Source organism: Erigeron canadensis, chromosome 8 (assembly GCF_010389155.1).
Source record: "Erigeron canadensis isolate Cc75 chromosome 8, C_canadensis_v1, whole genome shotgun sequence".
NCBI lineage: Eukaryota > Viridiplantae > Streptophyta > Magnoliopsida > Asterales > Asteraceae > Erigeron > Erigeron canadensis.
The window spans coordinates 14,917,976-14,990,064 of NC_057768.1; the positions used below are offsets into that span (position 1 = coordinate 14,917,976).

General features: G+C 36.4%; 2 protein-coding genes and 1 pseudogene across 2 annotated transcripts; 2 read left to right on the forward strand and 1 right to left on the reverse strand.

Annotated features, from left to right (window-relative positions):
- The first annotated feature begins 12,836 nt into the window (after positions 1-12,836).
- On the forward strand, positions 12,837-21,462 carry LOC122610379 (senescence-associated protein SPA15, chloroplastic). The gene is made up of 13 exons (XM_043783373.1): positions 12,837-12,937; positions 13,569-13,889; positions 14,344-14,487; positions 14,887-14,960; positions 15,198-15,274; positions 15,364-15,435; positions 15,687-15,755; positions 15,834-15,880; positions 19,316-19,433; positions 19,924-19,992; positions 20,086-20,189; positions 20,428-20,503; positions 21,163-21,462. The coding sequence occupies exons 2-13, from the start codon at positions 13,609-13,611 to the stop codon at positions 21,343-21,345; spliced, it is 1,314 nt and encodes a 437-aa protein (XP_043639308.1). The 5' UTR covers positions 12,837-12,937; positions 13,569-13,608; the 3' UTR covers positions 21,346-21,462.
- A 692-nt stretch (positions 21,463-22,154) lies between these two features.
- Positions 22,155-24,965, forward strand: LOC122610300 (annotated as a pseudogene).
- An 11,238-nt stretch (positions 24,966-36,203) lies between these two features.
- Positions 36,204-37,995, reverse strand: LOC122610301. Its single transcript, XM_043783296.1, has 5 exons — positions 37,582-37,995; positions 37,222-37,470; positions 36,849-37,086; positions 36,519-36,755; positions 36,204-36,364 (listed from the first exon to the last, which is right to left on the reverse strand). The coding sequence occupies exons 1-5, from the start codon at positions 37,993-37,995 to the stop codon at positions 36,204-36,206; spliced, it is 1,299 nt and encodes a 432-aa protein (XP_043639231.1).
- Positions 37,996-72,089: the final 34,094 nt, after the last annotated feature.

A 72,089-nucleotide genomic window follows, 5' to 3' on the forward strand; every position in this document is an offset into this window, starting at 1 on the left:
GCCTTCTCTTTGAATCCACACAAGCTATTCCATGATTACTTGTGTGAGTTCTGGTACACTGCCTCTCTTTCTGAGGACTGCTCATCCATCTCCTTTTCTCTAAAGGATGGGTCAGTCCCGTGTACCATCACCACTGGAACGTTGAGGGAAGCCCTTAACCTCAACTACTGGAGACATAATGAAACTCCAGTGGTGATTTCCTCCAATATCAATTTCCGCCAGGTCTTCCTTGATATGGGAAATAAGGAGATGGTGGAGGGGGATGTGTTGAAGACCAAGGGGTCCATTACAATGAAGGGGCTTTCACCATCCTGGAAGTTCTTTATGGTCCACTTGGTGGAAAGTTTGGGAGGGAGTTCTGGTGGATTGGACCAGATAAACTCCTTCCAGGCAGAAATGGCGTACTGCCTTTGGAATGGGCTGAGGGTGGATTTTGCAGGCATTTTGTTCAGAAGCCTGGTATTCAAGTTGAAGGGTAACAGGGGTCCTTGTGTTCCCTTTTCAAGGTTTCTGTCCCTTTGTTTTATTCAGTTTCTGGGCAGAGACGAGTACAACAACACGCAATCCTCGTTCTCTGTGCCAGAACTGTTGAGGAATCTGGACAACCTGGTGTCCACTTCTGATGAAGTCCAGATGTCCCCGAGAATGATTTTTGCATTCTCTAAAACTGATGCACCACAATCTGGTGAATCAGAAAGGCAACTGGGCGGGCCTCAAAATAATGAGGGACCCACCGGTTCGTCTACTGAAGTAGTAACTGTGGCAGAAGCAGGAGTCCAGGCAGTTCCTAAAGCAAGAAGATCCTCTAAAAGCAGGAGATCAAGATCTGGACTTGCTGCACCTGACCAGTCACAATCTGTGATAGTGGTCTCTGAAGCCGCTGCCGATGATATTGCAACTGAGGATAGAGCAGTTGTGGTTGAGGCACCAGTCACCTCTGTCCAGGGAGAAGATGCTTCGGCAACGGATCCTCAAACTGATGATACCATTGAGGCAACTCAAACTGGTCATCAGGAGTCTGAACAACTTGTTCAGCCACCCCCAACATTTATGGATCTTGGCATAAATGAGGGTGTGTTTCAGCTTGAGTCTTCGGACTCATCTGAGACAGAATCTGACCAGGAGATGGCTGATGCGACTATACTTGATCAGCTCCCTTCTCTCCTTGGTCAACCCCAAGAACCACATGTTTCAGTTTCCCCAACTCATGTACAAAGCTTAGAAATACCTCCAATATTCACCTCTCGCCAATCACCTTCTTCTATGGGTGTGCCTAGAAATAGACACATCCTAACCCCACCGTCGCCGTCGTTCACACCTGAGCATTCTCAGCATGAACGACACATTGAATCTCTTCCTTTCATTTCTACAACCCCTCCTCTTCTATCTACTGATGCTACTGCAACTGGAGAACCAGATATTGTCATACCTCGTCCAGTTGCACCTGTAGCTTTTTCAGCTGGTCCAGTGACACCTTCTCCTCCGTCATTGGACAGCCAGTTCGTGTCTTTTCAAACCGATCTCTCGAACCTTCTTGCGAGGGTGGAAGAGATTCAAAAGACACTGGAGAAGAACACCAAGTCCCTCTCCAGGTACCACAAGGATCATCTGCAAAATATTAAAGTGGTTGACCTGGGGATTAACAAGTTCTCTGCTAATGAGGACTTGGTGTTTGGCAAGCTGAACGAGTTAGTGGAATCCTCCAATCAATTGGCAATATCTTTAAGGGAGGCATTCGCACTGACTCAATCTGGAGTCACATCCTCAATATCCAACCTGCTGAACAATACTGTCAGATCTTCAGAGGTTGATATTAAGAATCTGGAAAGGCAGGTGCAAGAGCTGTGTAGCAAACCTGGCCTAGATGTGACAGAGCTTGGGAGTCGGTTGGCCTCTTCAGTGGGTCTCAAGATCGAAGAAACTTTGGCTGCCAGTGAGAGTAACTTGATAGAAAAGGTGATATCTGAGATCACCAAGATTGCAGTGCCCCAGGTCGATCTCACTCCAATTACATCTGAGATTGATCGGTTGAGGTGCAGTCTGGATACGCTGGCTAGCAAAGTGTCTGAACATTCAACTGCCATATCTGATCTGACCACTGAAGTTGGCAAAGGAAGGGCGGTTGAGCCTGACAGTGCTCAGGAAGTCCCTGCAACTGGGCTCTCTTCAGATGATCTCTCCATTCTCAACCAAATTTTAAAGAGTCAAGAGCAGACAAGTGGAAATGTAATGACTCAATCTCAAGAGATAAATCATCTTTGGAGGACAGTTCGCATGCTTTGTGGAGTCTTCAAAGAGTGTAAGACAATGCAATCATGGCAGCCTCTAGATCGCCTGCCCTCTAGTCATGCTGATTTTGAAGCCATCAGGCAGGGACTAGATGCTGCCAAGGGGGAAAGGTCGGTACATGCCCCTCACACTCTTGTGAAGACTTCAAGTAAAGGGAAGGAGATTGTGATGGCTACCAGTACTGAGGCTGGTGAGCAAGGGTTTGAGGTGTTTGATGATGTGGTGGTAGGGAGTGTTGACAAGGGAAAGGCCATTGCTGATGAATCTTTGGAACCAGCCACCGATGCACCAATGTTGGAAACTGGCAATGTCGATTTGTTGCCTCCAGTTACTGAAAGCGAGAGCCAGAAATTAGCAAGAGTGGGATACCTGGTCAAGGAAAGGAAGAAACAAATGAAGGCAAACCAGTTTGAATCAAGAAAAATCTTCCAACCCCTCTTGTTGATATCACTGATGCTCAACTCCTTGGCTTGACACTTGTTGAATACAAGAAGATCAAAGAAGATCCAAGAATAGTCAATGCACTGAAGGAGATGCTTGAAGTGGAACTGGACAAACACTACCAGGATGATGAGGCTGAACTGGATGCAAAGTGTTTGAATGTATCGGTGGAAAAGGCCAGAGAGATCAGATCTGAAGGGATTCTCAAGAGAACTGAGCAGGTCAAGAAGGCGGTCACCAAAGTGTTGAATCCACCCAAGTCCAAAGGAAGAAAACAAAAGGCCTTACCAAGAGATGCAAATCTGAGGACTTGGGTAGAACCATGTGAACCCACAACAGATGATATTCGAGCTGCTACACAAAAGCTGAGCACGAGCAAAATCAAACTGACAAATGAATCTGAAGCTCGCACATATTTGTCAGATGTACAACGTCGAAGGCACAATAGAGGCAGGATTACTGATGTTAAGGTTTCAATTAAGCCTGGTGCCAAGCATTTTGTTGTTGAGGTACAATACTTTGGTGGACCTAAAAGGACTACTGAGAACCCGGATGTCAATCAGTATGGTCATTCCGAGCATGTTGAGATGTTGAGGCTGTTGGAGGGGAGGCAGAGGAAGAATAAAGTTGAAAGAGGCTGGGAGTATGTATTGCAAAATCTCATCAAGTTCAAGGAAAACATTGAAGAAAGATTAGGCCTTGATCCTGAGGATACTCAGCCGATTTCATCAGTCTCAAAGAGAAGGAAAACTGGCGAAGGGCCATCTGTTTAAGTTTTCCTTCTAACTATTATCTGCTTGTAATTTTGTGTACTCTCTTGTAATTTATTTGAAATTGTATGTATATACAAGTTGCCAGATTGTAACCTACAAGTAAGATATCTGATAAGATCTACAAACACTTAAAACAAAATCCAAGACATTTGATGATCTATAAAAATGTCTTGGAAACTTAATAGGTCTTATCAAATTCAAGTATTTCAAACTTAAACTTGTATAGAAACAAGTTTGAAAATACTTGACAATATTTCAGGACAATTAGGGGGAATTTGTTAGGTCCAGTTTTAACTAAACTGGAGCTCTCCAGTGACATCTGGAGAGCATGAGGAATTGTCCGAAATATTAGAAGTCCAGTTGCATTGTACAGGTTTAGCAACTGATGACTTCCTCCAGTTGAGATCAGACGACTAGAATCTGAAGACCTTCCAGTTGAAGTCAAAGACAACAAATGGAAAATAGAGATTGGCAATGGCAGCGAAGCCCAGTTGACAATCTACCAGATCAATCAACTGGAGAATCCTCCAGTGTAAATGCTCTTACAAAGCTTTACACTGATTACGAGGAGGACCTTTTTACTCTACATCCTTTTAACCGGACAATGATATTGTCTTTGGATAAAGATACAAAGATGTAGAGTGGTTGAATAAAGTAACCTTTTGTCTTACTTTATTTAACACACACAAAGGATTATTTAAACAATACTTTTGTGTGCTGTCAACCATATTTGTACATCGAAGTTGAGATCCCCATGCTCAATCTTCGACTATAAATAGAGGTCCTTGCACAAGCTGTTTCAATAACTTTGCAAATACATATATTCTGCAATATTGGTGAACTTGTGCAATATTCTCTCAATCGCAAAAAGAAACATTTCACAACTCTAAGTGTTTCGATTGTTTAGGAGAATTTCCAAGTTTAGATCAATTGTAATTCATGGGTTGTTAGGATATTTACATTCTTGTATTATCTTGGTTCTGCAACAACCTTGTATTTTATTTAAACAAGTAATAAATAAAATACACTTGAAAATTACATATTGTCTCACCAGTTTATATACTCGTCATTTATATTATTGCATGTATTAAATATTCTGTCACTTTAATACTTAATTCCAGTTAACCTGGTACACGATCAAACTAAACTGGTCACATCCAGATTAATTGATCGTGTTGCAAAGTTCACTCACCATCGACATAGAGGTGTCTTCAGCACCCATCTAGTGATAGTTGGGACTAATAGTTTCAAACTACCCTCTGAATGTTATTGGATCAGATGTTCGTACTAGTCCTCTAGTATCAGCTCCAATTGATTTTGAACCAGTAATTCAAGAAATGCCTTCAAATGAAGAATTTCATGATGCAAATCATGATCTTACAGATTCTGATGAAGACGTTGAAGTTGTTTGGCAAGATTCCATTCCAGAAAATGAATTGAATTCTTGCACTGATATTGTTATTCATAACAATCCTGGTCAATACTCTAAGTAGACTAAAGCTTACCCAATCAACCTGATTATTGGTAATCAATCTAGAGGGGTTCAAACCAGAAGTGCCTCCAGTGAACAATGTTTATTTGTCAGCTTCTTATCACTGATTGAACCGAAAAAGATTGACGAGGCAATGAATGACCCAAGCTGGGTGATAGCTATGCAAGAAGAGCTTCACCAGTTCGAACGAAACAAAGTTTGGAATCTGGTTCCTCCTCCAGTTGGCAAGAAGGAACCAATTGGAACCAGATGGGTCTTTAGGAATAAGGTTGATGAAGATGGACACATGATAAGTAATAAAGCCAGATTAGTGGGACAAGGGTACGTCCAGACAGATCTTGACTTTGAAGAATCATTTGCACCAGTAGCAAGGCTAGAAGCCATCAGAATGTTTTTAGCCTTTGCAGCTCATCATAAGTTCAAGGTCTACCAAATGGATGTAAAGAGTGCATTTTTGAATGGAGAATTAGAAGAAGAAGTTTATGTCAAGCAACCTCCAGGCTTCATTGATGAAAAGCATCCACATTGGGTATATCATCTGAACAAGGCACTGTGTGGCCTCAGACAAGCCCCTCGAGCCTGGTATGATACTCTAACCAAACACTTATTTGAAAACGGTTTCAAAAGAGATGCAATTGACAATACCTTATTTATTCTTCGTGAAAGAGGTAATATTCTGTTGGTACAAGTTTATGTTGATGATTCATAAAGTTTGGGGGCTTCGCACTAATGTACATGGCTTTATCATTTGTGCCTAAAGGTCAAATGTGATTCTCATGTTGTGTTCTTTTCCTTTTGCATAATGAACACTTAGTATATTGATTCTGCCCAAAGGTGATTTAATATGCTTTGTGTGCTAAAAGGACTACTTTCATGCATAATATACACGATTCTTGATTTTGTGCCCAAAAGTGAAAAGATAAGTGTTGTGCTGCATGACCCTAATGCTCATGTGTTACTTAGATATTAGTTACTTCTGCCCAGTAGAGCCTTACTTTAGCTTATTGTTTTGGTGTTTACAATAGGCTTACGTATCACTAGCTTCCTTAGTATAATGGTCTTAGTCTCATTACTTTAGGAACATTATTATTAGCCTTTATGTATTTTAGGCATTACTTTAGTTCCATTCTATTTAGAGACATTAGTTAGTCTGCCTTAGTTATCTAATTATGTCATTATGAGGAACATTATTATTATTAGGCCTACTTATTTTAGGCATTACTCTAGTTCCATTACTATTATACATTAGTTAGTTTGCCTTAGATAGCTAATCATGTCACTATAACTTCATTACTATTAGGCCTACTTATTTTAGGCATTACTATTATAATCTTCTATTGCTTGTATCATAAATTGATATCCTCTTTGTTTCCACTGTAGTACCTAACTTAGGCATATTACCCGAAAAATAGCCTTAGGAAAAAAAATTAGATCCCGACCCCCCACTCATAAATTTCTAGCTTCGCCACTGGAACCTTGTATCTATTTTTCTAGTCTAAGATCTTGAAAGTTATGTAATAATTCATGGTTACGACGAGATTGCCATTACTCATAATAATGAATTTTTTGGTCATAGTTTTTTTGATGAATTATTGTGTAACTCAGAACTAAATCATAATTTCTCACAGCCTTTGTTGTCTCCTAATATTGATGACATAACTAAAACAAAGACAAAATCACCTAAATAATTAGAGAATTCCTCCACAATGTGGCATAAACACCTTAGCCACATCTCACGAGTTCGCATGATACGACTCATAAAGGATGGAATATTTCATTCCCTTGACTTTAGTGATTATGAAACATGTATTTACTGGCTCTAAGGTGAAATGGCTAAAGGGAATAAGAAAGGAGCCACTTGAAGTTCCAGGTTGTTGGAAATAATTCACTTTGATATAATTGGACCCTATCTTGCATTCATTTCATGACATACATCATTTATTACATTCATTAACGATAATTCATGTTATATGCACTTATATCTGATCTGAACATTAGAGACTTTTATTGATCTTAAAACTTTGGGTTTAAACCAACTTGATCATAAAATAAAAGTTGTGAGATCAAATAAAGGAGGTGGGTATTATGGTTGACATAAAGATATTGGTTAAGCTTCCGGTCCTTTCCATTACTTTTGAAATGAACAACACATAAGTAACCAATACACCATGTTTGGTTCTCCTCAACAAAATTTTATGTTGCTTAAAGGAGAAATAGAACCTTAATGGACATGGTGAAAAGTATGTTTGTCAACACTAACCTACTTACTTTCCTTTGGACTGAGGCTTTACGCACAGCTGTTCATATACTCAATAAGAGTTCCATTAGAATTTGTCCTTAAGACTCTTGGACAGAAAGGAAACTGAGTCTAAAATATATGAACGTATGAGGCTGTACAGCCAAAGCATAACTCTATAACCCTAACTTAAAGAAACTGGATCCTAAATCCCTTACTTGTTTCTTTATCGGTTATTAGTCTTACTGTTTTTCCTACACTACTAGCCTTATTGACATGTAGCATGTCACATTTCTTGAGAACTAAGAGATCGGTGGGAGCACGACAAATCATAACTTAAGATTTGCAATAAGTACAAGAAGACGGGGGGAACCACTCGTCGGTTATTATTACTCATCCGATAACTCCTCTTGTATCCAAAGTTGCTCCTAATGTCACTGATCTGCCTTCTCCTAATCAAAATTCTAATCCTCCTAATCATGATACTACTAGTGATAAAGCATCTTATTACTAATGCTAAAACATCTTCCTTACTAAACCTGAAAATCACCTCAGGAGATCATCTAGGTCACGCAAATGCCATAACTTTTGATGATTTCATAACTTATTTAACTGAAGTTGAGGACATTGGAAAGCTTACTAATCCTAGTCCTTATTTAGAAGCCATTAATAGCGATCAAGCCACTTAATGGAATAAAGCCGTAATTTGAGAGCTTAATTCCATAAAGCATAATGACGTTTGGGACTTGGTAGAATTTCCTGAAGAATCCAAACCTGTAGGTTATAAATGGATCTTCAAAACCAAGTTAGACCGGAATGGAAACGTCAAACGCTATAAGGCCAAACTGGTTGCAAAGGGCTTTACTCAAAAGGAACGAATCAATTATCAAGAGACCTTATCTCTTGTCTCATAAAGATTCCTTAAGGATCGTCATGGCATTCGTAGCTCATTATGATTTAGAGTTACATTAGATGGATGTCAAAACTACTCTCCAGAATGGAAACTTGCAATAAGACGCATACATGTGAACCTGAAATTCAAGAAGGTAAATAGCACATGGTCTGTGAGTTAAATAAGTCCATATACAGGTTGAAGCAAGCATCACTAAATGGTACGTTAAGTTTAATGAAGTCATAAGAGGACAAGACTTCCCAAGAAAATCAAGTGGAGTATTGCACCTATCTCAAGATCGGTGGGAGTAAATTTACAATCCTTGTTTTGCACATGGATGATATACTTGCAAGCAACAACTTAGATATGTTGCGTAAGTCGAAGGGTTTATTTTTCGCAGAATGTCGACATGAAAGATCTCGATGATATCTCTTATGTCATAGGTATCAAAATACATCGAGATAGGCGTAATGATGTTCTGGTTCTTTCTCAAAAAACTTATATTGAACACATCTTAGAATGCCATAACATGCAATACTACACACCCACTATAGATCTATTAGTAAAAGGAAACGTTTGTGATTGTTTCCAAAGTCCGTACATTGAGATTAAAGAAGGGGCAAATGAGGATGATACCTTACTCGTAAGTAGTTAAGAGCATTATGTACGCTCAGGTCTGTACTTGTTCAGATATCACTTACATTACCAGTATGCTTGGGAGTTAACTATTTAATCCCATAATAGCACACTGAAAAGCGGCTAAAAGGTTCTACGATATCTGCAAAGGACCAAAGACTACACATTAACTTATAGAAGAGGTGGCAACTTAGAAGTAGTGGGATGTTCTAATTCCAATAAGAGATCTACTTCTGGATTTATATTTATGATTAGCTGACAAACCTAACTTTTGACGGAGTCATAAATAGAAACTGACTACAACCTCTACCATGATGGTTGAACGTTCATAATTTCATGTCATGGAATGCTGTTAAAGAACTTAGTCAGTGGACTCGAAACTGACTACAAAGTATCTGTTTGTGAACGGATTGAGGAAAATGTTCTTTGTATTGAGTACATAAGTACACATAATATGCTACTGGATCCAATGACCGAAGGTCTTTGTCACACCCCGACTAAGGCGGAAAACTCGGGGTGCAAGATAAAGCACACACGCACATGGATGTTACATAGGAATAACTAAATGAGTGCATAGATTAACCATAAATAGTAGAATACATAGTTCAAACACGCCCAACATAAGTCACAAACATAGGTTCTATAACATTCAAATAAAACATAAGATAAATTCCCACGCAGGGGAAAAGATTAGGCATAATGCCAACCAGCACATAGAAAAACATGCAAAACTCCAAATCCTAAGCCTGAAGTCTGCTACGAGTCCCCTGCTACCTATCCTAGCCACGATTTGCTTGATTTCTGAAAGGAATACTTAAAAGAGTCAACACAAAAGTTGTTGAGTTCGTAGGTTTGAAATCATGATTGTTTACTTGAAACCTCATTTGAAATCGCAAATAGTTAACTTGAATAATCACTTGAAAACGTCTATCGTTTGAATGAGTAAGTTTTATGTCGTTAAATGTGAATACATGAATAATGTAGTATGATGTGGCTTTAGACCTACTTACGATACGTAAGTATGAGTACGTATATAAGCGTGCACTTACGGTACCTAGCTAGAATGAATATCAATCGTGCACTTACAGTCATAAACATGACATGGCTAGTATGTATCAATCGTGCACTTACAGTCATAAACATGACAGGGCTAGTATGTATCAATCGTGCACTTACAGTCATAAACATGACATGGCGAGCATGTATATCAATATCATAAAGTAGTCTAATAGCCATAGAATAAACAATGAAAATAGTTACGGCATATATGAAAACACATTTTGTATTCCTTTCACCCCAAAACATAAGTAAAAAGGAGCTACGAAAACACAAGTTTAAGCTACACAAGATGTCAGAAAGCAAGTAACCGGTGTGCAATCAATCTGTTACAAGTTATCACGACTAAGTATGTATTCATTATAGAAAAATGTGCTCATAACGTGCCACCAAGTATCGACTAAGTTGTCCAAAAGCGTACTAGGTTGACTTTGACCCAAATTTTACAAGTTTGACCAAAGTTGACCAAGTTACGAGTTTGACTTAGTTGACCAAATCGAAAAAGTTGACCAAGGTTGACCAAATCGACCAAACTTGACTAAACCGAGGTAGTAACCGAAATTCGAGGTCTCAATTAAAAGTTGGGGTCTTAAATTGAATTCGAGGTCTTATTTTAGATTTGGGGTCTTATTTCACTAAAAGACAAAATGAAATTGAGAGGCTAAATTGAGAGGCTAAAATTAGAGGCTAAATTAAAAATAAGATGCTAAATTGGAAATAAGAGGCTAAATTGGAAATGCGAGGTCGTAAATTGGAAATAAGAGGCTAAATTGGAAATGCGAGGTCGTAAATCAGCGGGGTCGCAAACTGGGTTGTTCTTCCCCAAAATTCATTCTAGAAAACCCTAATCGTTTATTTCGATCTGGAAGGTGTTTTTAACATCAGATTGTATTTTTAGACTCCCTAATATGATGGGAAAAACAATCCTAAAGTCGGAAACTCAAAAAACGGACTTAACCCAGTAAACCCATTTGAACAAAGTTTATAAAAAGTGTACAAAAATTCTTATCTTAAGATTTTGTTAACAAAATCACACGAAACTTTGACAAAAGATGTAGTATATGATTCCAAACGTTTTAGACGTAAAAAGTTAAATACTTGGTGGGTGTAGTGTGTGTATTAAAAGAAAAACCGAAATATACCAAAAGAATAACATAAAAAGGGGTTTTGATTTCCTTAAATCTATAAAATAGATGTTTGTGATGATGTTTAGGACGTAAAAAAACTGTTATTGAAGCTAAATCTACACAAAATAAGGTTTGTTTTCCATAAAACTTGTTGATTTTGGGGTAGTAAAGTGAGGTAGTAAAGATGGGGTAGTAAGGGAAGATGGGGTAGTAAAGGTGTGTGTGTTTTTGCTAGGAGGCTAAGGTGGTGGAAAAATGAGAGTGTGGGGAGAATAAGACTATATATATGTAAGGTAAAATGGGAGGTTTTATGTCATGCCACCTTACAAGTCTGAAATACGAGGCCACCCAAATACGAGGCTACATTAAAATTACGAGGTCGTTTCCAAAATACGATGTCGATTTAAAATACGATGCTAATAAACGAATACAAGGTCGTATTTTCAAATTAAATTTATATTTTGACTTAAAAGTTTTCGTGGTCAACTCATAGGTGTTACAGTCTTCCTCCTAAACTTTTCGTAGGATACGTATTGAAGATGAGGCTTGCTAAAAGACTCATTATGATAGCATGTTGTACTTATTGGTCATTAGTATTATCTTAATGAAAATTTTCCCCCTTATTCAGATTTTGTTTGTCAATTAGTTACACTTCGAGCTCATAACAGTGTAAAGACATTATATACAAAATTTGTCTTAGTCAATTGATCATTGCTTATTAGTTTTAAATTTGAGTCATAGTTTGACTGGTGAGGGTCCTGAGTTGATGTTCTTCTGTACAACTGTACTTATTGGCTATGATTTCTGTTTAAAAATGAGTATTATTCCGGAACTTATTTGAATAGTCATAGATAAATGATCGTTTGGTCAAGTGGGAGAATGTTGGAACCATGTTAGTGTGATCGTCACTGATCTTCTATCATTCCTGATAATTGACGATAACTGAAATCCCTATGTCTAGTAAATATATAATGGACTTATTTACTCTTAAAGACGATAACTGAGATTAAGTTCTTAATGACTTTAATTAATTGTATATATGTTGATCGAGTTTTTATTTACTAATACTCTCAACAGTTTTTAGTTAACTGCGAGTGAAGCTGAATTTTTATAATAGCAGTAGAGATTATACGGATTTGAGTATTTGGATTTTTTAAATTTATACTTTTATTTTTCTTTATATTATAGTACAAATTAGTAGTTTAGGTTTTTTTTAATTGAAACTTTCAGTGAAATTAAGTTGTATTTATCTAGTTAATTTGTTTAATTGTTGGTTAAGTTGTATTTCAGTGAGATTATGTCTAAGAACAGAAGACCGAGGGGACCAAAGTTAGAAAAAAGAGGAAGGAGATAACCCGTTTGAACTATAATTTGGTTGATTGTTGTGTTTTGAATGTTATGAATTTGAGTAAAATGATTTGGTTTGTGGTTTAGATTTGGATTAAAAGTTGAGTTTTTATTAGGTATCATCGGAAAATAAATGTCTAGTCCTAAAATTCCATCGGAATAGACGATTGGAGAAGATGATTGGAAAAAAAAATAGAATAATAATAAATTTATTTGTATGATTTTTATTTTTCGTCCCTAAAGTAACTTAATTTTTTAACTTTTCGTCCCTCGGGTGTAACGTGAAATGACATTAGTGTCCTCACGTGTTTAGCACATGCTAACGTTAATGACTAAAAACTAACGCCGTCTGGCCAAAAGACCACGATTGAAAAATTTTGCCAAATTTAAGGTCATAATTGATATTTTTTCAGTTCTGAGATCAAAAGTAAAAAATGTGGCAACTTTAGGGACAAAAATGTAATTTAGTGTAAATTATATCATAGGACAGTAATGTTGGCAAGAAAGGGACCACAAGGTTAGATTGTGGACTCTGTTTGGTTTGCATTTGGTCCCCCATTTCCCTTCCCTTCCATTCTCCATTCTTGATAATTTATCTGTTTATTTGATCCAAAACTATACTATATCCCTATTTTTAAAGATTATTAGGTAAACTCAATCTGCATGCTTTTTATGTTTTGATTCCAATTCGAATTTCTTTATGGATCTTTAGTTATAATTCTGCCAATTTGTTTATCATGTATATGCATTGTCTTCAGTTATTATTAAGTTGTTAATTTTTTCAACGGAAAATGATATAGTTGTTAGTAGTTATTATTAAGTTGTGATTTGGGACCTCCAGAGTGGCAAAAGCCTTCACCACCTCCCCTTGGACCACTAGACCAAGAGCTCATTGGTATTAAGTTATGATTTTACTTTATGATGGTTGGTAGCTAATAGCTATATAGAAAGACCGATTCCCTCCATGTGGCCTTTGGCTTAATCAAGCCTTTTAAAAGTTAGGTTGTGACTGCGTGTTAACTAAGTTTAGCTACACAATAAATTCAAATCCTTCACCGTAAACTCGTTTGTTGATCAGAGCTTTTTCTGGTAGCATCCCGGTTTTAGCTGTGTTTTGTGTACTACTATATTACATGGTTTGGTTTAAGTTGTTTCTAAATCGACTAGTTTTGTATCCCTTAAATTATATTTGTTAGACACCCTTGTATCAGATAAAAGGAATAATTAGTATCTCTTTGAGAAGGGTTTCTGATCCTTATTGTTTGGCATTTGTACATAGCGGCGTTCTAAAGGAATTCCCCTTTTACAATTAAGTATTTATGGCTAGAGTTCATGGGATCGTCTACCCATCAGTTAAGAATCCCCATCATCCCAGATTAAGCACTAATTCTCAAGGATTGGTAGTAAAAAAGTTCAGCCATGGGCAACTTTTTATGTTAAAATTGAAGTTATCCAGCAATGCCAGATTGAGTAAATGCGAAAACTCAGATAGTTTGTATGCGTCCCACACTTTTTCTTTCTTATGCCGGTTAAGAGAAACACAAACTGCAGAAACAGAAGAATGTGTTAGCCGTAATGAAGATTGCTCAGATAATTTCAGGTATTGATTGCTTGATACATGTTTCTTTCATTTCAAGCATAGGTCTCTTTATTACAGATTTTCAAATTAAAACTAGGGTTAATTGCACGGAAATGTATCAAACTATAACGTGAAATCTGTAGTATGTATCCAATATCAATGCTGTATGTATCCGGGATGTACATGGTATCCATATAAGATGTCACATCTGCTGCATCACCAGTGTACAAGTTTGTAATCAGTGAGATACATACAATAACATTATTTGTAAGTTGGATGCACATGATAGTCCCTTTTAAAGGTGAATACATGCACATTTCCAATCACTTAACTATGTATTCATCGAATACTGATGCTATATAAAATCTTGTAGATGATAACATGAAATACTCAAATATGTAAACTTTAAACCAATTTCTGATTGGCATGTTGTGTTTTCTTCAAGTAGATAATAATAGTTTGTACACATGTACAGAACTCAAGGCGAAGACGGTCAACAAATAAATCCAGGGGGGTCTGGTGACATAAACCAGGCATTATCTGAAGCTTGTAAATTTGCTTACAATGATGCTAGATATGTCAATGAAAGAGCCAAAAATGACATCATCTTGCTTTCTCGGTAATTCATGTTACCCTGTTATGTTAATACACTTCAGTGACTGGCAGGACTTAGCATAATGCTCTAATTATCAAAGTGAAGCACCTTATTGCTATATTAGGTTAAATACTTACTTTCACTTGTAAGTATGCAAAGTGCAAGCTGGGAGCAATTATTATCTGCTAGTTATAATTTATTATATAAAGCAAATGCTGGTGGCACCGAGTTGTCTATTTCGATGTCTTACGTAACCCATGTCAAGCATTATTAGTGTGCATTACTCTCCATATACCCACTTCTAGTGGTATTCATAGTCTGGTATATACTTTATCTGTTTAGAAACATTGGTACTCTGCATACCAATCTTAAATTGTATTTGCAGTTCTTCTGGAACCTGATTATGACTTTTCATGTTATTAGTGGGATCAGGAAGTTGGATGCTAGGGCACGCCAAGATGTGGCAATTCTGGGTTCTGGTTTTTTGAAGCTTGATGGTAAGGTCCTAACCCAGTCGTTCAAAATCTGTTGCAACTTGGATATATAATGATGTTCTTCATCACAAACTCTTTCTTCTGTCTGCATCTTTTATTTTTACGTTTTTAAATGATAAATAGTAATCATTTATCTTTTGTCTATATGATTGCAATAAGACATATCTGTTATTTAAAGTTTTACTCTACATTTAGTTGAAAACTTTTAATATTTTTTTTGATCATTTTCTTGCTTGGTAGCCCGGGCTAGGGAGGACACTGAAAAAATTGACAGTAACGTGAAGAAGAGAGCCGAACATCTTCATCGTGTTGGACTAGTATGTACAGCTGTTTGTATTTGTTTTCACAAGGACATCTGTAACAAAGATAACATTATCCACCTTCTGTTGAACTTTCTTTTTAACAGATCTTAAAAAACAAAGCTCAGTCTAAATTAAAAAGTGTTGCTGATCGACATTGGAGTGATGGAGCTTTGGAGGTGCTTCTGTTTGATGGATCTTTTCTATTTCATATTTTTATACTCTATTTATTTTGGTGGGATACCTTTCATAAAAATAAAAAATAAAATAAATTTATTTTGGTGGGATTGTCCAAATTTATTTTTCAGAGGGATATTGAAAAGATACTATAAATAACAACACATTTTTACCTTGTTTCTAATTTGCTCATTTGACATTAAAAATTGTTAAACAAAATCATCCAACTTAAACCATTCCAAAAATCATCTAGGCTGATCTTCGGCGTGCTGATTATATAGCCAAGCAGCGAGCAATGGAAGATGCCCTGATGGCTTTAGAGGTATTTTTTGGTGTGCGACTGAATTACTTTATAACCATCATGTACTTCTAATTTGTCTAATTTCTTCATGTGTTGCAGTTTATAAAAGATGTCCACGACATGATGATCAGCAAGATGTACAAACTGTAAGTTCCTCTACTTTAAGTGACCATCATCCACTGATATAGTATATTCTCCATCCATTACAGCCACTTTTGTGGCTGGACTATTTTGTTAGTTCTTGGTATATGCTTCTAATAAGTTAAGAGTCAAAAGATAGAAAACTAACTTTTTTCTAGGAACGCAATTACAACGAGAATTTAAATACAAAACAGACCTGTTTGTAGAGCTATATGCCAAGAATGTTTCAGTGAACCCTATAATCTGCATTAAATCAGATATACCATTTAAATTCTAATAATCCCAGCTAACAACAACAACAACTGTACCCAATCCCTGAGTAGGGTATGGGGGAGGTGAGCTGTAGACAGTCTTACCTCTACCCAAAGGTAGAGAGACTGTTTCTATAAGGACCTCCGACCAGTAAGATGTAAAAACCGTAAAAGGGTAAAGTGTTTGTAAAAACCTGCTACAGAATCATGGTAATAGTATAGCATGTTAGTGTTGACAAGAATGTGAGCACTTCTTCCATGTTAACATTTACATAAATACCTCATTTGACTATTAAATCTTGTCGTCACTCGTCAAAAGTTAGGGTCTTAATTGTAGTTAGTCTAAAGATGTGATTTAGGCTTGGTTTTAAAAAGCGATAAGCGCACAAAAGCGATAAGGTCCATTTCCGAAGCGTAAAGCGCTAAGCGGAAAAGCGGTGAGATTTTCATACGCGAAGCGCACACTTTTATAAAAATATTATAAATTATACATATAGTATTTATAACACATAAATAATACTAAAACACCATTATATATAAAATACCATCAATGCCATTATATATGTATATCAAAAACTCTTTTATGTAGCATAGGCACCTTTAAGTAGCAAAACAACAGAACAGCTAGAAACTAAAAATCACAGAAGATGGCCAGATAGGTATTCAAAAGTAGGTTGCTTAAAGGTTCTAAGGTTCTAAGGTTCTAAGGTTAAACTAAGAGCCCTAATCACTTTTATCTTCACTTTTTACCGCAGCAAGGAGATGAATACAAAAATTAGAACGCTTTTTTACAAAAATCTTACGCTTTTTAGCGCCTAGCGCTTATTGAAAAAGCGCTAAAAATCGCAAAAATCGCACGCTTTACGTACACTCTACGCTTAATGTACAATAAAGCGTTTAAGCTAGCGCTTAGGAATGCTTAACGCTTAATCGCGCTTAAAGCGCGATTTTTAAAACCAAGGATTTAGGCTATAATTGTATCAGCTGTTCGAGTCTAGAAATTAAATGTGTAATTAAGGTCAATTGGGCTCTGAAAAGAAAAGTGATCGGTGTTTGGGCTGACACCAACCTACAAACAGAGGGACGTGATGATTGAGAAACATAAGCAATGATTAAAGCAACACGACAGTTCAAAGGGACATGATGTTAGAGCACTATAAATAGAAGCTTGTATTTCAGTTTTTAAGTGCGTCGATACAATGTAAACATCATTCAAATCTCTTGTTCTCTTGTGTTATTTCAATCTTGTGGATATGGAATTTCGATTCCTTACCTTGGTATCAGAGCATAGGGCTCCAAGATTACAAGAATTTGATTGGGATAATCAAATTGATCAAAAGATGTGGCTACGTTTTTCGATTCTGAAACAGGCGAATGGAGAACAGAAAAATAGATACCGCGGGGGATAAAATGAAGAACACATGAATGAAACATGTTTTCGTGTGTCCTTGGCAGTGGCGATTTTGGTTTCATTTTTCATCGTAAAACGAACCAGAGCACGTCAAAGGGCTGTTAAACAAAGATTTAAACACCAAGGAATTTGGTGTTTGGATGATGTTGTGGTGCGCTTCTATAGAAGAGAAAAACAAAAATAATCTTGGTGGTGTTGTGTATTACGAACAGAAAAAGCCATATGTTTGGTACTGTTCGTATGTTACAGCTGAAAGAAGCAATTGGAAGTTTGGGTATTTTGGTTAGTAACTAGAAACTGAAAGATAGAAAAGTGTTACAATCGGAAGTTTTGTTTTCATTTGCAAAGATCAATCAGGCGTCATCATCAACAAGTAAGTTTTTTGTTTATTTTGTTTTGTCGTGTCGTGTTAACTATCATCAAATTGCAAGACCATAAGGACTATATCATATTCTATTGGGATTATTTAATGGGAAGAAAAAACAAGTAATTTGGTTTGATAGTTGCAAACAAACAACAAAATAGGAATACTTGGTTGGTAGACTTGATTATGAAAAAAGAAAAACACCGGTGTTGGTGATTGTAAAAGAAGGGAAATTTTTGTTCTTGGTAGAAAGGATAGAGAGAATCAAATTTTGTGTAGTTCTTCTGTCAAATGGTATACATTAGATAAATGGGAAATACAAGAAAAGGGAAAAGTTTGATACTTAGAGAAAGATGTTGCTGGTTTTAGAAGATTGGGTTAGGGTAGTCTAAGACCAATAGCGGGGTTGATAACTACAGTAGGGTAGCGGGTTTGATTATCAACAGCGGAATAGCGGGAGTGGTCAAGATCAACAGCGGAGAAGCGGGTTTAATTGTCAATAGCAAAGAAGCTGACATAGTTGTCATTAGCAGGAGGCGGAAATGACAATAAATGGCAAGGCAGATTTGTCTTTCAACAACGAGGCGGGTTTGATCAAACACCCTAGAATTAAAGAAACCAGAGGTGTTTTGGAGATAGCATTGATTACTGACGGACCTGTAACAGTGAGGTATTGTAACAGATTGCATCACAAAGATTGACCAAGAGTCGGGGATTTCAGGTGAGGAGAAGGCCAGGAAAAAATTACCTAAGGACTTGAGAAATTAAAGATTGTTGAAGAATCCAGGAGCATGAAGACTCGGAGAACAACACAATTAGGGGGAAATATGTTGGACTTAATTGTATAAATCTTGTCGTCAAAAGTTAGGGTCTTAAATGTAAAAGGGTGAATTGATGGGAACCCCTTAGGCCCGTGTACCTTTTTGGTACCTACATAACCCCAGCAAGGATAATGTGAAGGATAGGGTCTTAATTGTATATACTCTAAAGATGTGTTTTAGGCTATAATTGTATCAGTCGTTAGAGTCTAGGGATTAATTGTGTAGTTATGGCCAATTGGGCTCTAGAAAGGAAAGGGATCAGTGTTGTTTGGGCTGACACCAACCTACAAACAGAGGGACCCGATGATTGAGAAATGGAAGCATACGATTGAAGCAACACGACAGTTCAAAGGACAAAGGGACGTGATGGTTGGAAGATTAACGTCATTAGAGCACTATAATTAGAAGCTTGTATTTCAGTTTTTTAGTGTGTCGATACAATATAAACATTCAAATCTCTTGTTGAATTTTGTGTTATTTCGATCTTGTGGATATGGAATCTCGATTCCTTACATATACAAACAAGGCCAGTTTATTTCTCAGGTCACTAACGAAGTTTTTCATTTTCTATACTGATATCTTTTTGTCTATAGGAAAAACGAAGCTTTATCTTTTGATGATGTGGCGGGCCAGATAACACTAGAAAAGAATGGAAAAGTACTTGACTTTTTCCCTGGGGAGGTGTCAACTGATCGCATTACTGCTATTCAGGTCTGTCATAAACCACCCGCTTTTCAACACGGTCTTGGAGAAGTTTTGCTGGCTTTTTTTGAAAGTAATTTACTTAATATTGAAAAACCAGAATTGGATAATAGCTGTAGTAAAAGAAGCTGTATAGTGTTGGATTTGCTACTGCTGTTTGAATCTGTAATAGTTGGATAATCAGATGTTTAGTCTTTAGCAATTTGATTCATTGATGGAAATAATTGATAAAATAACCAAAAAAGTATATTTCTGTGGAAAAATCAAGTAGAGACGTTTTATGAAAAGTTATAGCTAATTATTCTACTTTTAATAATCATTTCTGCTGCAAATGGTGTGAAACTCATTATCTTCTGATTGTTTTGACTCTTAAAATAGAACCAATTATTGTAGTCTTAAGTCGCAATAACAAGATAATCAGTTCCAAAACGCTTTCCAAACACCCCCTTTTAAGCGTGTTAGATGTGAAACTGGATATAAATATGTAAAATTTGTGCAGGAAGCTTATCAGGATATGGCATCTGCACTATCTGAAGCTGATGGAATAGACTATACTGACCCTGAAGAGGTCTGCAGAAATGAAAATTAAATACATTTTCTAAATCTCTTGAGTTATTCAGAGTTAGGCTAATTCCCAGTCTCGTTTTTACGTTTGGAGCAGCTTGAGTTGTTAGTTGCAACACTGATGGATCTAGATGCAATGGATGGTAAAGGCAGTGTATCGCTGTTGGCCGAGTGTTCAAGTTCTCCCGATGTTAATACAAGGTAGACGTAGATCTTAGCGAAAGTTCAAATCATTAGGCAACTGATTTTACCATAGTTATGTATATTTTTTAAATATAGGATTTCAATGACATGTGTTACTGTCATCATTGTACATTATTGATATGATTAATTTTGGTTGCACGATTACGTTTTTAATGGGAACTAAAAAGTTACTAACTCACCTTTTTTAGGCCTTTTTGACGCTCGTGTCTATATTCTTGTTTTTTTTTTATTGCAGAAAAGCATTGGCTAATGCTCTATCAGTTGCACCATCAATGTGGACGCTTGGAAACGCAGGCATGGGAGCCTTACAGGTAACCCATGATCTCCACTTAGATGTCAAAATTGGGTGGGTGACAACCGGTCAAAGGGTAACTTCAGTTTTGCTTGTGTCACAGAAAACACTTTGTTGTCCATTTCTTATATAAAATCGATGTGATAAATATGAACACAAGCAAGCTGATTTAGTAGGTATGCTTTATGCATTAAAAATGTGCTTGGGTGAATTTCAGCATGTTTGACCTGCTTGACCCTTTTCCTTTTTAGCAGTGTATATTGAATTATTAACGTGACTTGATAAAGATTATGTATATATAACCCAAATCAACCCGTTCATAAGTAAATCAAATAAAAGTTGTCACCTCTAATCTCAAAGATACTTCTTGATCATGCTAATATATACCTCTTTCCCTTGAAAGAATACTCTCCTGTAAAGACTCAAAAGATGTCAATGTTAGGATGTCTTGTATTAATTGTAACGTCTCCTATTGTCATAGTCTCAAGTGTAAATTACTTGGTTGCCTCCAATTCTTATTTTTAAGTTCTTTGTGATATATACTTCAACAGGGAAGCCAAGTTATTTTCAAACCATCTTTTCTTTATATTGTCATTATGAAATGGTATTTTGTACATTTAACTTATAATTCTGCTTTACTAGATATGCATATTCATAAACAAATTGTTGTGGTTGCAGAGATTAGCAGAAGACAGCAATCCTACCATTGCAGCTGCAGCATCTAAAACCATCTCAGAACTTAAGAGACAATGGGAGATAGAAGAAGGTGACAATTATAGGTTTATGATGAATCAAATTCCTTTGCGTGATGTTGACTATGAAAGATGTGATGATGACGATGTAGAAACAGAAGAATACTAAATGTTAATGTTTAGAAACTTGATATCAATGTAGATATATCTCGGTAAAAACAAGTAACATGTAATGTATTGATGTCTAAGGTTTTAATGTGTACGAAAAAACATCTTACGGAGAAAATTAGTAGCTTCTCATAACACTCATAAAACAAAGAAAAATGATATGGAGACCTAAAATAAACACCTAAAAGTAAACCTAACATGCCACCTGTTATTATACTTCTATGCCCTTAACTTTCACAATTAATAAACAATCAATTAATAATACATATCTTGCCTCGCCGTTAAAACCTTTTTTTACGTATCTTAACATCCTATCCTCAATGTAAGTCTTCTTCTAAACCTGTATATTCTTCTAAACATAATGATCATACGATTGTTTTAATAATTATTAATTTAATAACTTTGTGGTTGTATTTGAATTTGTTTATGTTGCAAGAATACATAAATTAGATTGGAGCTATTTATTGTGATGCGATCATATAATGCAGATAAATTAATTTTGATTATACGTAATATATGGGCTACACAAACATACTACACCAACACAAGGAAATTAATTAGGTTCCTTTTGTAACTATCATGTAATCTGGGTGTGTGTTATACATAGCTTCCATTTCCAACCATATTTGCTGAGGATCCATAGTCAATTCTTTTGTTTGAAGATACGATGCATATTTTATTGTTGTTAACTTTTACTAAATGATTTATTTTGACTAATGCTAATTAATGTCCTTATTTTCTTTTAATTATTTTTTGAATATCCCCATTATAACTTATTTTTATTTTGTGTGAGCAGCACATCGTTAAACGATGTCGGATATTGTTGAACCTTCTCATACACAAAAATTTCCAGTAGAAGTGGAACACGTTGAACCTTTTAATATCCAACAACTAGACGTTCCTGATCATAATATTCCAGAGGTTGGTATGAAATTTGATTCGGAATAACAATTGTATGATTATTTTAGAAAATATGCCTATCAAGTTGGTTTTGGAGTATCGAAGGCAAATGTTAGAACAAAGGGTGATACAAGATACTATTCTCTTCAATGTTCTAAAGGAGGGGTATATGTATCTAAGAACGAATCTAGTAGGGCAAGACTGTCGAGCAAAACTGGTTGCAAAGCAAAAGTGAGAGTGATCGTTAAAAGTAGTGGCAAATGCACTATATCTACAGTTGCTTTAGAGCATAACCATGTTTTAAGTCCATCAAAGTCACGATTTCAACGCTCTCATAAAAAAATGGATTCGTATACGAAGAGAAGACTGGAGTTAAATGATCATGCAGGGATTTCATTACACAAAAACTTCCATTCATTGGTCGTTGAGGCTAAAGGGTATGAGAATCTAACGTTTGATGAAAGAGATTGTAGAAACTACATTGCGAAAATAAGACAATTAAGACTTGGGGCTAGGGATGCAGAAGCACTTCGTAATTATTTTGTTCGAATGCAAAGATGAACTCCAAATTTTTTCTACGTTATTGACATAGATGATGAATGTCGTTTGAGAAACGTATTTTGGGCAGATGCAAGGTCTAGGGCTGCTTATGAGTCATTTGGGGATGTTGTGACTTTTGACAGCACATACTTAACCAACAAATACAGTATGCCTTTTGCTCCTTTTGTCGGAGTGAACCACCATGGACAATCTATCTTATTAGGATGTGGTTTAGTATCACATGAGGATATAGACATACGTGTGGATATTTAAGTCTTGGTTAGAATGTATGAATGGACGTTTCCCGAACGCAATAATAACTGATCAATGTCAATCAATGAATGCAGCGGTGGCATAGGTATTCCCACAATCTCATCATCGTCTTTGTTTGTGGCATATTATGAAAAAGATCCCTGAAAAACTTAGTGGTTTTAATGAATATAAAGCAATAAAGCGGACTCTAAAAAATATTGTGTATGAGTCCTTAGAAGCTCAAGAGTTTGAAGATGGGTGGGCCAATATGATTACAAATTATGGTCTTGAAAAAAATGAGTGGTTGTCATCCTTGTATAATGATCGCATGCGTTGAGTACCCGTATATGTGAGAGAAATATTTTGGGCAGGAATGTCTACGACCGAAAGAAGTGAAAGCATGAATGCTTTTTTTGACAGGTATGTTAACTCAAAAACCACTTTACGTCAATTTGTGGAACAATATGACAACGCACTGAAAAGCAAAATGGAGAAAGAAAACAAGGTTAACTATGCATCTCTTAATTCATCGTACAAGTTGTTAACTCCATATTATTTTGAAAGGCAATTTCAAGAGTCTTATACTAATGCAACTTTTAAGTGATTTCAAGATGACATAAGCGGTATGTTGTTTTGAAATCATTCATTATATAAAAGAGATGGCACCTTATTTGTATTTCATGTCACGGATATCCACGAAGGTAAATATGAAGAATTCAAAAGGAGAGTCGTATATACCGTGACTTTTAATTAGGTTGGATGTGATATCAAATGCTTTTGTCACTTATTTGAATTTCGAGGGATTATATGTAGGCATATTGTAAAGATTTTAATCGAGAAGGGCATTAATGAAATTCCATCACGTTATGTTTTGTTTCGATGGAGAAAAGATGTGAAACATCGACAGTATTTTGTGACAAATTGTTATGACGATTTGAAAAGTGAAGAGCAAACTCAACAATTTGTTCACATGTTTACCAACTTTTATGAAGCGGCACATATCACGAATTCTCCAGAAAAGTATGCATATTTGATGAAATGCATAGATATGGCAAAAGAAAAGCTGAATGATAATTCAAGTTGGAGTGTTAAAGGTAACTTAATTGAAGATATTTCAAGTCAGGGGGTTCATAATGCTTTGGAATCAGCTAGCAAGTTGTTGTCGCCTAAGAAAGTACGTAGTAAAGGTCGCCCCCCATCGAAGAGAAAGGAAAACACAATCGAAAAACTTGTGAAGACAAAAAAGAAAGCATCAAAGGTACTGTTATTTACTTCATCGATGTTTTTTATTCGTATTGATCCAATGTAGTTTGTTATCAACTGGTTTAATGAGTGCAGGTATCAAATGGAAAAAAAGACACAACAACTTCAAAAATCTCCAGGTTGTCAAATATGTCACCTGCTCAGGTAACATCATTTGCGTTAACCTTAACATGAGAAAACTATATTTATATATATAGTTAATTTCATATAATCACTTGATTAATACAGGTGAATTCGAGTTCATTTAACATGGCAAACACCACAACTTGGGAACAAGGAACAATTCCCCTCAATGATAATATGTTTACGAATAAATATAGCTTCGATCTTAATGATTGAGCAAGCAATAGGTGAGTTTGTACATTAACTAACTTTTGTTTTGGTTTCATGATTAAGTATAAATTTGGGTAGATTAACTAACTTTTGTTTTGGTTTCTTGATTGTTTTAGAAAGTATGCAGGTGTGGATTTCAGACAAGCATGGTTATTTTAGTAGAAGCCTTTTGGTGACAAATTTAGGGATTTGGTTTTTATTGATTTGGCAACTCATGTGTTTAGACCAATAATAATATATTATCTTATGAGAATATTTTGTGTGATGTTATATGTACTGATGTGGTGTTGTGTTTTACAAAATGTTATGCAAAGCTGAATTTTAAATGAAATATTATTCAAGTAATGAGTTCGTTTGATCAGGTTGTCATATAAATCAACAAATAACAAAACGCGTTAATGAAAGAAAAGGAAGAACAGAAAGTCTTTGTATAAACTGCAAACTGTTGGGGAAAAAAAAAACAAAAAGGGTAAAATTGGAAGAAAAATATTAAAGGTTTTAATAATTTAATGATATTAACACATGGCAATTTGTTATGGTTAGGCTAATAAGTAGGTATATATATTAGGCCTCTATATCAAAACTCTAAAACAAATTCTTATTTAGTGGTTTTCTCATATACTAGAAAAAATAATATAAACGGTGTGTTTGACAAAAGTAATTGCAGTTGTAATTTGAAACTTTTAACCAAAACGGTTAACTAAAGCTTTTATATTTTCGTAGGTCGTTGTCGTTGTAAATTTTATTACCAATTGTCAATAGGGTAATCAAAATGGAGATTCTAAACAATCGGAAGTGGTAGGAGGCAGCGGCAACTTCTTCAAACTAACAACATTTTCAATTTATAGGCAACTTCTTCGGCTAACATTATTACGCAGAACATAGGGGTCATTTCTACGGTGCTGGTACAACATTATTACGCAGAGCATAGGGGTCATTTCACAGTGCTGGTAGAAGGTCACTGTGCCTTGCATCGGATGCGTATTATCACTTCCATTTTCTTCTTTAAATATGTGTGGTTGAATATGGAGTAAATGATAAAATGCACATTTTTTTCTTGAATATGTGTGGCTGAATATGAAATAAATGATAAAATACACCTCATCTCAATAAACTTCTTGTAGATAATATGGAGAATTTTAAGTTGTCAATCTTTCTTTAATCTTCGCATGACCAACTTTTTCGCCAAAAACATATATCGGATGAAAAAGTGATGACCAAAACAGTGCATCAACATCAATTTGTCACTTTTCACGCATTTTTACACCAAAATTCATTGCAACTACCAAAATACTTATGCAAATAATAAGTAACTAAAGTTACACTAACTTATATTCAAATGGGTCATATTTGTACATTAAATAATACAAAAACGCTCAATTAAATATGTATAATTCGAGCGCTATTAGATATTCTGTTATATGTACATATTGTATCTACACTCTTACAAAGTTAGCAACCTATTATATCTTCTATGATTCCTTTTGCTAAGAAGAAGACTGGTTGTTATTTCGCATAAACTTGTATGAGCTGCTACTTCTTATGTCATTTTGCAGGAGAGGAACAATCGTTTATTTAACAAGACAAAGAGATCCGTTCAACAGCTTTGTGAAGTTATTTGGTCTACGGTTCGGTTAAAGCTTCTTAGTTTGCGTTGCAATCATAATGCTCTTTGATGCGTAAAACACGCTGTAAAGTTCCTTACTCGATGGTTTAACCCACAAGTGTAGAATAACAAGTCAAGTAATCACTATATAGGACGAGTATGAAACTTCAACTAAGTACTAAATTAGACTACTATTACGATAAATATAAATGCAAGAATATATATAAAGTAATACGTACTTAAGCAATATAAAGATAAGCAAGTAAGTAAGTGGTGAGACACAATATAATTTTCAAGTGTATTCTATTTATTGATGTTAAATAAAATACAAGGTTGTTGCTAAACAAGATATTACAAAGTAAGTATCTAAACAACCTATGAATTACAAGTGATCTAATCTTTGCTAAATAAACTCTTTGATCGAAATACTTAAAGTTATGAAGTATGACTGTTTAGATCGAGAGTATTTGAGCAAAGGCACCAAATTGCAAAAGTATGTAATTTGGATGAGGAAGTAACTTGGTATTTATAGGCAAAAAGAATAAATATAACATTCTTTTTGCCGTACAAATATGGTTACATGCATTTAAGGAAATTACTTTAAATCTTTAAAAGCATTGATTAAAGTACAAGAATAAAGTCACATGATAGTGACTTGTCTTCTAATTAACCAACCACCTTTACATGCGTGTAAGGCTTTTAACAAAAGACAAATGGATTGTCCGGTTAAAGGCATGTAAAGGCATAAAGTCAATTCCTCGTAATCAGTGTTCAGACTTGTAAGGTCTAGAACACTGACAAGGACTCCAGTCAGGAGATCTGGTAAGTCTTCCATTGAGCTCCGCTATTTGTCAGACTTCTTTTTTCAGACTTCAGTCTTCGACTTCAGTGAGAATGTTCTTCAGTGGAAAGATCTTGACTGGAGTGAAGTCCAGTGAACAAATCTGGTGGAATCCAGATTTCTATACAAGTAAGTTGTTCACTGGTCTTCACATAATTTCTGGACAAATCTTCAGAGGGCTCCAGTAGTCACGTCTGGAGCGTGTCCAGTAAATCTGGACCTAACAAATTCCCCCTATTTGTTTAGAAATTATGCAAGAATTTTCAAGCTTTGATCTATACAAGTTTGTGCTTGAAGAATCCTTGAAAAATTTGACTAAGTCTAATTTGAATTTTTGGAGAGCCACTTTATAGATCATTAGTGTTCCCAGTTTGTACATTTTAATTTCTAGACTTAATCTGGATAAGTACTTGTAAAAAAATAGGAATTGCAACTTATATTTACAGACATCAACTGGAGGAAAGTTACAATTTTATCAACATAAAATAAATACAAGTACAATATCAAGCCTTTTTCTTTACACCTGGAGATGAAAACGTAGTAAGAGAAGTCTTTAAGCCCAACTCCATCTCCATCAATTCCTTCCTCATCCATTCCTTGTCAATCCTCTTCATAAAGTATTTAACATCCTGGGAGACATCTTTACCCTTGAATGAAAGACCAATCTCTCTTAATTCTGACCACCCAAAAGCCCTGATTCAAGTGTCTTTTCTTTCATCAGTAAAGTTCCCTTCTCTGAAGAGTTTGACATGGAACTTAGAGAAGTTGTCATGATTTTCTGCCAGATGGATCTCAGCACCCAGTATTGATCAGACATCAAGTCTAAATTGTGACAATTGTTCATACTTTTCCTTTGTTTGAGCCCTTTTCACCATTTCATCCACTTCCCTGGACACCTTTCTCTGTTCAGCAACTTGTTGAAATTTTTCTTTATTGATCCTTTCAGTTGTGTTCAAGGGAATGAAGGTGCTAAGATCCGCATCTCTGGCAGCTTTGGATATTCTGGCTGGTGCCTTGGGCAAACCCTTAACCTTCTTCCTATATTCATGCTCCAGAGCAGTTGCATTACTCCTTACTTGTTGCTGGAGATTTTTCAATTCTTCTCTTCTCTGGGCAATAAGATCCAGTATGCTCACATCATAAATTTCAGAATTATATACTTGTTCATCCTGAGCATACATGGATCGAATATAGACGTCATCCAAGGCATCCAGACACTTCTTCAGCCTGGGATCATCCTTCATCTTTTTGTAAACTTCAATTTGTACGCCCAACCTGCCAGCGTTGTAAGAATCCAGAGTCTCATGCCTGGCCATATCTAACTGGTGAGCAATCAAGTCATCTTTTAAGTTCTTCTTGAAAATTTCAATTAAGATGCACTCTTGCTCCAGTCTCTTTGCCTTGGCCTCATCAGCAGACACATATTCCTCTTCTGTTTCATCTGTTGGTTCCTAGACACCACTTTCTTTCTCTTAATACTTTTCATTGTAGTTGGGATGTCTGGGAACTCTTCAAACACTGGCTCACTGGCATCAGTACCAGCAGCCTCTTCATCAACTTGTCCACTGGCTTCAATACCAGTGACATCTGCTCCAATAACCTTCTTCCAGACTTCGATCTTCTTCTTAAGATCAACAACCTTCTCTGTTCCAGAACCAGAACCTTCCCCCTTGGAAGCATCTCCAGATTGAAGATGATTCCACACCTGATCCAGCTTATGTCTGTCAGTAGAGTCAAATGTTCGACCAGACACTGGAGCAATGTTGTTCACAATTTTCCTCAACTGTATCACTTCCTTTTTAATTATTTCAAGATCCTGAGGAAAGTGGCGAGGCAACTGGGCGTTGATCATCTTCATTACTTCAGGCAACAACCCATCACGGAGATTTCTAAGGAGAGTTTCAGACACCTCCTCAGTGATTTCTTTCAACATATCTCCTCTGAACTTTCTAACAACTTCATCACTGAGGGTGCTGACCACTGAGTTTTTTTCCAGTGTTGGCCTGCTCTCCAGAGAGCTTATTCTGGTGGTCAAATTCTGAACATCACCAGTCAGACTTGCCAGAGGTTGAATAACTTTAGTTTGAATGGCAGTCTGAACACTTCTCACCACATCCCCCTTGATTCCCTGGACTGCAACTTGTATTGATTCAGAATTTCTATTTGTTGCCATGACAAGTTCATCCAGCTTCTCAAAGACTATCTCATTTCCAGCAAATATGTTCATTTCTGACTTGAGATTATTGGAAATTAGAGTTTTGAAGTCAGAAATAACCTGAGAAGAAGCCTGAAGTGATCTCTCCAGGTCCGCCACCTTATCAAAAAGGCCTTGGACCTCGGTTGAAGAAGAAGAGGAGAGACCACTGGAAGGATTGGTGATTCTGGTGATTGATGATACTGGCAACACCCTTGTGATATTTTCAGTTGGTTGGGTGACTGCCAGTGGTTCAGAATGTTGAATTTCTGGTGCAGAAGGAGATTCAAAAGTTGTTGTTGTTTGTTCTGGAAGAGGTGTTGGTGTATTTTCTGGGGGTGGAGGAGGCATATCAGATAGAATTGACTGGGAGACAGAGTGGATGGTGCGATCAATTTCTTCTTCTCCCAGAAAACTCATATTAACATCAAAGTCATTATCCTCAGATAGTGGAGAATCAACCATATCCCATTTTGGGTCGGTTCCACCTGCATGGTCCTCTACTTGTACATTCTCCACCCTAACATTCAGATCAATCTGAGCCACCTGCTCCAGATTATCTCCTTCAACCTGCCTAACTTGTTCCCCCTCAACCTCTTCAATAATTAGGGACCCATCAGCAGCCATGATGTCCCCATTTTCAGCAGTTGCTACTGGAATGACAATAGGTGATCCAAGCCCTCTTTCTTCTTCACCACTTCCTTCTACTTGTACTGGGGAAGTGGTTGCTGGTGCAGTTTCCTGACCAATTTCTCCAGAATCTTGATGAGATGATTCTGGAAGGGATGATACCAGAACTCCGTCTCTCCTAAGACAACGAGTTCTATTCCTTGGCCTGGTGGGATTAGGTAGAATTTCAACAATATTCACACCAGGCTGCTGAAGATCTGGAGCGATTTGGGAAATAGGTTGCACCCTTTCAGCAGTAACAACATCAGTAATTTCCTCATTGTTATGAGGCTCACCAACAACCTCCTCATCAGATGATGATGCAATTGCATCTTCTTGAATTCTAAATTGATAAAGCATCACTGATGGAATGTCGACCTCAGTAAGAGATGAGGTCAACTGGTTGAGGTCCCTCAGATATTCACACCTTGAAAAATGAGTTGTATTTACAGAGTACTCATTCTTCAAGGCCCTTCTGAATATGATGGACAGAAATCAAATGAATGGAATGAAGGCCTTCCTACTTTTGACCCTCAATCTGTCCACCAGATCATTAAAGAAAATCTGGGCAAAGTCCACCCTGTACCCATGCCATAAGCAGTAAGCAATCTGGAGCTATGTCTGGTTTATCTGATCTAAACCTCCAAAACTGCCACCCAAACACTCAAGAAGGTGAGTAAAGAAATATCTTCATGAATCTGTCAGCCTGCTCATATATACAGTGCCCTTCCTGAGCAGCTGACCATGTTCATTCACTATTTCTGTGTGCCCCATCAACCTGCACACCTCCCTGGTATTGATTTTAGATGGAATCTCAACAGGCATTTCATTCTCATCGAAGTAATTCATCCTCAGGGCATCTCTGAGGGAATCAACAGTAATGGTGAAGTGTTTGGTGCCTTGTTTTAATGTGTAGTGGATGGATTCATCACTTTCCACGTACACAACAGTATACCAGAATTCACAAAGATAGTCATGATACATTTTGCCTGGATTTAGGGTTAGGGCACCATAGAGTGGACTACTCAAGAAGAAGGTGTTCAACCTTCCAATGATTGAAGTTGCAGTGTGATTTGTTGAGAGTTTGGCCATCCAGTTATTCATGTTTATGCGGATGGCATCGGCAGAAAGAGATATATTATTTGCCTTCTTGACATTATCAGCAAGAGTATAATTTGCGGCTAGAAGATTTTTAGGAGATGGCATAGGAGCCATTTTAGATATATGAAAATGAAAGTGAAGGAGTTTAAGATTGAAAACAGAAATTTAATAAGAGAGATGATGATGATTGGAAAGTAAATGAAGAAGGAAATAAATGAAGGAATTTGAAGATATGGGAGTAAATGATTTTCGAGATGAAATTGAAAGTGAAGGTAAATGTGGGTATTTATAGAAGAAAGCGAAAATGGAATTCAAAACGGTAATTTTGAAAAATTTCAAAACAATTTTGATCGGTTTTGACATCCGCATTTAATGTTTCCCATCACACATAAATGTATGACGGTTGACAGCCCACAAAAATTACCGACTTGCACTTTTGGTCTTCCCAAGGTAACAAAACCATCATTTAAGTTGAAAAAGTCATGCCACGTAAGGTGAACAGTAATTGTCCAGATGAAAAATTTGTAAGGTTGGCATGCACTATCCATAAGTATTAAAAAAAAATGATTTGACACACAAAGACTCATTTTAATGCATCTGGAGGTTGACTGGACACTCCAATTTCACTGGTGGATTAGGCCAGTAGAACATGCATTAATGGTACACTGGAGGGACACTCCAGTAAGTACCCAGATTTGACCATTTTGGTAATCCTCAAACACGCACATCAACTAATATAAACAAATGAGAGGGACACATTTACAAAGCAACTGAAGTCACTTCAAACATGCACATCAACTTATCCAGTATTAATGAGAGGGACACATTTACAAGGTACTAGAAACATTTTTCAGAAAAATTTGTCCAGTGAGAAAATAAATTAATAAATTCCCTTTGAACTTAGATATATAAAAAAAATGTGGTCTGAGTCTTTTCCCCTGGAATAGTGATCCATAAATCTATCAGTGCAAAGATAGTATCACAAAGGCGTTCGATAGCTTTACTGGTATAGATTTATAAATCTGGAATCAAAGAACCCTGCCAATGTCACAAAGGCGTTCATAATAAGGTTCTAGATTAAGGGTTCAACATTCCCAACTCACTGACAAGATTTTGAAAAGTTTTCTCATCCAAAGGTTTTGTAAATATGTCAGCAAGTTGTTTATCAGTGGGAAACAAGTGGATTTCAACATCATTTTTCATTACATGATCGCGAATAAAATGATACCTGACATCAATGTGTTTCGTCTTGGAATGCATAACTGGATTGTTTGAGATAGCAATGGAACTGGTATTGTCACAAAAAATAGGAGTCTTTGAATACTTAATACCATAATCAAGCATCTGGTGCTTCATCCAGAGTATCTGAGCACAACAACTGGCTGCAGACACATATTCTGCTTCAGTAGTGGATAAAGAAACTAAAGTTTGCTTCTTACTGGTCCAGCTCACCAGTTTGCCACCAAGGAAATGACATCCACCAGTAGTGGATTTCCTATCTATCTGGAGTCCAAGAAAAAATGTTAATTCACCCATTAAACTCATTTCAAATTTTGAAGACATGATTTTTGAAAATTTCTTGCACAGAGATTCATCAGTAGAACCAAAAATAATATCATCAACATAAACTTCTACCAACAGAAGATTACCTCTTTCACGAAGAATAAATAAGGTATTGTCAATTGCACCTCTTTTGAAACCGTTTTCCTATATGTGTTTGGTTAGAGTATCATACCAGGCTCGAGGGGCTTATCTGAGGCCATATAGTGCCTTGTCCAAACGATATACCCAATGTGGATGCTTTTCATCAATGAAGCCTGGAGGTTGCTTGACATAAACTTCTTCTTCTAATTCTCTATTCAAAAATGCACTTTTTTACGTCCATCTGGTAGACCTTGAACTTATGATGAGTAGCAAAGGCTAAAAACATTCGGATGGCTTCTAACCTTGCTACTGGTGCAAATGATTCTTCAAAGTCAAGATCTGTCTGGACGTACCCTTGTGCCACCAATCTGGCCTTATTTATGATCACATGACTATCTTCATCAACCTTATTCCTGAAGACCCATCTGGTTCCTATTGCTTCTTTCTTGCCAATTGGAGGAGGAACCAGATTCCAAACTTTATTTCGTTCGAACTGGTGAAGCTCTTCTTGCATAGCTATCACCCAGCTTGGGTCATTCATTGCCTCGTCAATCTTATTCGGTTTAATCAGTGATAAGAAGCTGACATATAAACATTGTTCACTGGAGGCACTTTTGGTCTGAACCCCTCTACTGGAGTCACCGATAATCTGGTTGATTGGGTGAGCTTTTGTCCACTTAGAGTATTGACCAGGATTGTTTCTTACAACAATATCAGTGCAAGAGTTTAATTGATTTTCTGGAGTAGGATCTTGCCAGACAACTTCAGCATCTTCATCAGAATCTGTAAGATCACGATTTGCATCATGAAATTCTTCATTTAAAGGCATTTCTTGGATTACTGGCTCAAAATCAATTTAATCTGATACTAGAGGAGTAGTACGAACATCTGATCCAATAACAAGTTCAGAGGGTGGTTTGAAACTTATTGAAGGATAGAATGAAGTATTACTGGAAGGTTTTTCAAGTTGCACTGGTTCCAAGTCAGGATGACTGGAAACATCTTCAGATGAATCTTTATTGTAGTTGATAGGATTAGATTCACCAAAGATAATTGGACTTTCTGGGGGATAATTAAGTGTTGGCTTTTTATTGATTGCTTCATTTGACTCATCAAATGTGACATGAATTGACTCCTGGAGGTAACAATAGTATCATCACCACCTTCATACTGGTTCACTAGTTCATCCCACATGCTTTTGGCACTGGGATAAGGCACTAGTGTGGGAATAAGAGCTTCAGGAACGACCCCGAGGATCATGACTTTTAAGGTAGTGTCAATATTACCCAGTCTCCTTTCCTCTTCAGACCAGTGTTCCTCTCTCTTTTTCCTCCCAGATCTTGCTCCAGTTGGATCAAGAAGTGGATTGAGAGGACTTCTAGGAATATAGGGTCCTTCATTTAAATTTTTAAGCATATTCCTCTCAATACCAGTAACATGTAATAACATCCTAGCTTTCCACGTGCCAAATTCATCACCAATCCCACTGAATTTGGGAACAGCAGTGTTTGAGTAGTGCACATGTACGTGTGGAGAAACAGGAACAGGAGGTGGTGGTGGTGGATTATTGTTAGCATGGTCATTGGTTTGTTCAAATTCATTTATGGGTGGAGGTCCAGTGTTTAAAGGGTTTCCTTGTGTATTCTCTGGGTTGGCCATCGAGAGAATGCAGATCTAGGCAAGTATGTTAGCCTTCTACTCTGATACCAATTGTAAAGTCCCTCACTCGATGGTTTAACCCACAAGTGTAGAATAACAAGTCAAGTAATCACTAGATAGGACTAGTATGAAACTTCAAGTAAGCACTAGATTGGACTAGTATTACGATAAATATAAATGCAAGAATATATATAAAGTAATACGTACTTAAGCAATATAAAGATAAGCAAGTAAGTAAGTGGTGAGACACAATATAATTTTCAAGTGTATTCTATTTATTGATGTTAAATAAAATACAAGGTTGTTGCGGAACAAGATATTACAAAGTAAGTATCTAAACAACCTATGAATTACAAGTGATCTAATCTTTGCTAAATAAACTCTTTGATCGAAATACTTAAAGTTGTGAAGTATGACTGTTTAGATCGAGAGTATTTGAGCAAAGGCACCAAATTGCAAAAGTATGTAATTTGGACGAGGAAGTAACTTGATATTTATAGGCAAAAAGAATTAATATAATATTCTTTTTGCCGTACAAATATGGTTACATGCATTTAAGGAAATTACTTTAAATCCTTAAAAGCATTGATAAAGTACAAGAATAAAGTCACATGATAGTGACTAGTCTTCTAATTAACCAACCACCTTTACATGCGTGTAAGGCTTTTAACAAAAGACAAATGGATTGTCCGGTTAAAGGCATGTAAGGTCTAGAACACTGACAAGGACTCCAGTCAGGAGATCTGGTAAGTCTTCCAGTGAGCTCCGCTATTTGTCAGACTTCTTTCTTCAGACTTCAGTCTTCGACTTCAGTGAGAATGTTCTTCAGTGGAAAGATCTTGACTGGAGTGAAGTCCAGTGAACAAATCTGGTGGAATCCAGATTTCTATACAAGTAAGTTGTTTACTGGTCTTCACATAATTTCTGGACAAATCTTCAGAGGCCTCCAATAGTCACGTCTGGAGCGAGTCCAGTAAATCTGGACCTAACACACGCAACAAACGACAACGGAAGACTATTTTTTGTATTTTCTGAACTTTAGGAACAAAACAAACTGAGAGTCCCTCGTTTGCACAGATTATACTAAGTTACAACTAATGTAATCTTAAACAAATAAATAAGAACAAGTAAAGTAAACACGTTTAATCATATGTATATTAATTAAACGGTGAATACATGGTGGTTTTACAATAAAGAAGAAAGAAAATATTGTTAAGTTTTTAACACACAAAAACTTAACAAATGTAAGAACAGAGAAAAACACACTAAGTGTTGTAGCACAAACTGACAGTTTTGCGGCTAGGGTATGTGCTCCTTTATGTAGGCAAAGGAAAGAGTCACATGACAACCAATAGATGTTGCACATCGAGGTTGTCAACCATCTATTGGAGGATAAGACTGTTGTGCAGGGTGCTCTCTTTCTGTTTTGTCCTCTTTCCCAAACAGGTATGAAAGAGAAACGCACAGGTACCACTTTGGTACAAAGTCACATGTCTTCTTTCTGCTTGATCAACACATTTCCTTGGGACCAGTCTTCTTATCTTCAAACTCCCGCCTATATTTGACTTACAAACATTTGGAAGTGAGTCATTGAACTTATCCTTGATTTGAAGATAAAGGGGTCGCTGAGGGCTCGCTGAGCAGTCTTGTCGCTGATGCTCTCAGCGAGCACTTGCCTCAACTAGTTCGTCAGCGAATCCATGACTCAATAATCTCCCCTATTCGCTGAGGAGACTTAGCTGAGAGTGAGTCGTATGCACTTGGAGAATTTTTACAAGATAGATAGATATGAATGCTGATTTTATATATATGACAAACATTGTTACAAAATATCAACATTACAATCAAATAGGCTAATTACTCCCGCATGCACTCTTCTTTAGCCTTGATCAACTCTGCATCATTTTGTCTTTCAGGCTTCAGCAGTTCTCGATCAATCAACTTCACAAACTCTTGATTGTTGGAGGACCGAATGCAATACTTCCTAATCTTTATAAGGAATGTTGAGGAGGCAATGCCTATTTCATTGGTTCAAAAGAAGAGTTCATGACCATGAACATTGCAGAAGCATAGTCCTCCCAGCTTCTCATCATATGCCCCATCAACAAAGAGAGTTCTTGATGGCATTTTAAGGTTAAGAAGTAGCTCTTCTTCAATATTGGACTTTGGGACAGCCCTGAGAATAGAGGGGAGCTAGCTGAGAGACTGCATGTCCAACAACTATCCTTTTGATGCCACTTCTTGGTTGCTGAGGAGGAGGAGGATAAGGATGCCTGGCAGAGCTGAGTAGAGAGTCTTTTATCCTGTACTTTCGTTCTTTACTTCTGATATCTTTAATCTGCTCTCCAGCCGTTTTGAGTAAAGGATCATACTGAGGTGTCTTCTTGTCTTTGATCAGCTTAAAGATCTCTATCCATTCAGTTGGCCCAAGTGTAGTAGGTTTGACATTTTTAAAATTGTACAGCTTGGGCACACATTTTCTTTGCAGGCTTCAGTTCATACCTTGCTGAGTGATAGTAGGAGTGACCTTAATAATTTCTTCCTTTCTTTGTCTTATCTCCCTTGAGTCAAGATAGGCATCCTGACTCTCTTCCAAGGTCTTTGATTTCTTAGTAAAGAACAAATCTTCATCCTTTTTAAGAGCTTCCAAACCCAACCTTCTCGTTTCTTCATCAGCGCCTTTTAATTCCTCATTAACAATCTGCTCACCGATGAACTTGGCTGAAAGCTCCTCTTCTTTCTTTTTACTTAGTATTTCATGTCAACGAACGACTTATTCTGGCAAAAGATCAATAGAGGCAGTTGTTGATTTTGGAAAGGCTCCAAACATCAATTTTTCTTGCTGACAAGGCTTGGGTGGCTTGCTTTGAGTAACCACAGCTGCTTTACCTTTATCAGCAAATCTTTTTTCAAGAGCAGCGTGGAACTCTGGAGTTCGCTTAAATGTAGACACATTTCTTGGCCTCACTGGCACAACTTCAGCGGGCTTGGGGACAATTCTAGCAAGACCAGCTGGCACATCCTCAGCTGTCTTCTCAGCAACTTCCTTATCAGCTCGCTCCCCCTCAACATTAGCTGCCACTTCTTCAACCTTATCAGCTTGACTTTCTTTAGTTTGCTCCCCCTCAACATTAACTTCAACATTTTGGGGAGCACCATTTTCAGTATGAACATCAGCTGTCGGTTAAACGACTCTCTCAGCTGGTTCATTTTCTTGAGTTGTATTTGTTGGAACCTCCTCTGTAATTTTATCCCCCTTGGAAGTAGCTGAGACATCAGCGACTTCCACCTTAGATTTGAGGAGGCCTAACATTTCATTCATCATTACTTTGAGCTCACCAACTTCTTTTTCAAGTTTCTGAGTTCTATCATCAGAAGTGGCAGCAGCAGCAGAAGAAGATTGTGGTTTAAGAGAAGAGATTTCTTTGGTGAGTGTGGTGAGAAAGTCATCTTGATGTTTTGAAAAGGTGGAGACGGTATGATTTAGTTGATTTAGATGGGCAGTGAAGAGAATGTTTGATTGAGAGAGTTGTTGTAAAGATGAGACAAGACCAGGCACTTCAGTGGCCAAGTTGGATGTTGAAAATTCATTCTTTAACTTTTCAAGGGATGCTGAAATAGAAGTGTTTGAGATACTAACCCTTTTCATGCTCAAATAGAAGTGTTTGGGCCAAGTGGGCCTACTGATTTGTGTTCCTTATGGGTTCATTATTTGGGCCGGGTTAGCCCATTATGGTTCTTAGTTCATTACATAGCCCATTATGCCATTTATAAGATTACTTACAAATTTTCTGTTTTATATTAAGAATTGTTAGCTACTATTTTGGGGTCAAGACAAATTATTTGAACCTTCATGATTTTTACACAGTGACTTATATGTATCTAGTATTTTTGTGAATTTTTGGTGAATTTTTAGATGATGTTTGGTGTCCTTAAAAATTATCCAAACACAAACTGTCCCGAATGGGCACTGCTTGCGACATCAGAAGTTTTATAAAAGTTCTTGATGTTCTAATTGTTAGAAAAATCCCATGATTTTATTTTAACTTCAAGGCACATTGAAATTACTTTCCACCTAGTATGACCTCCTGGAACCTTATGAATTAGGAGATAAAAATTGTTAAAGTTTATAAAATATTCAGATAAAATAACAGTTTGACCAGTTTCAGTAGAAAAATCATATCTTTCTTTTGGTTTAGTATTTTTGAGTAATTCTAGTTGGAGGTTAATCTTAACTCATTTGTCTACAACTTTTATTTTGAAAGTTTTTCTTGAAAATGCCCTCACAAAATCAGTTTACCCGTTCTAAGACAGGAGATCAATTCTGTCAGAATGTTTATTGGTTATATCAACTCACCAATGGTGTTGGTTGCTTGCTCTAACCTCTAGATTCTCACTAACAAGATTATTACTTTATTTTGTATCTCTTAACATCAAATATACAGATTTCAATCAATTTCAAGTTCATCAATCATTCTTAAAAGATCCATCTCAAGTCCCATATCAAAACCAATTTAAACTAGTGCAAGTCTAAGCATGCATGTAATCATCTCATCATATTAACAACAAATCTTTATCCATCTTTAATTCAACAACTTAAAAACATATTTTTATGAAAAACTCCAGAGATATATTGATCAAAATATATAAAAATATGACCATATTTCAAAGGAAAAATCACTTTAAAAGTTATTTAATCTATAACAACACTTTTGGGTCATAAACTAGTTGAATCCTTGAATCTTTCTTCTAGATTTCAACATGCATGAGCATGAGGAAGAAGATTCTATCAACTTGCCTTCATCAAGTGTATTTTCAAGAAGAAAATCAAAGAAAAACATGGTCTTTGATAAAGATCTTTTAGTATATACAAAAACAAGATAGATTAAACTAAGAGATGAAGATTTATACCCTTGATGAACTCGAAATAGGGGCTGTTTTGGGCAGAAAATTTCGTGGCCTCATGAGCTCCAAATAACACTCATTCCAAGCTTGAAATAACACTTAAACCCTACTTGAATCAACCCTTGATTAATCTACCTTAAACCCTTATTATTATAGTTGATTATATTAGAGATATAACCTCCATTTTTGATGATGTGTGAACCGAAATAAGAGAAGAGGGAGGAGGAAAAGAATGCAGAATTTTTCTAAAGAAAGAGAGAGAGAATGACTTGAATGTGTATGAGAAAGTGTGAAAGCATGAGGAAGTGTGTAGGAGGGTGTGTTATGTGTATGGGGAGTGTAAAGGAGGATGTATTTTGATTGGAGGAGTTTCATGGGGAGTGGCATAGGGCTGGTTTTGTAAAGGAAAATGGAAGGGATTTTTGTTTAAATTTTGTATTTTAAGTGTAAGTATGTATATATGTGGTGTATGTAAGTATTATATGTAATAGTAGGTAGTAAAGGTGCATGTATTCTAATGTTTACTAGCTTTTAAAGGTTTTCAAAAAAAATGTGGGTATATATATACATGTTTATGTGTTGTGTATATATATATATGCATACCTTTGTGTTCTAAAATTTGTTACATAATCCCATTAACAATATATTTGTATTTATATTAGACATGCATTTGTGCACTTATTATTATCCAAGCATTTTGTACATAAGAATTTGTTATCATATGGTTAGGATGGTTATTATGTATTTGTGCTTATCTACACTTTAATTTGCTCGATGACTATATTGTTGGACATTCATGAGGATTCTTGATCGTTAACTCAACTTGTGAGTCTTACATTATTGTTTATATAACTTGACTGGTTAATAATAAAATTTTTGTTTCACGGTGTTTTATTAAGTTCATTTGGAACTAATTTATTGCTTGAGATTGCCTTGAATGATAAAAGTTATTGTTTATGGCATTTCTAAGGCATCTCACCGTACCATAGGGCAATTATCACTATGCTTTGATTGTGTAAAAGGTCAATTCTCTTAATAAACCTCTAGGGATAAAAACCTAGATAAGTCCAAGTAAATTATCCTAATCGAAATTTGAGGGTTGTTACATCATTACCCCCTTAACAAAAACTTCGTCCTCGAAGTTCGCTCGTTTACACCGTGATAAAATGAATAGATTAACGGTAAGGATAGCTTTACGGAGACATACAAAATGTGAGAGTTCACATAGGTTTTATCACGACCTTTCGGTAACTTACGGGCTATTTAACCTCCATAGTTGGGGGCATCTATTTCTGGGTGCCCTAAATATCACCTGATTAGAAGCTTTGAAAGAGTTATAATTGTCGCTCACTTCCTGAGACGACTTTAAATTAATCGTAAGAAAGCACTGTGGGCTGTCCATTCCACCTAGATCAATGTTAAGTAATGGGATGATGACAAGAATATTAATACGGAGGTGTAATATGAGCAAACGGTTCGCAACGTGAATTATAACAAAAATAGTAAGAGACGTTTGAATATCGATCGTTGGTGGCCACTCATTTTTCATTGTCACTTTGTACACTTTCCTTTATCATTTGCTTTCCCAAATAAAGTATCCTCTACTGGCTCCTCGCCTACTTTTATATTTCTTTGGTTTAATGTTAGACACGCTTGCCGCTACTAGACAATATATTGACTTCGTTTGTGACTAATCACTTGTTAAGGGATTACCCCCTTAACAAGGGTGTTGCTAATCCGGGATGCCAAATTGCATTAAAATTTGCAAAGGTACACCTCCATAATATCTCATTCTAGGGTTTTCAGTTCATCTTTATTGTCTCATGGCGTGCAAAGGAAATCGGTCATGTAATGCATGATGATAGTTCCATCTTGTTCCCCATACTTACCTTTGTTCTTTCAATTTCGCCCTTATTTTCCCAAAGCCACCTTTTTCCATTATTCGCTAAGTCACATTGTTAATAATTTCTCTTGCTCTTGCCAATATTAGCTTGTAAATCGTTTTATGGCACCTTTATTTCTTCCTTTTTAACGTAAAAGTACCACCATCTATGACATATTTTCGGCTAAACTCCTTGGCAACATTGCACATATAACCTCTTCCAATTCTATTCTATGCCTACGCATTCCTCGCGATAGAGTTTACACATTCCTTACACTCACAAATAATCATATCAGATCCTCACCATCTTGGCAAGACTAACACTTCAAGCCCTCATTAGTATGAATTCCTTATCAGGACATTTCTTCTTGGGTCCTTTCAGGCCTCTACAAAACTCCCAATGACCTTGCCCTCTAAAGCCTCATATCTTCTTCTTCTTCTTTTTTTTCCTTTTTTTTTTGTTTTCTAAGCTAAGCTTCTTTTCAAGTACACTAGTCCAATGCTCTTAGGAATCATGATGTAACATAAGTTAGGTGAAGCTTCACACCTCATCCTTCTCTCAACCATCTAGTTTTCTCCATTTCTCTTTCGTGTTCTGATGGATAACCATACTCCTTACCGTTTTGCCACTTGGATCCATCTCTTACTAGATAATTGTTATTATGGATGACACACGCGAAGTCGATAGTCCTTGGAGTTTATCTCAGGGGTACTTGCGAGATCATAGTGATAGGGATCCTTGGATCCTAACTCATCACAGATGTATGTTATCATTACCACGCTTTCGTTCCAGTGTTTCGTAAATAGCTCTTTCCGGAGTTTGTAGTTTCTTGAAAGTTAATTCAATGACCAACTTCCTTAATCGTTGTGGTGGTATGTGCCTTAACTTCTAACGTTGTATTCCTTATTTGCTTCACTACTAACTTAGCGATTTCATGTTGTTTTTGTTCTTCACTTTTCTTGGTCGCACCACTTCTTGGGTCGATGGTTCTTGACTGTTCACCATGTGTTCTAAAATATTTTATTTTTTTATTAATTTTTTTTTTAAGTTGGGTTCATCTCATTTTAGCTTACCTCTCTACAAACGTTGACCTCGAGGGATTAACCTTCATAACTCACCTTGCTTCTAAACTCGTGTGTTGAGCGTATACCGCTTTCTCTTGGCTTAGTTGATCTATTCTATTAATAGCTTGGTTTTCGATAATGGTTTTCCAAGTGGTATTCAAGAATAACTTGAGGAGTGCCATAAAGATGAATATCTCCGGAACTACATCTTGTAGATAACGTCGATGTCCTCACTTTACCGTTTGGGTTAAATCGCCTTCCTTTACTTTACTCCCTACTCTACATCACCTTCAATGATGCTACTGAATAACTCTTCCTGAACGATAAAGTATAGTCTTGCGCTTCATTCTCCATCTTCGAGTATCTTCCTTCGTTGTGATTACCCCCTTAACATTTTTCTTCTAGAAAAATTTAAGGGATTTCCATGCTTTTTGTATCATCTCGCTTTCTCCTCTAAGCAAGCTCATTAGCTACCTTCTTAACTAGGTTCCTTGAATTATCTTACTTTCTTGCGTTCTTTGGCAGTCTTCAATCCGTCGAATCTTCTTGTCATTCTTGACGACCTTCAATTTGCCAGATTTCCTAATCCCACTTGTAACTACTCTTGTCCTCCAGAGTAGTCCCAAATCATTTTTCATTTATCTTCAAATCGCGGGGGTCACATAAGTCTTATATTACTTCTTATCCTCCTTAATTTTGCATCTTCGCTCCAACGGTAACTTTGGAATTTCTTTTAATTTCCGTCGAGGCTCCATTTTACATGGATAAAAGGACCTTTAATTCCTTCATCACTTTGAGGCCTCGGTTCAATTGCCACTACACTTGCTCACATGTAGACCATATCCAAGGCATCGCTTCCATTGGGTATACTAGTTTATAGTATCTTCTATACTATATTTCTCTGACTCGCTAGTTTCTTTAACTTCCTTGTATCGAGTGAGTCCTTCTCTTAACGTCGTTGCGAGTGGGTGGTGTTAGTTATTTGGTCTCACCACTTTCAGGTGTTGTGTAGAGTCATCCATGGATTAAGGGAATCGTAAATCTTTGGAAAAGAAGAAGGACCATGCTTTCATCATGTTTGGTCCTCGAGTTTGTCAAAATTCACATGGCTAGCTTCAATGTGGAAGTGAGGAGTAAGAGTTCGTAGCGAGAATAAGACGTCAACCTAGATAAATATCTTTAGGCGAGTTAAACGGAAGGCTTCAACGTCGCTTGCGAAAATTTGCTTCTTTGTACTTTGATTGACATACAACATATCTTCCATGGCCTACGTTATGTTTGTGATCCAATAGCATCTTCTATGCTATATATTTATCCCAAGCATTTCGCTTTTGGACAACTGATGACTAAACGTCATTCGCACTTCTTGATGTCGCAGCGAGAGTAGGGTATCACTTACTCGATTTCGCTATTTTTGAGTGTTGGGTAAGTGAGTTGTATGTTGTTAGGTTATTAGCTTTTGAAGGGAAGCGGTGGTGATCAATACTTTGAATTATCAAGAATGTCAAGGATATAGAATTTGGTTTCAAATGAATGAAATAACGATATATAGAAACAAAAGATTCATCAAGACTCGAATCAGACTCTTTGCGCGAGTTAAAGAGATCACTTCTATGTGTTACGTTGCCCATTGGACTCCAACTTTTAATGACGTCAATATACGCCGCACTGACTTAAATAATATAAATAGATGTTCGCGTATACGTGTTAAAATAGAAATATTGCACCAAATTTCGAGGCTACATTCCTCACAGTGTGTCATCTAGAATGTATGGGTACGTGTTCGACTGGTGACGTTGTATCGTGATAAGGCCTTAGTGCCACTCACCATTTGTAAATCTCCGACTTAGTTTGACATTCCCCATATGTTTTGCGCCATCTCAGATCGCATAAAAAGGTTGTGTGTAGATATCTTCAAGTCGCGTCATATCTTGGGACTATAATCCTTAGAGTATATCGTCAAACGCTTGTGAGAGGATGCTTTATAGGTGATATCGCGTCATCGTATGTAAATAATGAATAACGGTGTCATATGAAAAGGATATTGAATAGTTTCAAAAAGCACGAGTGAACGAATATCGGAGGGGTACTTAATGACAACTTTCATACTTAGAAAATTTCTAGTTTATAATGAATTTCCCAAGGGCAATCACTAGTTCTCAAGCTGTCGAATCTCAACATAAAATATCTATCTTGATAGTAAGGACTAACCATATCATCATCATATCAAGCGATTACTAGTTCTCAATAGTCACATCTTAGAGCATCATAACTATCTCATAATTAGGCACAACTATATAGTCATTACATCATCTACGCACTAGCCCTTATATAGCTCCACCTTAGGGTGCAATAAGTATCTCAATACTAAGGCATGACTACATAATCATCGCAATATTCACACGCTAATTTCAAATAGCTCAAACTTAGAGAGTAAGGACTCTTATATCCATATTTCAAATAGTCCAAACTTAGAGAGTAAAAGCTCTTATATCCATATCGGCTATAGCATTTCATATTACTTGTCATACCTATATCCCCTTTCAGTTCATTCTTAAATAATCAGTCTCATCACCCAATAACTTAAACAAGTCATATTCGAAATAAATTCATGCTTCATAATAATCACATTATTTTATAGTGCATATGCTACTTAAAGTCCAACATCATAATTCATAAATCTTTTACGCATGCATTTCTCACAAAATTTTCACATTGCACCTTTAAACTTTCACATTGACAATTCAAGCTTTCACATTGCACATTACAACTTTCACATTGTACCTTATAACTTTCATGTTGCAATCAAATCAATCATGCCCAAGTTTGAATGTTATAGCATAGAGTAGCATGTATCAACAAATATATTTCAATCTTAGATTCGTTTCACTTCTAATGTGCAAGAAGGGGAATCCTACCAAGCTAGCATAATCCTCAACTAAAGCAATTCTCGAATCCTTATATGTGCTTAGGTGAATGTCTAAATGCAACATGTATGCTCATAAAAACGGATTTAATAAATCTCTTTTTTTTTTTGAAAAGGAATCCTTTTGAACGTAAGTCCAAGTGGTCGTTTGAGTTTTACATGGTTCTCTCATAATTAAACATAGATTCATGACTCTATGTTTAATTAGGGTCCTACCATTTAAAGCTCAAACTAATCCACTTAACCTCATGCTCGAAACTCGACTATAAAAATCGTTTTGAAAAGTGGCTATAGTTTTGAAATTCCCGTAGGAACCCCAATGTTCTCTATAACCTTGGCTCTTGATACCATTTTCTGTAACACCCCAACTAAGGCGGAACAATGAGATGTACAGAAAGTCGAGTATTCAAAACAAAGGATTATAAATAACATTCACCACAGCTTTATTTGGTAAGAAGGAATTTACAAATGTACAAGCATGTGAACCAATTTCCAAGTACAAATGCGTCCACCATACTTGAATATTAAGTTCACGAAACAAATATCAAGCACATGAATAGTATACTACAATGATCAAGGCGGATTCCATTGCCCTTCACAAGGTTTGATATTCGACTCCAAAGTGCAATGCAAACAATCATGATGCATATAAATCCTCAAAGCTTATGCTAATTCCTGAAAAGCATGAAGAAAAAGCGTCAACTACGAAAACGTAGTTGGTGAATGCATAAGTTTTTATATAAATCTTGGTACATCACCGTTTTACTACTTAGAAAACCGATTACTATTACATTTCGAAACACCCAAACCATATGACCGAAAAAAATTCTCATATCATATTATCGAGTTTTTCCCAAATACCACAATGTCATATCAAGACTTGGAAAAATCCATAATAAAACTTCAGGTTCTCATTTGTCAAATCATCAGGAGAGAAAAAGTATATAAATCGATTAATCGTATACCATACCAAAATCATTCGGTTACCAAAATCGTTTCAATATCACCAATTTCAACGTCTTTCAAGATGACATATGAGGGACGATACCCAATCCGTATGTTCAAACAATTTCCAATTATCAACAATATTAATATCAATTTCACTTAGCCACAAGGCATAATTCAATATCAATTTCATTTAGCCACGAAGGCGTAATTTACATAATTTTGATGAGTAAATGCTTGAGCCACTACTACTACCATTTTTTCAAAGTCCAATAATACATAATACAAATCTTGCACAAGCTGTCAATCAAGTGCCGTAATAATAATAATAATAATAATGGTACGTGCCATGGCGACGACCTAAGTAAGGTAGCTAGAACACCCGTGGTCGGACTGGAAGTGGAGGATGTCACAAAGGCAACCAACCTTCCACCGTTACACTAATGGGTGGGTGGACGAAACCTAGTTGCGCAACTAACTAACTACAGGCCTCCATAATCGGAGTAAATAGTAGTGAACCGAAGAAAGCGGTTTGACAGAACTCAAGTTCATCATATAAATCATTTATCATAATGAACATACGAAACAATTTCATTTCATAATCATAATATCAAGAATCATTTCATATATATGTAATAATAAAAGCAATTTAGCTTATATATCATGCTTTTCACCCCGATAGTTAAAACACGTAAGATAGTTTGAAAGGGGGTTATGACTCACCTTGATATGCCGCATATTATATTCACTTATCCAAAATGGGTACTTCCCATCAATCGCTCCAGCATACATCCGTCACACTTCTCAATCACATTTCATAGCCAAGACTATCCCTACGATAGGACTAATACACGTAAGTTCCTATCTTAAGCCATCACTTAGAAATGCCACTTTCATTATGTTGCTATCAATTGTGGAATCCAAGTATATTGCTAACATTCGCATTGTTTTGGTCGTAGAGATTGATGGTGTAAAAGGTTACTTTAATTACATGCGTAGTTATAAGTTATTAGATTTTTGGTAACTTGGCCTCATTTGTGGTTTCACTTGGCATCTTAGGTTATCATATAGAAATATCATATTAAGTTATGTTATCCTTATTCATCATTTGTTGTGTAACCGATTTTAGCGCGAATTAGCATTTGGGATATCAATATATAGCTTGGTTAACATAATTACTTATGTCTATCTCACTTAATTATCTTTGTTTTATTTTGATTACACTTATCTCATGAAATTCGTTTAAGCGTTATGGGCCATTATCAATTGGGCCAAAATGTGATGAGTTTTTAAGTGACTTGGGCTTAATTTAGTTATTGGGCCAAGTGGGCCTACTGATTTGTGTTCGTTATGGGTTCATTATTTGGGCCGGGTTAGCCCATTATGGTTCTTAGTTCATTACATAGCCCATTATGCCATTTATAAGATTACTTACAAATTTTCTGTTTTATATTAAGAAATGTTAGCTACTATTTTGGGATCAAGACAAATTATTTGAACCTTCATGATTTTTACACAGTGACTTATATGTATCTAGTATTTTTGTGAATTTTTGGTGAATTTTTAGATGATGTTTGGTGTCCTTAAAAATTATCCAAACACAAACTGTCCCGAATGGGCACTCCTTGCGACATCAGAAGTTTTATAAAAGTTCTTGATGTTCTAATTGTTAGGAAAATCCCATGATTTTATTTTAACTTCCAGGCACATTGAAATTACTTTCCACCAAGTATGACCTCCTGGAACCTTATGGATTAGGAGATAAAAATTGTAGTTTATAAAATATTCAGACAAAATAACAGTTTGACCAGTTTCAGTAGAAAAATCATATCTTTCGTTTGGTTCAGTATTTTTGAGTAATTCCAGTTGGAGGTTAATCTTAACTCATTTGTCTACAACTTTTATTTTGAAAGTTTTTCTTGAAAATGCCCTCACAAAATCAGTTTACCCGTTCTAAGACAGGAGATCAATTCTGTCAGAATGTTTATTGGTTATATCAACTCACCAATGGTGTTGGTTGCTTGCTCTAACCTCTAGATTCCCACTAACAAGATTATTACTTTATTTTGTATCTCTTAACATCAAATATACGGATTTCAATCAATTTCAAGTTCATCAATCATTCTTAAAAGATCCATCTCAAGTCCCATATCAAAACCAATTTAAACTAGTGCAAGTCTAAGCATGCATGTAATCATCTCATCATATTAACAATAAATCTTTATCCATCTTTAATTCAAAAACTTAAAAACATATTTTTATGAAAAACTTCAGAGATATATTCATCAAAATATATAAAAATATGACCATATTTGAAAGGAAAAATCACTTTAAAAGTTATTTAATCTATAACAACACTTTTGGGTCATAAACTAGTTGAATCTTTGAATCTTTCTTCTAGATTTCAACATGCATGAGCATGAGGAAGAAGATTCTATCAACTTGCCTTCATCAAGTGTATTTTCAAGAAGAAAATCAAAGAAAAACATGGTCTTTGATAAAGATCTTTTAGTATATACAAAAACAAGATAGATTAAATTAAGAGATGAAGATTTATACCCTTGATGAACTCGAAATAGGGGCTGTTTTGGGCAGAAAATTTTGTGGCCTCATGAGCTCCAAATAACACTCATTCCAAGCTTGAAATAACCCTTAAACCCTACTTGAATCAACCCTTGATTAATCTACCTTAAACCCTTATTATTATAAATGATTATATTAGAGATATAACCTCCATTTTTGATGATGTGTGAACCGAAATAAGAGAAGAGGGAGGAAAAGAATGCAGAATTTTTCTAAAGCAAGAGAGAGAGAATGACTTGAATGTGTATATGAGAAAGTGTGAAAGCATGAGGAAGTGTGTAGGAGAGTGTGTTATGTGTATGGGGAGTGTAAAGGAGGATGTATTTTGATTGGAGGAGTTTCATGGGGAGTGGCATAGGGCTGGTTTTGTAAAGGAAAATGGAAGGGATTTTTGTTTAAATTTTGTATTTTTAGTGTAAGTATGTATATATGTGGTGTATGTAAGTATTATATGTAATAGTAGGTAGTAAAGGTGCATGTATTCTAATGTTTACTAGCTTTTAAAGGTTTTGAAAAAAAGTGTGGGTGTATATATACATGTTTATGTGTTGTGTATATATATATGCATACCTTTGTGTTCTAAAATTTGTTACATAATCCCATTAACAATATATTTGTATTTATATTAGACATGCATTTGTGAACTTATTATTATCCAAGCATTTTGTACATAAGAATTTGTTATTATATGGTTAGGATGGTTATTATGTATTTGTGCTTACCTACACTTTAATTTGCTTGATGACTATATTGTTGGACATTCATGAGGATTCTTGATCGTTAACTCAACTTGTGAGTCTTACATTATTGTTTATATAACTTGACTGGTTAATAATAAAATTTTTTTTCCATGGTGTTTTATTAAGTTCATTTGGAACTAATTTATTGCTTGAGATTGCCTTGAATGATAAAAGTTATTGTTTATGGCATTTCTAAGGCATCTCACCGTACCATAGGGCAATTATCACTATGCTTTGAATGTCTAAAAGGTCAATTCTCTTAATAAACCTCTAGGGATAAAAACCTAGATAAGTCCAAGTAAATTATCCTAATCGAAATTTGAGGGTTGTTACAAGGGTGAAGATTGAATATTTTGAGTTGGGGATGCTGCCTTAGATTTTTTTTTTGGCTTGTTTGGAGGCTTTGGAGGTCGTTGGGGATTTTCCAGCGAGCCAGCCTCTAAAGGCATTTCGGCATCCACAGCGACCGTACCAGCCACTTCATCAGTAAGAAGTGCTGCCTCCCAATCGCTGTCTTTCGGGTATAAAGAAGAGTTTAAAGAAAAGAGTACCTTTTTCATGTGTGAGGTGAGCCTTGCAACAAGATGCTTAGCTGGCTGCTTGTATATGTTGTTCCCAACTCTTGCTATTGGGATCACTGAGGCTTCCGGCAGTACATATGCATCACCAAGCACTTCTTTAAAGATCACAGAGAATAATCTCACAAAAGGCACAGTGTGTGATCTATTGTTAATGGAGATCTTGTGCTTCATATCATTGAAAATCAGAAGGCCATAATCTACAAACCTCCCTTTAGCAAGAGCATGAATGATGGGCATGGAGGTAGTGGATGCCTAATTATATGAGCCTGAGTTACCATCCATACACTGAATTACGTGGGTGAAGAGAACTCTCAAGATCCCTGGAAGATTTTGCTTTAGAGGATTGCTGGGGATCGTTGCTGAAGGGTTCTTTAGGTTGTAGTTAAACCCAATCGATGGCAGCCATGCTTTCCATTCACTTTTAGTAGTAGGCTCCATAAACTTGTAATCAGCGGTTTCTTGTGGAAACCCAAAAGTTTGGCGAAGGGACGCCGGAGTGATAGTAATAGTTTTCGTCCCTTGACGAACTGTACCAGTGATGGACTTAGTTTCATCATTGTAGTTACAAGTCCACCAAAACTCATGAAGAAGATGAACAAAGATCTTCTCAGGATCAGCCATAATGCATCGACTAGCAGGGGATAGGTGGATGAAATCCAACATTGGCTTATATCCTTTTGCATCTTTTGGTACGTCAGACTAGCCGAGATGGTTGTTGGGTTTAACAACTATCTCCGATGCAGAGAAGGAGATTTTGGAAGATTTAATGTCATTAGAAGGAGTGTAAGAAGGAGAGTTTAGATATGATTTAGGAAGTTGTTCAGTGACAGAGGAAGTAGATGGAGTTTCAATGTTTTCTTGTTGTTGATGGATTTCTGATGAAGAAGCCATTGAATAGATTTGAAGAGGAGATTAAGAAAAGATGAACAGTTTGAGAGATTTAAGGGATTTGAGAGAAGATGAATAGTTATGAGAAGGCGTGAAAATGGAAAAATGAATATGAGTTTGTATATATAGGGTATGGTGATAGACCATGATTGGTCAAATGAAAAGACAAATGGTTTCTCTCTCCTCTTTTTGAAACTGTAGAACAGCTGTATTTAACAACTATCATATATACACGTATAGGATATGTACACATATTTAAAATAAAATTCTTTTGTGAGTAACGTTTAAAGAAAAAGAAAAAAAAAATTTGTCCGCAAATACTCGAGTGTGCGCCGTATGTGTCAGACAGAACCAGTCAGTCAGATGCACAGTGACAGCCACAAGTGGATGGGTGATGTACTCAAGGAAACAAGTGGGTGACTTTTAGTTTGAATTATAAAACATATGGTTCAAAAGAGTGCCAAGTCACCAACATAGTTGCATCCAAAATAGTTAGTTTCAGATGTAGTCCTATGTTTTATTTAATATCGAAAAGATTTGTTTGATATTATTTTATTTACAAAAAGCTTCAACACCTCTTTGGTACGTGAGGGATGTAATTGGTGCTGAGACAAGTATTTAACGGACAAGGGTCAGCGATATTGTGATTAACACGAGGTCACTGATAAAACAATTTTTGGCAAATTGTCAGCCATCAACGGATTTTATAAGTCTTTACCAACAACCGTTTGCTAATGGACTAGATGAAGACTTTTAGCTCTTCATTGCTTTTATTTTGCTTTTTCCTAAAGCAACAAGGATTAACGAATTTTAGAAGTCTTTACCAATAACCGTTTGTTATTGGACTAGATATAAACTTTTGACTTTCCATTGCCTTTATTTTGCTTTTGCCCAAAGCAACAGGGATCAACGGATTTAAAAAGTCTTTACCAGCAACCGTTTGATACTGGACTAGATGAAGACTCTAAGCTCTTCATTGTTTTTTGTTTCAGTGAGTAAGACAAACTTACACTCGCTGAGGTAACATACATGACAAATCATGTAGCTGATTCCCCATTTAGCATTCCTAACTTGCTTACAAGCAGTTTGAATCTAGTTTCATCCAAGGGTTTAGTAAAGATGTCAGCTAATTGATCATCAGTTGGAATGAAATAGATTTCAACATTTCCCTTCATGACATGGTCACGAATGAAGTGATATCGAATATCAATATGCTTATTAATAGGATTGTGTGTAATAGTAATAGCACTTGTATTATCACACATGATTGGAATTTTAGAGTATTCCAGATCATAATCAGCGAGTTGATGCTTCATCCAAAGCATTTGGGCACAACAACTCGCTGCAAAGACATATTCTGCCTCAGCTGTGGAGATGGAGACTGTGTGTTGCTTTTTACTAGTCCAACTAGTCAGTCTCCCTCCCAGCAGTTGGCAACCACTGGTGCTTTTGAGATCAAGCATGCATCCAGCATAGTCGGAGTCAAAGAAGCCAACAAGATCAAAGTTGGAATCTTTAGGGTACCAAAGGCCCAATGTGGGTGTACCTTTGAGATATTTGAAGATTCGCTTTACAGCGAGGAGATGCGACTCACATGGAGAGGCTTGATAACGAGCACAGAGACATGTGGCAAACATAATGTCAGGGCGACTCGTTGTGAGATACATGAGCGACCCAATCATGCCTCTATAGTAAGTGGGATTCACATACTTCCCATAAGCATCAGCATGAGATTATTGGGAGGAGACATGGGAGTACGTTTGGGAGTGACATGGGTGAAGTCAAACTTATGCAACATATCCCTAATATACTTTTCTTGATTGATGAATATTCCTGTGGGAAGTTGCTTAATTTGTAATCCTAAGAAGAAGGTTAACTCAGCCATCATACTCATCTCAAACATACTCGACATAAGAGCACTAAACTTTTTACACAGCTTAGAAGAAAGGGAACCAAAGATTATGTCATCGACATATATTTGAACATACAAAGCATGAGCTTTCTCTTTATAAATAAAGAGAGTGCTATCAATGGTTCCTCTATCAAAGCCATGGTCTAAAAGAAAGGTAGAGAGGGTATCATACCAGGCTCTGGGAGCCTGTTTGAAACCATAAAGGGCTTTATTGAGCATGTAGATATAATGAGGATGCTTTGGATCCTCAAAACCAGGAGGCTGCTTGACATAGACCTCTTCATCAAGAGCACCATTTAGAAAGGCACTCTTGACGTCCATTTGAAAGACAATGAAGCCTTTGTAAGCAGCGTGAGCGAGAAAGAGACGAATGGCGTCAAGACGAGCGACTTGGCCAAAGGTTTCATCATAGTCAATGCCTTCAGCTTGAGTATATCCTTGTGCAACCAGTCTGGCTTTGTTGCGAACAACAACACCAGTTTCATCCATTTTGTTCCTATAAACCCATCGAGTACCAATGGGTTCCTTATATAGAGGAGGAACCAAAAACCAAACATGATTCCTTTCAAATTGTGCAAGTTCCTCTTGCATGGCTTCAACCCAAGAGGGATCAGCCATTGCTTCTTCAATGTTAGTAGGCACAATTTGAGATAGGAAATTGACATAGAGACAAGTATTACTTGTCGCTGATCTGGTTTGGACACCATTGTTTGGATTTCCAATTACATGGTCAAGTGGGTGATCAGCAATCCATTTGGGTGCTGGAGAGTGAATGGAAGAGTAGGTAGGCACAACAGATGAGGTGGAGATAGGATCACTAGTAACTATTGGATAGCTAGAAAGATCAACAATTAAAGTTGGTTCAGGGTTGCTGACAAGAGGTTCACTGAGAGTGACAGGTTCCTCTTGCTGATAGTGGACATCTTCAGCGTCTCCTAAATCAGGGTTCGCTGAGGCGTCATGAAAAACATCATCAGCGACACTGTCAGTTTCCTGAACTTTTTCAGGAGAAGAGTTGCTGATGGAGGCCTCTTGTATTGACCTAAGAAGTGGCTCAACTGGATATATAGAATAGATATGAGCAGCGATGTGGTCAATACTTGGAGATACATCCAGAGATGGTTCAGCAGAGGGAATGTCAACGACTGGTTGAGTAGCTATCATTTCAGGAGGATCAGCGAGGTCACTAAGAATTCATCAGTAGATGATTGTTTAGGAAGATCACCTAGAGCTGAACAGCTTTCATCAAAAGTAACATGAATTGGTTCATCAACCTTTTGAGTGCGAGTGTTAAACACTTTGAAAGCTTTGCTAATAGAGGAGTATCACAAAAAGTAGCCATCATCAGCCTTGGGATTGAAATTTCCTAAGTGATCCTTATTATTAAGAATAAAGACAGGGCAACCAAAAACATGGAAATACCCAATTTGGGGTTTCTTTCCCTTAAGAACTTCATAGGTAGTCTTATCATGTCGCTTGACAATAAGACACCTATTTTGAGTGTGACAAGCAGTACTAACTGCTCCAGCCCAAAATTTTGATGGAAGAGAGGATTCACTGAGCATAGTTCTAGCAGCTTCGATGAGAGTTCTATTTCTTCTTTCAGCTACTCCATTTTGCTCAGGGGTTCGAACAAAAGAGAAGTTTTGTGCAATCCCTTGATCAACACAAAAGCTTTCAAGATTGTGGTTTCTAAACTCAGTGTCATGATCACTTCTGAGTTCTTTAACGTGAATGCTGTTGAGGTTTTTCATTTTTTTGACGAAATTAATGATTTCCTCAGCAGCATCACTTTTAGAATGAAGGAATATTGTCCAAGTATATTGTGAATATTCATCCACAATAACTAGGGTGTATCTGCTACCCTTTAGACTTTGAACGTTTACAGGACCAAAAAGGTCCATATGAAGAAGATGGAAGCAACCATTTATTGAGTTGGCCTGTTTAGTTTTGAAGGTGGCTCGGTGGCTTTTACCTTTTTCACAGGCACCACAGATCCCTGTCCTTCTCATAAGTGAGAGGAGGAAGGCCTCGAACAAGATTTTTCTTAGCAAGAGAGTTGATGGTTTTGAAGTTGACATGCGACATACGTTTATGCCATAACCAATTGATTTGAGAGGCAGCTTTAAAAAAGAAACAAGTCTCGATATCAGTTTTGACAGGAGTAAAATCTACCAAGTAGATATCTCTCTTTCTAGGAGATATTAAGACTACCTCTTTGTTAACATTTATAACTGTGCCTTGATGCTTATCAAGAATGACTTTGTAGTCAGCATCGCACAGTTGACTAATGCTGATAAGATTATGTTTTAAACCATTCACATAGGCAACCTTTGTGAATTTTATCAGCCCGTTAGAGAGAGATCCGTATCCTTCTGTTTGGCCAGTTGAGTTATCACCAAACACTATTGTGGGACCACTGGCCTTCACATAGTTATCCATCAAGTCCTTTGATCCAGTCATGTGTTTTGAATAGCCATTGTCCAAATACCACACTTCCTTTCCTAGTGAAGCCTACAGGATAACATAAGAAAGATTTAGGAAGAATCATGATTAGACCTACTGAGTATTTCATTAGCAGAGTCTTGAAGATTTTCAAGAGGAAGGGGAGCATTGGGATCAGCTTCATCATCGATTGGATACTCAATAAGCTGATAGGCAGGAAGCAAGTGACGAGGCATTCTAAAGGCATAACCTTGATCCATGGCATAAGTCATGGTATTGCCAGAGTCAAGTACAACCATGTTGGTAACTTGGTCGTTGTTGCCATATTCCTCCAGTATGTTTCCAAAGAAGCTGGAAATGACCTCTTGTCTTGAAGGGAAAGAGATTTGCTGAGTGGCAATATATTCAGCGATATTGCTGCCATTTAGAGTAATGTTTTCTCCCAATGTAATACTTGGTTCAGTGGAGGGAACTTCCTCATTCACAGTGGGTGGAGAAGGAGGAGCAGCAGAAACTAGTGATGGATTAGGTTCAATCACAACCTCAGGAGGATCCCTTTATCCTTTGTTTTCACAATCAGAAGCGATATGTCCTCTTTCACCACAAAGATAACATTTTCTTTGGGAAGGATTTTGCTTTCGGTTTTGTAAAAAAAAATCGTTAAGTTGTGAAGAAAGATCATTCACTCGCTTCGTCAACTCACTAATCTGAGATTCAGATGAGGAGGATGAGGGTGCAGAGTTGTTTTTCTTCTTCCTAAATTGAGGAGGAAGAGTTTTAGGAACAGGGTTAAGAATGGACTTTTCCTTTGATTGATTAGAAGATGAAGGACCAGCTTGAGATGAAGCAGTTTGCTGTCCTCCTTGCTGTGGAGGATGAGTAGCTCGTTGTCCTTGTTGAGAAGGCCTCACTTGCTGAGGGAGGTTGCCTTGCTGAGGAACAAAAGTTCCTCTTCTTACATAGTCGGGTTTGGGTTGCTGAACACGAGCATCAGCAGCCTGTAACCTCCTTTTCATAAGACGTTCATTCATGGCAGCCTTAGCTTCATTGCTGGTAGAGTAATAAGAAGATGGAGGAATAGTATTTAATTACATAGGTGGCTCAGCGATCCTTTGAGGTTCAACGACCTTTTGAGAAGAAAGGTTCTCAGCAGGTTGGTTAACAGGCTTAGCTCGCTGAGGAGTGTTGTAGTCATAAGGTATAGCAACTTTACTTCTTTTGAAGGGCTCATATATGCTCTTGACTTTACAGTCAGCATTTGAGGAGCAAGGGGCTTAAAATGATCACTTGAAATATTTCCTTCAAAAGATGAGGATGCTGAATATTGAATTCTGTTGTGACACGATTTTAGCACCGAATTCACAGATTCAATGGAGGATTAGATGTGTGTGTGTTCTTGGTGTTTTAGTGTGTGTTTTAGAGAGAGAGAGAGTTGAATGATTGGAATTAAGTGTGTGTGAAAAATGGTTACAGGTATGAATGAAATGTTGTTCAAGGCCATTTAATAATCTCTAAGGTATGAGGGTATTTATAGTCTATCCCTATACATATGCAACTTATCATATCTAGTCCCACAACCTTAGTGATTATTAATCTATGACTTAACAACAAGTAAGTCCACTAACTTAAATTACAATTTATCACTATTTTTGGATTTCTAACATTCTCCCCCTTAGTGATATATTGTAATGAATGAAGTACGTGTTATCTTGTCTTGTAGGAATGTATTTGATGAGCCCGGTGATGAAGACAATGAGTATGTTGAAACAATTCTTGGTCCTGGACTTCTTGAAGTTAAATCATGAGGCGATTCTCAATGTTCTTTTTGAACAGAGAATAAAGAGTGTGTGTATGTCTTGAATCTTTGAAGATTGTTGAATCATGAATCAGAGTTGTCTTTTGAAATGCGGAAGGTATAAACTTGGCTTTGATTCTTCAATCTTTGATTCTTGAGGGAATTTCAACTTTTGACATCAAGTATCATGAACTTGTACTTTCCCCCTTGATATATGCATTGGAGCTTCTTGAACAAGTGTTATTGTATGACTTGAAGATCTTGAATTAAACATGTTGATGAAGACTCTTTTGAAGCTTTACTTCTTTGTCATGAATCTTCTAACCAATCTTTCAACTTTTTGTAGCTTTGATCTTTGTCACATTGACTTGAACACTTTGGAGAGTAAACATTTGAATGAAGTTTGGATAAGTCTCTTATGAAGTAATCATGCTCCCCCTCAATACATGAATATAACCATATTGGAGCATCTTTAAACATTTGTTCCATCTTGAGAGAATATCCTTTCATCTTCAGTCTCAATCTTATCTTTAGAATCAATTTAGATTTCCTCTTTTTCAAAATCAAGAACTCAATCAACTAAAATCTAGTGAAAATTTGAGCTCAATTGACTGAAATGTTTTGAAAATCTTTGACAAATTAATCTGAACAATCCATAGCTTGATTTTCATGAGAACATATTTTGGCGGCAAAAATTTGGAGGAAACTTGAAGAGACCTGAAGTGCAAAATTTCCAAATTTCAATTTTAATTCTTTCACTTCAGTTTCAAACATAAACTTATCTCCATAACTTTTCTCCATCAATTATTCTTATTTCTTCCCCAATCAATCAAAATCTTTTTCTCCCCCTCATAATGACAAAGTTGGGAACTAATGTCATTATGCAAACATTGATTGATAAAAAGCTAAAAGAAATAACACAATCTGAAACTAGATGTATTGCTCATGGAGAAATGTCGACCATCAAAACAGTAACCCAAACCATTAGCCCACCCTAAAGAATCCTAAAGGTGAATAAAATGTAAGGTTGAAGTTGTTGGTACAAACGTTATAGTATGGTGTTGGTGTTTTTTGTGTTAGTGAGATGAGAAATGAAACCGGATAAGAATGATCCGTTAACATGTTCAAAAATCAAAGGGATTAATGAAATGACCGATAGAAATGTATAACATTTTTCGGATTTCCTATGCATCATTGAGACATGCACAAAGCAATGTTCTAACATAGTTTTGGTCTGTGGCTTTTCAACCACGAGATTGCTTCAAAGAATATAAATCATGGTTAGTACAGCCAAAGCGTTCGATAACCACAATCTATTATCCTTAAAGACTTTTAGGTAAAATCCGAGGTCACTGTTAGACTTTTCGTTCACTCAATAACCACATAAATGTAATTATGAGACCTACGTTCAACGTTGGAAAAAATGTTAGCATTGGTAGGATTTCCATTTGATCATCGTGGAATATCAAAAGATATCACTACAAATGTTCCGGCTGTATCACAAAGATAAGCAATTATATCATAAAGATATGACTCGAATGTGTCCTAAATAAATGAATAATGATCAAATTAATGACCAACCAAGATAGCTCTAGACACAAAGTGATTAAATGAAGTTGGGGACTGGAGCAGAGTGTCGCCCTTTTTCAATATGTTCCAAATGAAGAGTCAATAGAAATGTGAAAATCTCCGTGAGAAATGAAACAAGTATTTGTTAAGAAACACTTGAGTGGTTAGGTAAAGATGTGCATTGCTTCACTGGGTCCATGAAGACTTCTTCAATATTTACAGAAAAAAATTTGAGAGTCTAATGTGAACAAGAATTTTCATTTAAGAATCACAAAGTTTTGCTTCAACAACAATGTTAATAATAAGATTGCCAGGGAGTACACAAAGGCGTTCGATCCGTCGCATCTTATATCAACAAGTTGGATGCAGTAAAATATTTAAGCAAATTTGCTTTGGAATTAATCAACTGCTATGACACATACATCTTGATATAAGATCACTTGGAAGTACACAAAGGCGTTCGATTCCTTGTTTTCTTATATCAATCTATATGTATAACAACAGAATCTTAAAATGTATAAACATTTCAACATAAATAAAACATTTAAGAGCGGGTTACATACAGAGTATATGTAAGCCTCTTTGAGATAAATAAAACTATGAAGCCCGGGTTACGTACATAGTATATGTAAACCACTTTGAAAAAAAATCTTTTTGTTTGTTTTTCAAGATTTTTTATTTTGTATTTTACTGAGTTGACTGCAATAGCAATGGCACTCTGAGAGTCACAATAGATAGGGATATGATCATATTTCAGACCATAATCAGTTAGTTGTGACAACAGCTAGCCGCAGCCACATATTCAGCTTGAGCACAACAACTAGCCGCAACCACATATTCAGCTTCAGCTGTTGATAGAGACACACAATTCTGTTTCTTGGAAGACCAACTCACAACTTTATCTCCTAAAATTTGTAAAGTACTGGAAGTGCTCTTGCGATTAAGCTTACAACCTGCATGATCTGCATCTGAATAAGCAGTTAGATTGAATCCAGTATCCCTTGGATGCCAGAGACCTAAATTGGGTGTACCCTTCAGATAACGAAAGATTCGTTTCACAGTTTGAAAATGTAAATCAGTTGGAGCAGCTTGATACCTAGCACACATACATGTTTCAAACATTATATCTGGGTGAGATGCTGTAAGATAAAACAATGAACCAATCATACTTCTATATCTCTTTTGGTCAAATGGTTTCCTATTTTTATCAGCTTTTATGTTTGTTCAAGCAGCCATTGGGGTAGAAATTGAAGAACATGAAGTCATATCAAACTTTTTCAACATGTCATTTATGTATTTACCTTGTGATATAAAAATACCATTTGGTAATTGTTTGATTTGAAGACCTAAAGAGTAGTTCATTTCCCTAATCATACTCATTTCAAAATGATTTACCATAAGAGATGAAAAGTTTCGACAAAATGTTTGACTGGTTGACCCAAAGATAATGTCATCAACATATATTTGGACAAGAAGAACATGCTTATCTTGTTTGCGAATGAACAGGGTAGGTTCAATTGTGCCTCTGGTAAAACCACCTCTTAGCAAGAAAGTAGTTAAGGAATCATACCATGCGCGGGGTACTTGCTTAAGACCATAGAGAGCCTTATCTAACCTATAGACATGGTTTGGCCTTTTAGAATAAAAAAAAACCTTCCGGTTGTTCAACGTAAACGTCTTCTTTGAGGTCACCATTCAAGAAAGCAGTCTTCACATCCATTTGAAACACAGTGAAGTTTCGGAATGCGGCATAAGCTAAGAAAATTCGAAGGCCTCCATTCTTGCAACTGGAGCAAAAGTTTCGTCGAAGTCAACACCAGGTTATTGGCAATAACCCTTTGCTACAAGTCGAGCTTTATTCCTTACTACCACTCCATTTTCATCCTTTTTGTTCTTGAAAATCCACTTTGTTCCGATTGGCTCAACTTTTCTCGGATTTGGAACTAATCTCCATACTTTCAGTCTTTCAAACTGTGCGAGTTCTTCTTGCATAGCCCTAACCCACTCTGGATCACGAAGAGCTTTAGAGACAGTTTTGGGTTCAATGTTGCTGAGAGAAAGTGCAACAAGACACTCGTTTACTGAAGTACGAGTAGTTACTCCGGCTTGTGGATCTCCAATTATTTGATCAGTAGGATGATCTTTCACCATACGTGACCATTTGCAATCATGAGGAAGAGGATCTTGTTGTTGAATATCAACATCATCATCATTAAAACTTGAGTTTTGTTGAGAGATGGAATCATAGCTTGGTAGAACTGCTTCGTCATAGGATGGATGATCAAAGTCAAGTGGCACATATACATTTGGAGTGTTCAATGGATTTGTTGTCTGAGTAAAGCGAGTAGGTTGTTCTTGAACATTCACTTGAGAAGAATTATCAGGAGAGGATGATGAAGAAGAATTATCAGAAGAGGATGAAGAACTACTACTAGAAGATGTAGCACCTTGCTCAGAAGAACTTGATGATGATTCATGATTGTTGTCAGGAACTGGTTCATTGTTTGGAATTGGTTCAACGATGACTTGAGGTTCTTCATCATGAATCGGTTTGGAATTGTAGAATTCTTCAAAAAGAATATCTAATTCATCACTTGTTGGGGTTGGAAACTTCTTGAATTTAGATGCTAAAGTAGAAGTCCTTGTTGAAGTACTTGAAGCACTTGGATCATTACTTGTTGGTAGCAAACTTTCTTGCTCAAAAATCATGCCTGACATTTCATCAAACCAAACATTCATTGTTTCTTGAATTGTGTTTGTTCGACGATTGTAGATTCGATAGGCAATTGATGTCTTGGAATAACCAACAAAGTAACCTTCATCACCTTTGATGATAGACCAACTTCTTGAATTTTCCAAGATTCTCCCGATCATTCAAAGTGTAACAAACACAGCCTTAGATATGAAAATAGTTGATGTTGGGTTTACGTTTGTTAACAACCTCATAAGGAGTCTTCTCGAAACGCTGATTGATGATAGACCAATTCTGAGTGTGACAAGCAGTGTCAACAGCTTCAGCCCACATATTGGATGGCAACTTGGAATAAGCAAGCATTGTCCTTGCTGCTTCCACTAGCGTTCGATTTTTTTTCCTTTCAACGACACCGTTTTGTTGTGGGGTACGAAATGCTGAAAATTGGTGAGTAATGCCTTTGGATTTACAAAACTCATCAAAGACGGCATTCTTGAACTCAGTTCCGTTATCCGAACGGATATAATGAACTGGAAGTTGAAGATTTACTTGAGTAGAAGTGATGAAATCAATCAAACTCTGAGTTGTTTCATCTTTTTATGCAAGAAACTTGACCCAAGTATATCTTGAATAATCATCAACAATAACCAAGATGTATCTTTTCCCATTTCAGCTTTGTACTTTCATCGGCCCACAAAGATCCATGTGAAGCAAATGAAGAGGTGCTAAAGAATTTGGAGATTTCTTCGGTTTATGAGAAGCTCGCTTAATCTTCCCAACAGCACAAGAAGGATAAACATGCTCACTTTCATACTTATAGTCAGGCAAGCCTTCAACAAGATGCTTGTTGACCAAAGTATTGATTGTTTGGAAATTCAGATGAGAAAGCCTTCTATGCCATAACCAAGAATTCTTTGATGTAGCCTTTGAAATGAGACAAATATTATCGGTTGGTTGGTTATCATCAAGATTGACGGTAAAAAGATTATCATCGCGGTCACCACAAAGAATATCAACTCCATCTAGAGTTTGAATTTTGCAAAGAGATTGTCGAAAAAGAACTTGGAGATTGTTGTCACAGAATTGTCCAACACTGAACAAGTTATGACTTAACCCTTCAACATAGTGAACTTTCTTGATGACAATTCTATTGCATTCAATGTCTCCATAACCTAAGATAGGAGCGAAATTGTTGTTTCCAAATCGAACCGTTCCCATGAATCGTTCGATAAAGTTCTTGAGGAATGCTTTATTTCCAGTCATGTGTTTTGAACACCCGGAATCGAGTATCCAAACACAGATGGTTATTTCCTGCAATCAAAGATATTTAACCGACTTTAGGTACCCACTTGAAGACGGGTCCTTTGTGGTTAGTTAACACAGGCAAGGTATATAACTTAGGAATTGCATTCAAACATGCTTTAGAATCAACATAAGCATTAACAAGCACATCATCAATAAGCACATTTGGATAAAAAGTACGAACATCCACACATGAATTAAAAGTAACTTGTTTACAAGCATTCAAACCAATCACACGAGACCAGAAATTAACATTGTTTACAAACACACAAGGCCTTGCCTTGGCACCATTAACATTGTCAAACAAAGATGACTTAAAAGATGAATTGTTTGAATTAATAGAAGCATTCTTCTTCTTACTACCAGCCTTTCTCCTTCGCATTTTCTTCTTTTTCTCAACATTAGTGAACTTAGGTACTAATGACTTAGCTACCCATATAGTATCACTAATTATGCTCTTTCCACCTGTTGAATTGACACTAAGAAGATTAGAACAAGGAGGTTTGAACACTTTCATCCTTTTAGAGTCTTTTGGAGGTGAGGAAACTTCTTGTTTCTTTGGTTTATCATGAGAAAACCATCCATATCTATCCCTATATCTAGTTGCACCATTAGATATATCCCTAGTTAGCAAAACTGAGCTACACTTAGATACCTTAGGTAAAGAACTAGATTGAGAGTTAGATGAAGAAACATTAGGATTGTCTTTCGGAAGTTTCACTTTGGTGTACTTTGTTCTGGGAGTGGTCTCAGCTTGTTTCTTTTTGACATGTTTCACCGGGGTAGGAGTCTTTGTTTCTATCTTAACTGTCTTTGGTTCAGTCTTTCTTTGAATAATGTGAAATTGGAGCTTTGGACAAAAGATTTTGAGATTCCTCTTTTGTTTCAACTTTTATTTTGGTAGATTTAATCTTTTTCTCAGTTTCTGAATCAAAAACATGTTCTCTCTCCATGAATTTATCAAAATCAGCTTTAGTGAAAGATTTCAATGAAGGTTGATTAGTTCTAAATTCTTCTTTTGAAATTTTTGAAAAATCAGGAATCTTGGGGTCCAACTTCACATCATGGGTAGTCTTGGAAATTAGGTCAACTTAAACTGACACATCTTTGGTTTCACAAGAAAATTGAGTAGAAGTATCAACTCCTATACTAGTACTAAGCTTAGGGTGAACAACTAACTCATCAATAGTGTCGCATGTGAAAAACCTATAGAAGTACCATATCAAAACTAAACTATGCGCAAGTTCTTCATCAGATAAATCAGATTGCACATAATCATCAGCTAAAAATGTAGCAGCATTTTGACAAGTACACTCAAGAGAATCAGTCAAGGTCTGAGTGGAGGTATCGGTAAATGAAACACAAGTAGTCTGGGTAGAATGGTCTACTAAAGAACTTAGGTCATTTTGAGTAGAAACATTCACACAAACTTTCTTAGTATCAACAACAATAAATTCATCCTCTGGATTTGGACTTTGAGACTTTAGGTGATTAATAACTTTTTGTTGAGATTCCACCTTTTGTTGTAAACCTTCTATTTGTTTTTCCAAAATTGTGGTTGGAACATACATTTTAATTGGTTTAGGTGAATTACCGACAGACTCTTGATTTTGAAAATTTGATGCTATTTCTTCCAATTTAAAAATTGAAGATTCCTTAGACTTGTATGAAGCATTTATAGCATCATAATTAACCAAAAATTCATTTTTAGGTATTTTCTCAACTTCATCAGTCTCAAATTCGTCATTCAATGGACGAATAAATTGTTGTACCATACCAAGTCGAAGAAATTTTTCATCATACAAAGGTTCAATTTCCTCTTTGGCTTTTTGTAATGGAGTGATATTCTCAAATCCCACCCCGAGAAGAAGATCCGTTTTGTCAATTTTTGACTTGTTAAAATAGGCAGTGAAATCCAAGAGAGGGTTTTGTTCAACTTTATATAACTTTTCTTGATAGAAAAGTATATTCTTTTTAAATTCCTCAACTTGTTTTTCAAGATTCTCAATCTCAATGCCTTTTAGAAAACAAGTATGATTTAAGTCGGAAATCTTTCTTTCGAGTTCAACATTGTTTGGTTTAGCTTCTTGGAGCTTTTTATTAAGAATATCAACATCCATTTGTCTAGCATTTGCTCGAAGCCATTCATTGCTCTTTTAAGTTTCAAGATCTTGATTGGCTTTTTCAAGATCATGAATGGTTTTTTCAAGATTATGACATCTATTCAATAACTTATAATCAGGAGAGGCATTCAACTCACATTCTTTAACCAACACTTGGTCTTTATATGATTGAAAGTCTTGTTTAATAGCATCATGTTCAAAAAGTAATTTTGAATGTTCTTCAAGAAGTTTTGAAAATTCACTTTTATTTCGCAACTTTTTGTTTTTGTTGGCTAAAGATTTTATATGACTTGTCAAGTTTGACAAAGCTAATCTACATGACTCCTTATCTTTAATCAACGAAAAAGTAGAGTCAAGATTTACCTCATCATCCGGGTACTCATCATTAGTGCTTTCTGCTTCAAACACCTTGTCCTTGGCCAACCTCCCCATAAAGCAAACATTAGCAGAGAGATCTTCATCTTCATCATCGGAGAGCAATAGCCATTTGTCATCTTTAGCAAGCAATGCATGACCGGCTTCCACTTGTTTGGCTAACAACATCTTCTGCTTGTAGTACTCATAGTTCTGCTTTCGAGATTGCTTGCAATCAATAGCAAAATGACCTGGTATTCCACAATTGTAGCACTTTTTGTTTGATGCTTTACCCTTCTTAACAACTTGTTTCTCATTAGCTTCTTTCTTCTCACCATGCTTTGATACACTTGCTTCACCATGCCCATAACTCTTAGGATGATAGTGATCTTTTTTGGGAAATGCACTTGTAGAAGAAGTGCAGAGATTGTTGTTTGTTGGCTTTGCTTTGTAAAATTTCTTCTTGAAATGCTTTGTTACTGCGGCAAGAGCTTGATATAGTTCATCTGAAACACCATCTCTTGAAGCCATCAAATCATCTCCCTCATCATCAGATGAAGAAACAACTACCATTTGCCTCTTAAGAGCTTCAGAAACCTTCTTTTCAATAATCAAAGCCAAAGGATTAGCAGATACAACTTCTGGCATTTTGCTTGATGAAGCTTTGTTTAGAACTTGGTGTTCATTGAGTTTGAAAGATTCATGAAGATTGTGAATGGTGAACTTGGTCAGATTTTGATGTTGCTTAATCTGTGTTCCAAAATCTTCCCATTCTGGACCAAGAGCTTTGATGAATTTGATGTTTAACTCAATTTTTGATTTCTTGACATTGTTCTTCCTAAGTTCATTTATGACATTGTAGAACCTACAGTAGACAACCTTTAGAGATTCATTTGGCAATTTGCTGAAGTTGTTAAACTCAGTCAACACATTTGTCAATCTTATTGTTGAAGTCACATCAGATCCTTCCATTTGTCTTGCCACCTCATCCCATTTCTCATTGGCTGTATCATAAGAATCAACAGAGCCATAGATTTCATCTGGTAGTGCTTTGTACAAGAATGATCTAGCTCTATTATCTGCAGCTGTTCGATCGTTTTGTTCAGCATTCAAAACATCAAGAGTGAGCAGTGCACCGGTAGTGGGAGGGCGATAAACTGCAAGTCCATTAAGGATGGAATCTTTAAGCAGGTGACCATTTGGTTGACATTCCACATAGTCCATAAATCTTTTCTTCCATAGTCCATAGGAACCACGGTAGAGAACTAGAGGTCTTGTATCTGATTCCAATGCCAATGCTTCATGAGAAGCCATGAGAATGATTTGATTTGAAACTTGTATTGAATTGAGAGTTGAAGAAAACAGGAAATGAAAAGATCTTGATTGAAGATCGTCCTAGGTAAGATCGTCCTAGAAGATCGTCCTAGAATAAAAGAAGAATTAAGACGTTTTTGAAGATGATCGTTTTGGAGAATTTGAGTGGAATTTGGTTAAGTATGAAATGAACTTGAAATTGAGGTTTGTTTTTGGATTTTTGAATAATGAAAAATGAAACGATCTTGAAGAGGATCGTTTTGAAATTTTTGATAATGAGACGATCTTGGAGGATCGTTCTGGGTTTCTTGAGAAATTGAAGAAATTTCGAAGTATTTTGAGAACAATTGGACAGAGTGATAGTATGTATTGGAAAGAAGGAATTTGAGCAAAACCAATCTATGAGATCAGTTACCCAAGAAGTGTGTAATTTCCAATCACAACAACTTCGAATGAACAAACCACAACACACTAACTTTCAAAGAGACACTGAGACGATCTTGTTCAAGATCATCCTAGGGTCAGTGAGCTGAGACGATCTTGTCAAGATCGTCCTAAGTCTTAATATTTTCAAAGTGAAAACACTTTGACTTGACCAAACCAATCCGTAAGGATTAGTTAGCCATAACAAACACTTCTGAACACACAACACTTGTCAGAACGATCTTGACAAGATCGTCCTACAAGCCACAAAGCTCAAAGAATGAAATTTGAAGTCTCAAGCACTAAGACGATTCTGAGGAGGATCGTCCTAGTGAAGATCGTCCTGGCATCATCTTCTTCATCATGAAATCTGTTATTTTCATAAACTCCATTAATGACTTCTAAAAACTTCAATATCTTCTGAATTACTTGGAGTTAGGACTTGAAATAACTTGCAAAATGCTCGTTTTCACCTCAGTTACAAATCTACGAACAAAATTCAACACAAAACACAACAGATTCGAAACCCAAAAATCGCGCCAAAATGCCAAAATTCAAACTCGAGATTTATGTTTTATACTATCATGAATCTATTAGTGAACAAAAAACTATTATTTTATGAGATTTGATAGGCGAAAAATGAAGAAAAAAATGACGTGAAGAAAAACGGTTTTGATTTTGAAATTTTGATGAATCTGTAATCGAATTCAGTAATGGATCGATATCAGAATGATGTTTTGCTCTGATACCACATGTTGTGACACGATTTTAGCACCGAATTCACAGATTCAATGAAGGATTAGATGTGTGTGTGTTCTTGGTGTTTTAGTGTATGTTTTAGAGAAAGAGAGAGAGAGAGAGAGTGGAATGATTGGAATTAAGTGTGTGTGAAAAATGATTACTGGTATGAATGAAATGTTGTTCAAGGCGTTTTAATAATCTCTAAGGTATGAGGGTATTTACTGCGCGTTTGGTTCACAGAATGTTTTGGGAAGGAATGAAATCTTTCAAAGGAATTGGAATTTGAAGGAATGGAATTTGACGGAATGTTTTTGATTTTTTGAAAATTCAAGTGATGGAAGGAATGAAATTCCTTCCTCCATCCCCAAGGAATGGAGATTCCATCAAATGATGGAATGTTTACATTCCTATGGAATGAGATTCCCTCTTCTTTGTGCAACCAAATGCACTAAGGAATGAAATTCAATTCCAATTCCATCAAATTCTGTGAACCAAACCCGACCTTATAGTCTATACCTATACATATGCGACTTATCACATCTAGTCCCTCAACCTTAGTGATTATTAATCTATGACTTAACAACAAGTAAGTCCACTAACTTAAATTACAATTTATCACTATTTTTGGATTTCTAACAAATTCTGCCTTTGTTTGGCATCATATCAATAATTGGGTGATTTGGAAAAACTGTTTTAACAAAACTAGGGGTTCTGCTATTTTGAGTTGTAGAAGATGAGGAAGAAGGAGACTCATAATTCTCACTAGAAGGATTGATGACATGCTTAGAATGAAAATCATTCGATCCTTTGACAAAATAATATTTCATCAATTCTTCAGGAGATGCATCAGAACTTGGGGGAAATCTTTCTTCAGATGAAGGACTGTCACTAAATATATTGGTTATGACAGCAACAGTCTCATAATCACCCCCAATTATGGCTTTCATCTGAGCAGGGATTTGCATGCTGAAGATTTTCTCATTCAGCTGGGAAGAATTACACCAAGATTTTACAATCTTTTTGAGATCAGCGACCTCATTTTTCAACTTCTCATTTGAGATTTGAAGATTGTTAGTGAGAAGTTTTTGGGATTCCAGCTCAAAATTGACATTTCTTATGTCCTTGAGTTTGTCAGTTTTATCACTTAACTCAGCACTAACTGAATTAAGTTTGGACTGAAGGTCAGAACGAATGGACCCGACAAAATGAAGATCACATGTGAGAGATCATGGATTTTGGATTTGTCTTCACCAGAAGAAGAAGAAAAAAGATTTACCTTCTTGAGAGTGACGTTGACCCACTGACTTGAGTGGATTTGTTCTTTTGTTAGCACCTGATCGTCAGCGAGTGCCATAAAGCAGATGGCATCAACGTAATCAGCGCTTTCATCTTCTGATGCATCAGATTCTGCCCAATCATGCTGCTCAGCAACAAGGCTTTTGGCAGGAGGGGCTTTGGGACCTTCAACTTCAGCCATCTTGGCACGAAGTTCATAATACTTCTTCTTGTACTCATCAGATGGCTTGACTGATGAAGAAGAAGAAGGCTTCGCTACCTGCAATGAGGGAACAGAAACTTTGCATTCCTTTTGATAGTGGCCTTTTCTACCACATCTCCAACATTCTTCTTGCGATTTGTCCACTACTGGTTTTTGAGAAAATGTCGAACTACGACAATTCCATTTCTTGGAATATCTCTTACCAGCAATAAGAGCAAATTGCATGAAGTCAGAGAACATTTCTTGTCTCTCCTCAAAATCGAGGTCATTGACAAGGTCCTGAATGTGGGAGGGAGTAGAAGAGCTGGTGTTAACATGGATAGTGCTAACATCAATGCCTCTACTTCTTTAAATATGTGTGGCTGAATATGGAGTAAATGATAAAATGCACATTTTTTTTCTTGAATATGTGTGGCTGAATATGAAATAAATGATAAAATACACCTCATCTCAATAAACTTCTTGTAGATAATATGGAGAATTTTTAAGTTGTCAATCTTTCTTTAATCTTCGCATGACCAACTTATTCGCCAAAAACATATATCGGATGAAAAAGTGATGACCAAAATAGTGCATCAACATCAATTTTTCACTTTTCACGCATTTTTACACCAAAAGTCATTGCAACTACCAAAATACTTATGCAAATAATAAGTAACTAAAATTACACTAACTTATATTCCAATGGGTCATATTTGTACATTAAATAACACAAAAACGCTCAATTAAATATGTATAATTTGAGCGCTATTAGATTTTCTGTAATATGTACATATTCTATCTACACTCTTACAAAGTTAGCGACCTATTATATCTTCTATGATTCCTTTTGCTAAGAACAAGACTGTGGTTGTTATTTCGCATAAACTTGTATTAGCTGCTACTTCTTATGTGATTTTGCGGGAGAGGAACAATCGTTTATTTAACAAGACAAAGAGATCCGTTCAGCAGCTTTGTAAAGTTATTTGGTCTACGGTTCGGTTAAAGCTTCATAGTTTGCGTTTCAAGCAGAATGCTCTTTGATGCGTAAAACACGCGACAAACGACAACGGAAGACTATTTTTGGTATTTTCTGAACTTTAGGAACAAAACAAACTGAGAGTCCCTCGTTTGCACAGATTATACTAAGTTACAACTAATGTAATCTTAAACAAATAAACAAGAACAAGTAAAGTAAACACGTTTAATCATATGTATACTAATTAAACGGTGAATACATGGTGGTTTTACAATAAAGAAGAAAGAAAATATTGTTAAGTTTTTAACACACAAAAACTTAAAAAATGTAAGAACAGAGAAAAACACACCAAGTGTTGTAGCACAAAGTGACAGTTTTGCGGCTAGGGTATGTGCTCCTTTATGTAGGCAAAGGAAGGAGTCACATGAAAATCAATAGATATTGACACAACAAGATTGTCAACCATCTATTGGAGGATAAGATTGTTGTGTAGGGTGCTCTCTTTTTGTTTTGTCCTGTTTACCAAACGGGTATGAAAGAGAAACCCACAGGTACCACTTTGGTACAAAGTCACATGTCTTCTTTCTGCTTGATCAACACGTGTCCTTGGGACCAGTCTTCTTATCTTCAAACTCCCGCCTATATTTGACTTACAAACATTTGGAAGTGAGTCATTGAACTTATCCTTGACTTGAAGATAAAGGGGTCGCTGAGCAGTCTGGTCGCTGATACTCTCAGCGAGCACTTGCCTCAGCTAGTTCGTCAGTGAATCCATGACTCAACACAAACAACAACACAATAAAAGTAAAGATAGATAAAGAATCTACTACTCAGATTCGTAAAGGATGAGCCACCAGAATAAAGGATAAAGGAAACACTCTAACCCACTACTATGTTTGATAAAGGCCTAGCGACCACAAACACAGGTAAAGGAATCGAAGATGTAAGATCTCACCACTATATTTGATAAAGAACGCACATATATAGATAAATGGATTACTTCAAACCACCAAGATCAAAGATCCCTAAAGGTAAATGAAGATTTTAGGATAAAAAAATAGAGGTCGCTCTATTAATTTCATTAAATCAATCAAGTCTACTTTACAATGAGAAATTAGCCCATATTTATAGCCACGCATGCTATTTTCTAAAATAAGGAAAATACAATAATAATATAAAATAGTCAAAGGTTGTCAGGTGCTAAGGACAACCACTAACTTATCAACCAATAGGAAATGGACAAACTGTGTTTCTAGAAAGACTTCTTCTGCACAAGGACCCACAAACCGTTAGGATTAACGTTGTGACACGCTTCTTGTTTGTACACCAAACCGCGATTAGGTTTAGAAAGGGCGATGATTGGTGTGTTTGGTTGTTTGTCAAGATCCGAGGTCTTCTTTACAGGAAATTGTTTCCATAAATGCCGGCCTTTTGATAAGGACAAATCTCTATTTTGTAGGGAAACAATTCTTATCCTTTTTAATCTTTTGTATGCCCTTCGTTACGCACGATCTTCGTGACTCACTTCGTGACTTAGGCAGGATGTGTCATCAAGCCCCCCAGTCCAAGGGGGTGTTTAGCAAATCAAACATCGTCTTGGACTATTTTTGTTGAACCATGAATCAATGAGGATGTGCTGCGGTAAATGCCATTCAAGAAGTCTCGCACATATCCCAAAAAGTCAAATCGACGGGTAGAGTTTCTTCCTTCTTTCTATAAAACTCTTTTTCATTCAACACTTCTTTTATTTTCCTACCATCTTTCCATTAACTTCCCTGTGAGCCTCTTATTTTTTCGCCGTCATTTATTGTTCTTCGCCTTTTCTTTTAATAATATATATTTGTCTTGCAGATCTTCCATAATGTCTTCGAAGAGGAAGGTTGCTGATGTTGGTCCTTCTGTTTTGCCATTTGACTTAATCAACGCCGTTGTGAAGAAAGGGAAGGACGCTACAGATGTGTCGCTTGTTACTTTTTCCGGCATGGTGGCTCGCAAATTTAAGGAGGAGGAGCTTTTGTCGAAGAATCTTGCTCATCGGGAAAACTTGTTGATTAGCGGTTTGTGTCGAGAGTAAGAATATTCTCAGGATATGTTGAAGGAAT

Excerpts from the sequence above, each read along its gene's own strand:
- LOC122610301 (XM_043783296.1), bottom strand. The coding sequence starts at position 37,995 with ATGAAAAGGGTTAGTATCTCAAACACTTCTATTTCAGCATCCCTTGAA. Across the intron at positions 37,087-37,221 it reads ATAAAGGTAAAGCAGCTGTG|AAAGAAGAGGAGCTTTCAGC; the intron begins GTTACTCAAAGC and ends CTAAGTAAAAAG. Across the intron at positions 36,365-36,518 it reads TCCCCTCTATTCTCAGGGCT|GCATTGCCTCCTCAACATTC; the intron begins GTCCCAAAGTCC and ends CCAATGAAATAG.
- LOC122610379 (XM_043783373.1), top strand. The coding sequence starts at position 13,609 with ATGGCTAGAGTTCATGGGATCGTCTACCCATCAGTTAAGAATCCCCAT. Across the intron at positions 14,488-14,886 it reads GACATCATCTTGCTTTCTCG|TGGGATCAGGAAGTTGGATG; the intron begins GTAATTCATGTT and ends TCATGTTATTAG. Across the intron at positions 15,881-19,315 it reads ATCAGCAAGATGTACAAACT|GAAAAACGAAGCTTTATCTT; the intron begins GTAAGTTCCTCT and ends TTTTGTCTATAG.